This window comes from Polyodon spathula, chromosome 6, assembly GCF_017654505.1.
Source record: "Polyodon spathula isolate WHYD16114869_AA chromosome 6, ASM1765450v1, whole genome shotgun sequence".
Classification (NCBI taxonomy): domain Eukaryota; kingdom Metazoa; phylum Chordata; class Actinopteri; order Acipenseriformes; family Polyodontidae; genus Polyodon; species Polyodon spathula.
Genome location: NC_054539.1, coordinates 48,930,213 through 49,002,301, shown reverse-complemented (window position 1 = coordinate 49,002,301; position 72,089 = coordinate 48,930,213).

Sequence of the window (72,089 nt, the reverse complement as noted above, 5' to 3'; positions counted from 1 at the left end):
TGTGTAGCATCCAATAATTTCTCTGAACTGCTGTAATATCAATCGTCATAACAAGGCTACTTTTATTAAAAAAAAATAAAAAAATAAAAAAAATATTGGCCTCATTAAATATGTTACTTGCATCAGCTGTTGTAGTCAGTCAGATAATAGTAAAAATGTTATCATAGCGTATATATTTTTATGCATTATGTGGCATAAAGCTTGAAGTAGCCAGAAGGTTTATGACACTATAATTGGTAGTTAGTGTAAAATTTGTAAGACAAATAGACCATCCCCACGAATAACTCCTGTAATCCCTTCTTTTCTTTCTTTACAGCCACCAAAGGGCCTCATTAAAGCAGCAGTCAGCACCTCAGCACAGTGCTTATGGTGCCCAAATGTGACACAAAGTTTGCATTTTGTAAATCTGACACCATTGATTGATTATACAAAATGAACCCAGCTCTTAAAAGAACTGAGATCTTGAGATTCACTACACTTGCTCTGCGAATTAAGTTCTTTCAAATCATTATAATTTTACATTATAGGTTTACTGAATATTGCATAAGCCAAGCCTGATATTAAATATAATAATACCGAAATAAAGTGTGATGATTACATATAATAAACAGTGTATCATTGCCCGACCTTAGCATGTGGTGGATATTAGTTGATTTAGTGTATAAATGTTATTGATGTAATAATCATGGGACCAAAGAATGCAAAGATACAGCAATCTTTGTTCTTTATTACATAAACTCACAAAAATAACTACGTCCCATATTATTTTTATAAACTCTAAGATCCACTGCAAACTACTTTACTGTTAGGCTTCAGTAAAACACCTACCGTTCTGTAACAGCTTTTTAATTTAGATATGGTCTAAATATCTAGAAATATACCGGATGTTGAAACAGATTTGATTAATAATTAAGAGGCTGACAGGAGGACTATGCTGTACATAGTAGGCAAGGTGGAGGAAAGCTGAAACCACGTTGCCACCAATCCAGTACCAAAAATAACAATATTTTAATAAATAGTTAGAAAAAAACAATAAAAAGGCATGACCAGTATTATCTTCATGCCGGCAAAATTTTGAAACACTAAATAGCTCTGTAAAATCTGCAGGGTATAATCCTTCAGTTGATGACAGTAAAGGGGGAGGGACAGTGGGGTCAGACATGGGGGAATGACTATGTATATATGGTGGGAATGGTCATCATTAAAATTCACTTTATATAGGCTTACTATCATGTTCTTCTTTCACCATTTGGGCAACATACTATAATGCCACAGCTGACCACTGTGACCCTTAAAGCATGCAGCTAGACAGAGCTCCCCTCCACAAACAGCATCTCTACCCCTGCTGGGTAATAAACGGTTGGTGGTGTTGCCTCCTGGATAGATTTGCTATAGAGGCGTTTCAGTCATGTTAAAAAAGAAAGCAGCCTTTTTGTCACTATTTTTAATGTTTTAGTGCAGGATGCCAAAGAGTGTTAGTGTGGTGCATCACCTTGAGGGTTAGGCAATAGTACTTTAATTCCAGGGCTCCACATGGCCAGTTGTCTTGCCTTGCCTTTCTTTTAATGAAAAGAAATAATACACCTTAATGATGTAGAGCTCTGCTATAATCATTGTTCAGCTAAAATAACCCCTTACAAAGCTGCTTATGGTATTCACTATGACTTTAAAAAAGTCTTAGAAAAGTCTTCGGGGCGGGGGGAGAAAGTATTTACATTAGGTTAAGGTGAGCTCACTTGTTAAAACTGACTTCAAAGTTTCAATTATGTTACAACCTCAGATGGTACGGAACAGCTAGTATAATCCTATAATGCTCAAAGCACTTATTCCAATGAGCTGCACACACATTTTTAGTATAGTGCCTGTATTGATAAGTAAAATCTTAAATGCTCGTTCATTTTTTAATTGTTTAAAAAAAGCAAGGAAAAAAGGAAACATTTTCAGCATATGAACTGATTTATTTTCCTTAAACCTCCATTATTCTTTTTTTCCTTATATACTGTATATAAGTACATTTGAATTACAGTAAATAGTATGAAAATACACTCTGTATACAGCTTTATTTTTTCTAAAACTAGACTACTTTAAATGTTATTATATACTCCCACATATAGCGTGGTCTGTCAATACCAGTAGCCAAGGTTTCAAATTGTGATGCAATCACACTGAACTTGTTAGAAATGCGATAAAATACAAGCGAATTTACCACCTGAAAACAAACATTTGTTCAGTTCTTTGTGCAATTAGTACTAAGTAGAATTAAGGGGCAATGTTGTGAAATATTAGTGGGCCCTTTAAAAAGTATAAATAAAAGAAGGGAAATAAATAGTTGTTGTTTTGACAGTGATATTCCACCTCTGGCCCTCCATGCACAAAGAAGAAATCATTCAAATGTCTTTTCTTTCCCGACTAATACATGTGTGTGTGTGTGTATGTGTGTCTATATATATATATATATATATATATATATATATATATATATATATATATATATATATATATATATTGAAGAAGACATTTCACTGTGCTGCCTTTTAATATAGCACAAGCATTCATCCTGCACAGGAAGCTTCCTGTAACTGCACAAATACTATGTAATTATCTTGTGGCTCCATGCTGGTTTCTGCATATTCCAAGTGCAAAGAGAGAAGTGCATTTCCAGAGCCTGACTTCTGTCTTCATTGTCTCTGCTTGGAATATAAAGCTCTACTTCATTATAGAAGACCTGATCAAACTTGAAAGATTTAGCCATTATTCTTGTCTCTGTCAACTTTCTGCCATTTTTTTTTTTTTGTCTCAAGCTCTTTTGTTTAGCCACCCAGGGGATGCTTCTTATTCCAAGACTGTCACTTTTTAAACAAAACAAGCTTTCGTGAGCAAATAATGTCCAAGGCGCACCATGTGATGTAGAGGGAAAATAAGACCTGCAATTTTTCTAAATAGTCTTTCTTACACCTTACTGACCTGTTATTGATGAGGTGCTTTCAGATTTTTTTTTTTTTAATGATTAAAAAATGAATCTATAGTTTGGTTCTTCAGGGTTAAAACAAAGGACACATTTGTTTCTCTGTGTGTATATATTTTTGATGGTCTACACAATCAACCTGCAAATTAAAATGCTTTATTGTCAAACATCTGGCTGCCTTTTGAATTGCAGGAGCATCTATCCAAAGAGTTATGATTTAGATCTACATTTTTATCTGGCTTGTGTATTAATAGCTGACAAACATGATTTATATTGTTTTTTGGTTTATATGACATCAAGACAGTATACAAGAAAATGAGCTTAGGAATAAAATAAATATACACAAATTCAATAGGCAGTAAATGATATTTCTTTCAATACTGTTCTGGCATATATTGCGTATATTGTTTGTTCCTTAGTTTAAACTGGGTTTTAATCAGCCTGACTTAATGTAAAAACTGCAAACAAGTATTAGTTAATTTAATTGCTACAGAAACAGACCATTTTGAAAAGTTCCATTTCACATTGCACCAAATATGGCTCCTAATCATAAAATGTAAATCATAGAGAAGTGACACAAAGGATAAAGGAAAGATTTTTGAAGGCAACAACAGTGATCACTTAATTCAGTATGTGTATATCCACTTGGCATCGGATAATTAGGGTGCCACATTGCTGTAAAGACAGAAAGCTTAGGGTGCCACTCTGACTCACCCAGGCGATAATACATGATTAGAAGTCAGTAACAGATCACAACTGCTAAATGACCCACCAAGGTCATGATTAAGGGCAAACAGCATAATTAGTATGCACTTCACTGGCAGAGGAGTACAGTTCCATTGTTCTGGCACAATCAAATTAGCCTAGCCAATAAGAGCTGTGATCTGACCTTAGGAGAGGATATATTTCTCGTGATAGAATAACAATGACACAAAAGAATATGAATGCTGTGTGCTTAAGGGAAATAAATAATGGTTTACAATTTTGAGTGGGGGGGGGGGGGGGGGGGGGGGGGGATTTAAATATGGTCTCTTTAGTATTTTCTTAGCAGGCAAAGGAAAAAGAAAATAAAGACAAAAAGAAAACAATTAAACAATGCACAGCCCCAAAGACATGTTACGAAAATAAGATGCATGCACATTACCTGAAGTTCATCTCTTTTTTTACATGGCGTGATCCAGCCCTGCAACACAACTACTGTAGTTAAAAGTTTTTAGATGTGTTCTTGACATTATCCTAATGGAGTTTTATAATGAGTGTAATGAAACGAGGGACTTCTATTTACTTAATTACAGTACGAGCACATTTAAGGTACAGTTATACCTCTGTTCAGCAGGGATCTTGGGGTTCAGCAGCAGTGTCAGTAGTCATCTCTTCAGTGGACACCCATTATCCCCTATCAACCAGCCTCTAAGACTATAAACAAGGATAAACGATAAGCGGAACCAGTATGGTTTGCATGCACATTTGTGATGTAGTTTTTGGCATCACACACTTCTTGCATGTTGACAGAATAGGTCCCTTATGATTTATGTAGAGGTGCCTATCCTCTGTTGGTGCGCATAGCTGCACATGTGTGCAATTGATGGCTCCCAGGACACCAGGAAACCCATACCTCCCAAGAAAACCTTGGGAAATGGATGAATTCTCCTTCCTGCTTTACTAAAGCTGTAGGTACATCTCATGCTGCATATGATACAGCCAACTGACTCATGTCTGCAGTGTACTGTAAAGCCATACATATTTGTAAGCCTTTTATTATACGTTTTTTCGCATTTGAAAAATAAAAGCAAACATTCCACTAACAATACATACTTCGTATATTGCAACAGGTAGGCAACATTTCTGAATCAAAATAGGTTTTATGGGTGTGATTTGCCAAATATTTTGGTTGCAAATATTTATGCCTTTACAGTAACCCACAGTATGTTGGAACGAGCCTGTGGCATAAAATGTTAGTGCAGCGGGTACCCTTACTACTACAGGCAAACAGCGTGCTCTCCACATGTCTCCTTCCAGGTCAGCCTGAAGCAGTTGGCAGATGTCAGTGATTGTTTGTCTTTTGAGGCAAAATTGCTGCATACATTGGGTGTCAGACAGGCTCAGAAAAGATAGATGACTTCTAAATATTTTGGGACGTCTCCTCCTCCTCCTCTGTCTGGCCACGTAGAAATCGAGTGAACACTCCATGTTTCTTTTATTTCTTGTTTTCTCTCTCTCTTTTCTTTGCCTGCTTCCCTGGTAGTTTCACTGGAATTTATAGTCGACCATGTAATTTGTACACAGTTTAGGCCTGGTTTTCACATGCTAATTGAAACACAAATGCAAACACAGTTGATGGTTTGCTAAATCACTGAATTTGTATGTAAATGAGGACACTACCTTAAAGTTCAGCCCATGTTCAACGCTGACTTGCTGGGCGGGCAGTAAACACGGTTGCTAAATCACATAGGTGGGCAAAGTCTGTGCAGCTGATTTTGGTGCGCTAACTGTCCGCAAAAGAGTTTTGCGATTGCCTTAGGGCTTTGCAAACGTTGCTAAATAGGGCCCATAGTCTCAAGAGTGAAAAGATGAAGCAAGTTTTCATAAACTGTGACAATTCAAAGAAAGAACCTGTCTGGTAGCTGCAAAGAAGCACGACATACACATGGTTTTGGTCAAATATGAGCTGCTTTGAGACGTGTATTACCCAAATGAATGGTGGAATGTTTCTGCAGAGCCGACACTGCTCCAGTGTTCCAGAATGAGCTCCCCCCTCATGCCTTATTTTTGCCATTGTCAAAGCTATCACCCACTGCCTGGAACATGGATAATCTCTAACACTTTCTAGTCTTTGGAGAAAGCAACAACTGCACTTAAACACAGCCCAACATGTCAAACATTAATCAAAAACCCTCCGTGTAAGCAATCTAAATGTCATTCCTCCCTTTGACCACAACAAAATTGTCAAAGCATTATCCAGTATAACACTGACCTCCACATTAGAGCCATCTTTGTTTTACCCATGATTGTCTGTATAAGCACAGCCTAGTCTACTTGAATACTGAACTACTGAAACAGCTTGGCCCCTCCAATCAGAAAATGTGCTTAATTCCATTGAAACTAGTATGTATGAAAGGCTGACAATAACTGGTCCCTTAATGCGTATAATTATATGGCATATATATATATATATATATATATATATAGAATATAGTATATATATATATAGATATATATCTCTCATAATAAATAAACGTTGGTTTGTGTTTAGATGAATGTTTTTTTTAAAATTTTATCCCTAAGGGAGTTTGAGCATTCCTCTGGGATTATATAATTAACCTCGCAACAAGAAACAAGAAATTTTTTAAAAAACTTTGTCTATGCTGTCACAAAAATTAACACATGGTGGAGTTGTATCTGGTTTTTGACACCTACAGTATGCAGACCAAATAAATATCCCAATAAATCCCACTACATTGTCAGTAGCCAGTTTCATATGATAGATGGTTTTGGAAAAGGGAATCACATACCATTTACAATCAATGTAACATAAACAGATTATAAATACTTTTGTAATGGAATATAAATACAGAATTATAACATAAACATATCTACCTTCTAGAAAATAAAATATTTAGAACAATCAAGAGCATGCAACCATGAAGGTTTGTAAGAATAGCATTTATTTAAGATTTTCACGTCAATTTCACTCGCAGCATCTGACCTGAAATCTCTGTCAGAGTCAATTAGAAGCGCAGCTTGCAAAGAACCCTCTCTACTTCGCCACTGATGCTTCATTTTTTGTGAGGCGTTCTCTTTGCATTGCAACTCAGCATAATATAATGACAACAGTGGCTTAAATATTGTTGTTTTGACTGTTGCATAGAAGTGTAACTTACAGATGGATGTATGTATTGACAGACACCCCTACTGTAGCCTATGTCCCAGTATGATATTCCCAATAAGCTTAATATTGTTACTACCAAGTTTCATGACAATCAGTTCTCCAGATATTGTATACAGAAATGTTAGTGAGACACACAGGCGAATGGATGAATTGGCAGACAGACATCCCCCTATATCGTTGAATAACTTAAGCTAAATATTGTTACTACCATATTCCATGAGAATTGGATAACAGTTCTCCAGATATATTATATGCAAAATTGAGTGAAATGAGACATACGTCTCCACTATATCCGCTTCATAGGGGAACTCAACTGAATCGTACATATCATTTCTTGGAAAAAGTATTTGTAAAAGTTTTTTTTTTTTTTTTTTTCTAAATAAACAGTATTGTCTTGTTAATTGAATGTAATGACATGCCAGTTTCATAAACGTAAATGAATGCTATAATTTCTTATATTTTATTTTATAGTTCATTACATTGGTACAAATAATAGAGTGGTTAAAAAAAAAATCTTAAATCAGATTACAATTTTACTTTAAGATGTTGTCTTCTGATCTTTAAAAGTAGGTTACAAACTTTCCTTTTCGATTAGGCTTAATATTGATTGTACATGATAACTGTTGTGAAAGGCACTATATAAAAAACAATTGTATTGTATGTTGCATAATTATGAAATACAATTTATAAAAGCAATTAAGTGGTTTGTGTCATTTGTAGCTTACCTGGTTGAGAATCATATTTAAGTCTCAGGGTCAATGATGCCCTGCACACCTTCTAGTTGTTCTGGGGAGAAGATGTTGTCACTTTTCTTTTCCAGGCTGGTCAGTTCTACCTGTCTGGATGGTCCTACTCACATGGATATTGCCGCAGAGTGGTTCTGAGCAATCTGCTCTTTAGTTTTTCTTTTCAGCTCAGTCCATTGTTTTTAACTCTTTGGCTGTGCCCCATTGACCTTGTGTTGTATGGTTGCCCATACTGCCTGCTTTCTGAAACCAGGAGTTTTGGAACAGGCTGGACCAAAAAAGGTATAATAATTTAAAACAGCCTCCTCCACTAGAATCAGTTACTCCTCTGCATGCAGTTTTAGTTTGCGTTGCCTCTTCCTTTCCCCTGCAGTGGGCTGTGTCACTTGATCGCCCATTTTCGGTCAATGTAAGCCACCTCCACCTTTCATAATAAGCCACTGACCAAAAGATAAGCTTGGACTGCTGGGGCTTTTTATATCCCGGTGGTCACGGGTAAGTCTCGGACATTATCGTGCACATTAAATTATCTCTCACAATATATATAGTGTGCACGCTATGGTACGTAAATTAGCCAAATAGCATGCACGTAAATGAATGCGTTCTCTATTAATAAACTGGGCAGTACATTTAGATTTCTGGTGCACATTAGGCTCACTACTTAATGTGCACGTTACAGCTACATTTAGTACCCTTTCGTAAATGAGACCCTATGATTTTTTTTTGTATATAAGGTAAATCCATGAATGGTGACCACTCATTTCACCTTCTACTTAATCCTTGCTACTAAAGGAAAAAGGGATATATTCTACAAACTAGTTCCTTCATACACATGCTGTGTATATCTGACTCATTAGACTTCTTGACAAACAACATGGAGAAGCAACACAATATATAGATGTGGAATGGGGTGCAAACTCAATATCTTGCAATACATTTTCAAGTATCTTAACAACTGTATAATAGAGTTATGTTTGAGCAATAATAGAGCTGAATTACTATCTCCTTTGTTCAGCCAAGATCCATTCTTACTGACAACTTCCCCTACCCCGGACTCCTTTCATTCCTCCCCCTTTCACTTACAAGTCCATCTACAAACTTTCCACACCAGGCGATAGGATGGAGGTTAAGACTAGGCAACCTGTTGCGCAGATGTTAACAAAGACATGAACTCCAGCAAGTTACCCACTGTACAAAATATTCCAGTTGAAGCTGAAGTACTTACATGCACAATAATGCTAGCTTAACCAAGCAATCCTGTACTGATTCTCACTGTCCCTCTTTCTCTGGATCGTTCAACACACCCCACAATATTTCTATAAAAATGTAACAAAATACATTTCTTCCCAAGTATTATAAGCAGAGCCCTGTGCCACAGAATGTTTAGATTATGTTTTCTATTATAAGAAAGCTAGTATCTGTCACCGACTTGTGACCACCAACATCATTTGTGCAGATAGACATGCAGACAAACAGACATATTATTAAGCTGTTGAGAATACAAGCGCCTGATAAATTTGAATTTGTTCTGTAATTGTCTTTCACATCTGAATACAAACCCAGTCCTTACGATTCATCATATTTATTTTTTTATTTCCTCAAGCAACATTTTTTATTAGTTGTGCACTCAGTGAAGAAATTACATTTCTGCAGGAGAACAACAGCAGAGCTGATTATTATTATTGAGAATGTGATATACACCAAGTGAAATAAAATCTATAGTGCATTAAAATGACAGATTAGGAAAGAAGAGTATTCATTTACAAGTGTTAGGACATCATGATAATGCTTTGCACCATAAAATGAAAATCAACTGTTTCATGCTGCTTTTCTAATGCAAGAAAGCTCCAAGGAAATCGAGGAAACCTGCTTCCTCTGCAAATAACAGGAGGTGTGCAGACTGTGTAGCAGACATAAAATAAAAAAAGACTAATACAAATCTCAAGAGTTATTCTTTATGAAATGAATTCGAAAGTGATTTAATATATATATATATATATATATATATATATATATATGTATATATATATATATATATATATATAAAAGTCTTAGACTTTGATCATTATGAGCACCAACATTTTACTCAAAGCCTCCACTAGTGTTTTCTACTATTACAACAACCTTAACTTGCATAAAGAAGGAAAAACAATGAGTGAAATAGCTCGGTGTGGTAGCATAATCAACAAGTAGAGAGAAACATAATCTGTAATTGACAAACCCAGGACTGCAAGACTCAAAAAGCTATCTAACAAGGATGAGCAATACTTGAAGATAATATCCTTAAGGAATAGAAAGAAGACAAGAGTTGAATTGACAACAGAACTGGTAGAAGGCACAGGTGTCGTTGTAAGAAGGTCAGTCTTGAAATCAGGACTTAAAGGATGCGTTGCAGTAAGAATACCTCTGTTAAGAAAGGGGAACAAGAATAAAAGGCTAAAATATGCACAAGAACACAGAAATTTGACTATGGAACAATAGTCAAATGATGCTTTGGACTGTTGATGGATGGACAATGACCTGTGACTGATTGATCTGAAATTTTGCATATACGTCATCAGCAACCAAACCTGCTTTAAGTTTGTGAAGCAGAAGTTGCTGCGATAAGTTTTACTATCAAAATGACTGCCACCAAATTTGGCAAAATGCACAGACCTATGTATCGTTCTTAAATTTAAAACCGCTTCAGTTGAAAAACAGTTTATTTGATTAACTCCAAAGTTAACAAGCATCATCCCTGTGTCAATACAGTTGACTTTTTCAAAAATGGTGTTTGTGCATAAACCAATATGTCCGCCTCATGCATTTCTTTAAAAACCTTTTAAAATCTTCGGTCAAATGCAAAACTAGCTTATAACTCCTTACAGAGTGCAGATAGGGTAATGGTTACAATGAAACATATATAGGAACCTATATATGCTCTATTCAAAAATTGCCTTGACCATGACCTTTGACCTATCCTTAAGGTCAAATGCAAAACTAGCTTATAACTTCTTACAGAGTGCAGATAGGGTAATGGTTATTATGGAACACATATAGGATCCCATATATGCTGTGTTAAAAATAGCCTTGATCGTGACCTTTGACCTTTCCTTAAGGACAAATGTAAAACTAGCTTATAACTCCTTACAGTGCACATAAGTTTATGGTTACTTTATAACACATTTAGGAACCCATATATGCTCTATTAAAAATTACCTTGACTGTGACCTTTGACCTCTCTTTGCCTTGTGTTTTGTCTCTCCATATCAGTGAATTCACTAATTGGCTTATTTATAAGCAGGTTTTGTTATTGACCATACAGAGGCCCATTTACCTATACTCAGTTGGGTTGGATGTACAGTTATGGATACCACAAAACTAAATAATTAATTTAACTATTTATTTACAGTTTTACTGATGGTAGCATGAGTGTTTTTCACCTTTTCTCAACAGTGATAGTTTTTTTTTTTTTTTTTTTTTTTTTTTTCAGATACCCAGAGGTGAAAGTAAGCCGGTATGGCACGGTACGGAATACATTTTTTCAATTTAATTTTATAATTCAACTTATCAAAACAATTGTTTAGGCTACATAATGTTTTCTTTGTATTTAAACAAAATAACTTGCAGTACCTCAGTAACCCTCACTGTGTAGATTTAGCTATTCGGTGCAGGAAGAAAAACTAAAAAAATGCATGAAGCTCTCCTCATGATATTCCAAGTCATTCTTTTCCTACTTAGTAAGCAGACATATACATTTAAATACCCCCTCCCCTAAATGACTATGAATTGAGTAATCTGCATTGGTCGGCCAATTTCTTTTCCTAAATCAGAACTGAATAGCAAAGCATTTCTTGAAAAGTACAGCAAACAGGTCATAAGGAAAACTGTCATGACTTGTTCATGTAAATGCTGCCAGTGTTATACAATGAAAGCAGTAAACATTGGTCAAATTTATACCATAAAAATAATATCTTTTGGATGGATTTGCAATTGTTGTTACTACAGTTTTAACTTGTTCTGCAATTTCTTATTAATACATAATTTATGCAACTAAACCTAATATTTTCTGATCAACATATAAAATGCCCTACAATTGCTAGAATAAATGGTTGAATGAGTGGTTGGGTGATTTGCTTTTACTTTTTTGTCTGATTTTCTGCATTTCTGACACTGAATGTTATCAGATCTTCAACCAAAATCTAATATTTGTTGACCCTGGGTGAACAAATAACATAACATTTTGATACTTATTTCATTACTTTATTAAAGAAAGTTATACAACACCCAATGCCCCTGTGTGAAAAAGTAATCGCCCCCTTAGACTCAATAACTGGTTACGCCACCTTTAGCAGCAATAACTGCAACCAAATGCTTCGTGTAGTTATTGATCAGTCTCTCACAGCATCGTGAAGGAATTTTGGCCCACTCCTTCATGAAGAACTGCTTCAACTCAGTGGCGTTTGTGGGTTTTCAAGCATAAACTGCTAGTTTGAGGTCCTGCCACAACATCTCAATGGGGTTTATGTCTGGACTTTGACTAGGCCATTCCAAAACTTTAAATTTCTTGTTCTACAACCATTCTCACGTAGACTTGCTTGTTTGTTTTGGATCATTCTCTTGCTGCATGACCCAGCTGCGCTTCAGCTTCAGCTCATGAATGGATGGCCTGATATTCTCCTGTAGAATTCTCTGATACAGAGCAAAATTAATGGTTCCTTCAATGATGGCAAGTCGTCCAGGTCCTGATGCATCCAAGCATCCCAAAATCATGACACTACCACCACCATGCTTGACCGTTGGTATGAGGTTCTTACGGTGGAATGCAGTGTTTCGTTTTCGCCAGACATAACAAGGCCCATGTTGGAACTCTTGAGGATCATCCAGGTGCTTTTTGGTAAACTTGAGACAAGCATTCATGTTCTTCTTAGTGAGCAGTGGTTTCCGCCTTGCTACTCTGCCATGAATCTAATTTTTGCCCAGTGTCTTTCTGATGGTGGAGTCATGAACACTGACCTTAGCTGAGGTGAGAGAGGCCTGCAGATCCCTGGATGTTGTTCTAGGGTTATTTGCTGTGAGTGCCTTGCTCTTGAAGAGATTTTGGCAGGACGGACACTCCTGGGAAGATTCACTACTGTGCCAAACTTTCTCCATTTGGACAATATGGCTCTGACTGTGGTTTGGTGGAGCCCAAAAGCCTTAGAAATGGCTTTGTAACCCTTTCCAGACTGATAGGCATCAACAACTTTTTTTCCAGAGGTCTTCAGGAATTTCTTTTAATCATAGCATGATGTGTCTTTAGAACCTGTGTGCTGACAACTTCACTCTGATGGTAAGGGCCAAAGTTAGTCAGATTTATATTGGGCAGGGCTGGCCCATCAGGCTTCATTGTTAACCAAAGTATTCAAACAGCTGATCCTAATTATCCCTTTAATTGGGTTGAGTTAACTAGGGGGGCAATGTTTTTTTCATACCTGAAGATTGCATGTTTGATTACCTTGCACACCAAACAAATGAAAGAAGCACCAAACTTTGGTGTCATTTTTTCTCTCAGATTCCCGCTATATACTACTACAATCCACAAAAAGATCTGACCAAATTCAATGTGAAAAATGTGCAAAAATGTAGAAAATCAGATAGGGGGCAAATACTTTTTCATGGCACTGTATGTACTGTTTATACTCCCAAGTTAACACAACCCCACTACTAGATTACAGTTTCCTTTGGAGTTATATTTAAACGTTTCTCACTTGGGCATCAGCTATTCTCTTAACGCACTAGAGTGAGGAGATTTATTAATGGGAGTAACAAATACAATGATTTATTCATAACTTTTTTTATTGATTACCCAAAGTCGATTCTCTAAATCCCCCAAACATTAAGCCCCGATCAAACCTGAAATGTGGAAAGTCCTGGACAATTCTCTTTCTAGTATTTGCTTAAAGGCTAGGGAATAGGCAGTAATAAATGTATTTTATGGTTAGTATCATGCAATTTCTCATGTGTACTGTTTTTTACATTGTTAGCATACAAAATGGATATTGCTGCTTTAGAAAGAGTGCAAAGAAGAGCGACCACAATTATTCCTTGTTTAAAAGGCATGTGAAATGCAGACAGGCTAAAATAATTGAATTTATTCAGTCTTGAACAAAGAAGACTACACGGCGATCTGATTGAAGCATTCAAAATTCTAAAAGGTATCGAAAATGTCGACCCAGGGGACTTTTTTGACCTGAAAAAAGAAACAAGGACCAGGGTCACAAATGGAGATTGATAAAGGGGCATTCAGAATAGAAGACACTTTTTTATGCAGAGAATTGTGAGAGGCTGGAGCTAACTTTGCAGTAATGTTGTTCATGCTGACACCCTGGGATCCTTCAAGAAGCTGCTTGATGAGATTCTAGGATCAATAAGCTATTAAATGAGCAAGATGGGCCGAATGGCTTCCTCACATTTGTAACCTTTTATGTTATTATATTCTTATATATCTTTGGCATTTCATCATTCAAATTCCTGTGCAGATTATATTACATATATTGTAGACACGGCTAAATCCCACATACCTTAAAAAGTGCCACCTCGATATTCTGCTTCTGGAGGCACTTCTTCCAGGCCTACTTTAATTTGTTACTTTTTTCTTTTTTCTTATTGAAAATGTGAGTGACACTGACAATGGGTGATGGCACTAAAGCTTCCCCTCAAATTTTAAATGGTCCGAAATACCCCAGGCTTTCAATTCTGGGCCTTTCTTAAGCAAAACTATGGATGGTTCCAAGTTAAGACCACCAAACTTATTTCAGTTGTGACCCGAGTGTTTTGTCCATTTTGTCCCAGTTTCCTGCCAACCTGCCTACCTGCTCTTCTAAATCTGGTATAACACAAAATAAAACTCCCTAGCGCATGCACACTTTAGCTGTACAAGAGGTTGTTCAGGTATATTGAGCCACGTGACCGATGGACATTGTTTCTTTTATAAAACCCCCTCTGAGAAGTGTTAAACGAATCTAGAGTAATATACTGTAAAATATTTCTAATCTTTTTTTTTTTTTTTCCTGAAAATTATTCAAGTGCTTCTGCACAACATGAACTACCTGAACCAAATCAAATCCTCAGGTCAATTCCGTCTTTTGAGTGCTCCTTAGATAACAGTCTTGTTCTGCGAATCTGCTCAATATATTAAAGTTGATTCACTTGGACAGTGTGTAAGATATGATACATTAATCTCGGCTATTTCAATTTCTGAGGCTGGGACTATAAAATTTGGTGCACTGCATATCTAATTTTTTTGAATATCTGATTTATGCATCCCTCTGATGCAGTGTCGATGATATTCTGCACTGGCTGTTGCATTAGCAATGGGCTGCATCAGCACTCAAATCTTATCTTGTTAAATCAGACAAATGGCAAGGATGGCTGAAAGGAACACATTTTAATCCACTGTGTTAGGGGAGTTTCATGGCTTGGGCAATTTGACTAAGACAGGGCAGTACGGTGTCAATTTTTTTTATTATTATCATAATTTTTTTTTTAATCACAAACTATAATTTGAATGAATTGGAATAAAACATACAATTCCAGTAGGACTTCTACATTCGCAATAATACCAGTAACATTATTCTAAAATATTATCACCTGTACGTTTTACTGTGATGAACCCCAGTGCAATATTGAATTGGCTGATGCTGTCACAGGGAGCAAGTTAATGTAGTCAACAGACTTGCTCAAGAGTATTTTTTATAATTATTTTGTATTTTGGCTAGCAATAAAGTTTATTTTCTTGGGAAATGCAAGGATGAGACTGAAGCCCCTTGGCTGTCGACTAACAAATGTATTTGCTTGTCCTGCATACAGTGCATTATATTCAAGATGTATGAGAATATGTTATAGACAACACAGGCATCTTAGCCTAAACAATGGACAGCATCAGCATTTGAGTTTAAAATCCAGCTTTCCTCCATTTTCCAGGTGATCAGAAGCAGTTCTATAAATAAGATGAATTACCCTGATTCTCATAAGTATCCTTCACTGCACCCATCCTTCTAATATCTGCACTATACCATCACCTTTCTTGGACATTTTGAGAACTAAGGACATTTTGAGCCATCTGCAAGTCTACGAAGTGGATGTTTTTAGTCAGAACAGTCAAATTTGCGCCTTCTACTGAAGCAAATCTTTTCAAATGGAAAAATAGGATCTTGTTTTTTTTTTTTGTTTTTTTTTTAAAGCAAACATTTGGGAATCGGATTTCAAAATGCAATTCCGATGTTTGTATGTCTCTCTGCTCCTCGGGCAGTTCACCCAACTCCAACCTCGGAATATAGACACGATCACCGTTAGAGGTGGTCGCTTCGTTTCCTGAACCCAGTCATTCAGTAGCAAAGGCATGCCAATGCTTTGGCAGCAGCAACGCTCTGACTCCTATGGTTTACAGCAGCCCTGATTTGTATAATCTGGACCCTTTTATTCGTGGCACTCTGCTGCACCACACCCACCTGCTGATTAGGAGCTCGCAGCTGGTAAACACACACACACTGTTCATTCCTGCAACTAAACACAGCAGACAGGCTGCTACACACAGAGCATCAGGTTCCCCATTAAAACCAATCCCACCATTATTTACACAATCACAACACCCATATTTACAATAAACAATCACAGAAGCCCTCTCCTTATGTGCAGGGCTCTAGCCCTGCTATAGTCAGTCACAGTGTGGAGAATTTATGACCATTCTCCGTGATACAAGTCTCTGTGATACAAATGTCGGACCTGAGATGGTTTAGGGTCGATCAAATTAAAAGATTTGTATAATTGTTATATGTGCGCATAGCCCCTGAACTGTAGTACCTGCCCGATGATGTTATATAGAACACCCCTTGAGTGAAGACATTTCCCTTTCCCACAACACAAAGGAGTAAATATTTAAATCAACATTAAGCCTGTCATTTGTGCCACTTGTTTGTTTCTACTTCAAGGTGGTAGTTCCATGCCAATTAAGATTTAATTCTGCCATCAGAAATGGAGCCAAGCATTGAAAACTTGCATATCCATACCGTATACTCAGACTTCTCTCATATGTAAATCCAAATTCTCTTCTTGAGGGGTACGTGGACATTTAAAGAAACAAGTGTTATAACTCCTGTTTATTTTCTTATCCATGAGAAATACTTATTTTTGCTATTTAACAAAAGCAAAACTCATTTGTTTAATAGCTAAAAATAAACATCTGTGACTTTCAATTGTGTAAGTTCTCCCCCAGAACTATACTAACAATGCATCGCAGTACTATCGATGATACAATTTAAAAAATAAAGCCTTAAACCAAAAGATTTTCAAAAACCAAAAGTGCTTTTGGACAAGACGCTTGTGATTATACATATATTCACTTAAGATGATACACTTTGAGAAATATTTTGAAATCCTCTCTCTCAGCATTCTGTCAAAGATATGTGTTGGGTTCTGTTGTCCAAGTAACAATCCTAACTTCCTGTTGCTGTTGTCTGTGCCAGTTTGATGCTGACAATGAGGGTGTTGCCCACGAGTGTACGTTGCAAATGTAAGCAGTCTCAAGCAAAATTGATTAAAATTATGCTGTTGATGGTGAACAAAAAAAACATATGTTGTTACATACAGCAATAGGGCTATCAAAATACAGAACTTTCTACTCACCTACACTATTGCTCCATTGCACCGTTGTCCAGCTTCTATTTACTATCTTCCTGTTCAATAAAACCAAAAAATAAGTAAGCAGCATACAGTAGGTCTGACTGATGGAATCAGTCCTTGAATGAAGTAATCCCATCTCCCAGAAGCAGTGTGCTTTTGATAAAACAGGTAACTTTTAAAATGCAATACAGCTGTTGCAATACAAGTAAATTAATCTGTGGTTTTGTAGAGAGAAAAAAAAAACCTGCCCGTCTCACGATTATAGGAATGCATTAGTCCCAAAAACAAACTCAAAACCAAGCAGCTACCATCTAGATTGAATGAGGACCGGAATCATGTTACACAGCCTTACACAATCACTATATTTTCGTTTGTTAAATTTGAGTGGTGTCCTACAATTACCACCAATATATACAAAACACACAGGATAATATTTATGTACACTGTAGTTATTAAATTAGGTATATTTTGCCTTTTGTAATGTAATTTTTTGAGGTGATACATTTACTTGCAAGTATATATTCATGCTATCGTATTCTGTATTTAAGTAGGGCTTATATTTCTAAACTGAAAAAGTATAAATGCATTTTTCAGGATATTTCAAATCTTAGCCCCTGTCTCTGTAACTCCCCTTATTTTATTACTTCTATTTCATGAGTCAATTTCTTCTTGAATACACAACTTAATCAAGCTTGTCCTGAATTTATTTGCAGTGTATTACAAAAGGTAGAAGAAATATCAATTAACATGGCAGAGGACCCATAATTTATAATTAACAAGCAAGTGGTTTGTAATAAACAGCGGCACTGAGTGTAATAGCCAGCAGAAAAATAACTAGTGTTGATTTGTCCCTCGGCAAATTAATAGAGTGCTTATCAATGACAGGGTTATATAAAAGAGCTAAATGAATAATCATCGGTGAGTTAGTGTGAAGCAGATCTCTAACAAGCTCAATTTGAACCTTGTGACATCCATGGACTGTAAAAGATTGAGGAGTGATGAACATGGAAAAAGCCAATGAACCATTGTTAAGAACATGCTCAGTGTTTGTCTCACAGACCTGGTTTGCTGTGTTAGAAAATGAGGCATGCAGCAAAATGACTCTGTGCTTTAACATCATGCGTGTATGGAGATTTTAAAATGTTAAATCATTAATGCACATCAACCAAAATACATCTTGGAAAGGAGAATTATTTATTGAAAGGATAAAAAATGCAGTTAAAGACCCAAGCAACTAATCTTTGAATGACAATTGCATTAGTGTCATTGGGGGCATGGGATGTACATTCCTGTATAAACATGAATGCACACGTTGTTGGGAACATGTACTGTTAGTTTACTGAGTTCAATTGAATTGATCTAAATGACAGAAGATGAAAATAAGATCACTGTTTAAATGATTAAAGTAGCACGCTGCCTCCTATTTTACATACCATCATTTTCAGATATAGTCATGTATCGGTGTAAAACGCGATCCAAGGCATTCCACGCAGTTTGTGTCATTCATGTTGTAGTGAGTTTGGGTATTACATGCACATATGGATACCTTGCACTATTTTTGCCATCCCAGTATCAGTTCTTAACACTACATTCCTCTGCATATTTCACATAGCAACATGCGGTGTTCAGTTGGCTACTAACTCTGCCTCAGCTCAGGAAAAAGCAGATCAAGTTCAATTATGAAAAGCACTACGGGGCATTTACATTTTTTTTATTTTTCCAAAGGGGCGTTTCACACTGGACGCGACGCGGCAAAAGCAATTGCTTTCAATGAAGGCGGTCACGGGAAGCGGCATTCGAGAGACAGGAGATAAAATATTTTCAACTTTCGTTGTGACGTAATCTACCAAAAAAAATGCAATGGTGGGAAAGCTTGTGGTTCTGATTTTCCAGAGTTGTATAATACAACATTAAGTAGGTTTGAAATCTGCCTTCATCAAACCGGAGCTCCTGTATCAGCTTATGATATTCACCGTACCTTTTTCTTTTCTTGAAGATGTCACGGATCCACAGCGATCTTACTTTTTTTTTTCTTTTTCTCTGGTAGAGCAGGGCGATGGCAATTATCTTTTTTGTTTGCTGTTCATAGTTCCAGGTATTGTGTTGTTAGATGCACAGTACCACTGATTGTTGCCGTGTTTACAGTCTGTCCCCCGTCCCCCGTCCCCCAGTAGTTGAATTTTTTAGGTTTGTGTATAATCCTCAATAATATCAATGCGTAATGATGCCATTAACTCACACTGTCTTTGCCTATATCCAGCATACCAAAAAAAAACTCGCAAAGAAAACATCTCAATTTATAAAAGAAACATGTTTTTATTTTATTTTAAACAACACAATTGCCTGATATTGTGGGTAATTGTAGAGGGATTATGATCGTCTATGTGTGGGTGGGGTTAAAAATAGCTTTTATATATATATATATATATATATATATATATATATATATATATATATATATATATATATATATATATATATATATAACAGTTCTCCCTTCACTGGCATTTACTGTCTGTTGCTTGTACATGCAGGTGTGACGTCCACTGACTTTCCCCTGCCGCATTTGGTGTGGACAGTGGTCTGTGACGACTGCAGGGGTTCGCAGTGGGCGGCGGCTTGTGTTCCCTTTAAGATGTTTACCTACAATCCAGTATTTTCTAGACTTTTATATAATTAGGTTCTGCATTATCATATTGAAATATATATACATTTGTATTCAGGGCTATACATGTTTACATCAGTTATACTCCAAAAATGTATCAGTTATTTAAAAACATTGCAATGTAATCTTGTAAAAAATTTTTTTTATAAAATGTAAATAAAATCTATACATGCAATAAAACAAAACCTTTTAATCTTGTTTTGCCAAACAGAATCAAGTCATTTAAATTAAATAATGCATGACACAATAAAAATGTACAATATGCCATTATTTGTTTGGCTACTGAATATTGTTATTTTCAATTTGTAACTAAGCAATGCATCACAGATTGCATACCAAGCATTAAAATATTGATACAATTACACCTAAGCTACACAATTTATAATAAAAAAGAGACATGACACGGGGCAGTTGAGTGTTGTCACAAGGACAATTTGAAATCCTTGTTCCATTTTAATATTCTGATATGCAAGGTTATGCTAATTTCAGTAATGAATAATGTCTCCCCTACCCACAGTCCTATCATTTTATCTCTGTGGTACTATATGTACATGTCCAACTGTGCTCAGCATGGCTAACAAGTAGTGCTCTGAGACCCGTTACATTCTTGCCTTTTCTAATGAAACCGTGTCTGTGGTATTTTATGGAACCTTGCATTAGCAACCCAGTGTTTTATTACAAATTAAAATAAAGAAAATGATTTCACACTAAGGAGCCAATTACACAGGTTAAATTGGTTCCAAAATTAAACTATAAACTGGAAAGCTCAATTAAAAAAAAATGTACACATAAAAAAAAAATTATATTCTGTTTGAAAAACAAACCTTAGTTTATTTTGAACAAGAGTCGACAATATATACATTTTCAGTTTATTTCAAATTACCACAGCTGTTTTTGTTTGTTTTCCTTTTTTTTTTTGCTCTTTCTTACGGTCTTATTATATTAATTGTACTTAATAATTGTGTTATCTTGCAAATAATAAACACATTTAATCAAGGATGAAATTATATATTATTTAATCTTCCACCATATATCTAAGTATTTTATGAACACTTTTGTGGCCATTGTACACAAATCCTAATGTACTCACAGAACTAGCATGATAAGAAGCACAAAACAAAACATTCTATGACTGTGGGACCAACGTTTCTCAAAGTCGGCCACTAGTGGGATTTTGTGCAGCCAAAGTAGCCCTCCAGCAACTCCTCTCTTAACCTTTATCCCAATCAGTTTTCATTTAGCGCAGTTCATGTTCGCATCTTGATTTCTTATACGGCTTCTGTGTCTGTTAACTGCTATCGGCTAGCTTTGCCGTCACTACAATTGTAGAAGGGGGTCGGCGTGAGCGGAGCCTGCCCTGCTACCAAAGAAAATGCATACTATCTATTGTATTGAATTTTATTTTATCGTTACTATTGCAGTTAACGAGTTAATAATTGTAGTCATGACGACACCACTCTCTTTAGTTTTTATATAGAGTTGAAAGAGCCCCTAGAATGTTTAATTAATTACCCCAACTATAAAGGCAAACCAGAATAAAGTACTTCCATGTGCAAAGGTTATTTTATTTGGAAGAGCAGATGGACACTCCCCACACACACAGAAAAAGAGTTTACCACAGGTTTGTATAAAATGAAAGTTTATTTTTTTGTTGTTGTTGTCATAGTGCCATCATATTTAAAAAGGCTGTCAGTTCTAACAGCCAATGTTTCTCAGCAATTGTACACAAAAAGGCTGATCATGATTGACAGCACTGAATAATACTTCAGCAGGGATCAACAATTAATAGATAACATTTCAGTAGATATCAGTAATCATTAATAACACCACATAGTATTTCAAATAAGTAGCAACAATCACTAGCAATAAGTAGTCGCAGTAAACTAGTACATTTTAAAAAAGCACCAATCACTACCCACCCCAATAGTTAGGGTCCAGATACCCTGAGCGGACACACAAGCACTTATAACCAGAGTGGCCCTAGGCAGCCAAGTACAGCAACACCAGTTCCCCCTTGCCTGAATGATGCCATTTCATTGATGAAGCTTTTTGCCTACATGACCAGCCAATCAAAAAACCAAAACCAAAAAACCCAAAAAAACAGTAAAAAAAAAACAAAACCAAAACGGTGAGTTTTTATTTCTTTGTACAATGCCCCCTTTTTTAAAATTGATTTTTTATAATTGAGTTTATTAAGTTAAATCTGACAGTTTTCATCTGTAGGTAAAGCTAATAAAAAGGCATAAGCAATGCTATTACTTTATGAAAATGTCTTTTTGACACTTTTTTTTTTATTGCAAAGAAACTACAATGGCAGAGATTAAAAAAAAAAAAAAAAAACTTCTACGTTTGTACTTTTTGTGCTTGAAATACACACAGGAAAAATGTATAACTCTAATGTGTGATAGGTAAAGTAGGCCTTCACAACCTATTCTGGGATATTACAGTTTTACATATACTGTAATTGTATGATATAACAGCATTGTAAATCGTTATACTTTTGTTAGATTTAACTGGGAATTGTGCAGCATGCTATTGGAACAGAAAAGTGAAAGAAGATTATGTAATTTAATTATCTTCAATAAGTTAGTACAGTAATGTACTATAGGTTAGGTATTGTATTAATGTATATTCTTGATTAACATATTATGTATTTTTTAAATGAGAAACACTTTGGCTTTATTATAGAAATAAATGAATAAATGTAGAACTGCATATATCTATATTTTCTTTATTTTCATATGATATACTTAACGATTATATATTTAAAGTATATATATATATATATATATATATACATATATATACACATATACACACACACACACACACACACACACACACACATGGATGACTATGTTTGCATCCTGAGCCATTCGAAAAAAAAGGCATAATACTGCAGTAGTGACATTATATTTGTATAGAAGATTATACATGACCTTTAACCCATATTTGACTCATGTGCACCCCGACCACTTTCAAACAAAATGTCTCAATGTAAATCACTCGACAACACCCACAATTTGTAGTTTTTAGGCACTTTTAACAAATCTGTCTCTGTGAAGATTTACAATCATCCTCCACCAACGGCAGCACCAATCAAGTGAACTGGACAAATAACTGTAACAGCGACTAAAAAATGTAATAAAAAGCATACCCCACTGAAACACCTTTTCCTTAAAAAAATGTTATTTTTTTCTGTTCATTCACCATTCCTGAATTATCTAAAAGCAAATTATATTTAATATTCTTTAATATTAACTTCATTTACATTATTATTATTATTTATTAAATTCACTTGCAATTTGCACCTTAATACCCGTTTATTGTCTTTTTTTTAATCACAGATACGTTTATAAACTACTCGACCTAACAGTCATAAACCCTAGATGGAATAATTTTCCTGTAACTCACTGAAGCCCATCTATTTTTTTAGATTTAGATCTCTTCTCTCTCTCTCTCTCTCTCTCTCTCTCTCTCTCTCTCTCTCTCTCTCTCTCTCTCTCTCTCTCGCTCTGTATATATAAATTAGAAGTACAGCCAGTGTTGTTTGAGAACCACTGGTTTAGACCAAGTCCATGGTAGAGGTAAAGCTAATCTCACTTGTGCTTTATGTATACTTGAACTAACTGTTTTATTTTTATTTTTCGGGTTTTGACAGTCAAAAGAAAATGCCCTTCATTTTCATGTAAATAAAATCCTTTAGAATCATGCAGTCACCAATCTAATCATATTTGATGAGGATTACTTTGGCTTCTAAATCAGACAGCGAAGACATTTGCGCAGCATGCAACTAAGCTGTTTAAATTACCAAAGAAACTTAAAGTGTTCTGCATGTATTTAGTGCAGAAACAAGAACAAATAATACATTTGCTTTCTGATATGAATTAATGTATTTTTTATAGGGCATCTCCTTCAAGCCTCTAATCTTGATTGGATCACAACCCTGTAAAAGGAACAATGCTGTGTGAAAAGATGTGTTCATATTGGCATCAGAGTTAAAAAAAAAAAGAACGTATACACTAAATTTCACCTGCATGTGTACAGTCAAGTTCCAAACCATATTCCACATTTTTCAAATGTAACAATGACATGCCTCTTGTGTTGGTTCTAAGTAGCAATGATTTGAGTGCTGTTTTGGGCTAAGGCAATGCAGAATTTGGAAAAAATTGAGGATACTTATTGCCTGATGAAAATTAAATTAGCTGAACACTTAGTTATGTCCAAAGTAATGTCTCTCTTCAAATTTAAGTTTACACAGCTTAAATTTGAGTTCAAGTAGGTTCAATAAGTAACTTAACCTAGAACATTATTGGCTGATTTCATGGATCTAGATTAGGGCTAATCTTGGACTACCCGATGTTATTTTAGGTAAAGTAGTCCAAATAGTGTCGCCTATGGCAACCCAAATGATCATTTAGAGATATCTCAAATTAATTTACAGATATCTCTAAAATATTTTAAGATAGCTTTAAATATTTTCCAGACATCTCTAAATCATTTTAAGACATCTCAAAATGTTTTTGAGATATCTTTAAATACTTTTTAGATATCTCTAAATCATTTTGAGATATCTTCAAATGACTTCCTGTTCATATAGAAATATCTCTCAAATATTTTAAGATGTCTCTAAATGAACAGGAGGTTATTTAAAGATATCGCTATATGAACAGAAGTTATTTAGATATGTCTCTAAATGATTTAGAGATATCTCAAAATAAACAGCAAGTTATTTTGAGATATCTTCAAATGATTTAGAGATATCATTTGAAGATATCTTTCGGGTGAGACGTTGCTGTAAGTGCATCAGCTGTAGAGTCATAGTTCACACACCCTAGTCTCGTATGTTGTAAAGCGCTTTGTGATTGTGGTCCACTATGAAAGGCGCTATATAAAAATAAAGATTATTATTATTATTATGATATATTTAAATAATGTGGAAACCATGTGGAATCATTTGAAGATATCTCTAAATGACTTCCTATTCATTTAAAAATATTGTATGACTTCCTGTGAAAATGCTTTATGTTTTATATGGACGTACTGTCTATTTAGAGATATCTCCAAATGAACAGGAAGTTATTTCTATATATCTCTAAGTGACTTAGAAATATCTATAAATGAACAGGAAGTTATTTAGAGCTATTTTTAAAACCGTCATTTTAAGATATCTCTATTATCTCTATTAGCATACCATGCTAGCAAAATCCACGTGGTTTCCTTATTATTTAAAGATAATATATAAATTATTTGAAGATATCTCAAAATAACTTCCTGTTCATTCAGAGATATCTCCAAATGAAGTAAAAGATATCTCCAAAGGAAGTTAATTTGAGATATCTTCAAAAGATTTAGAGATGTTTTTAAATGACAGTTTGGTGTACCATGCTTTCCATTTTATTTAAAGATATCTGTAAATCAATTTGCGATATCATTATTTCACTTTTAGATATCTAAAATTGATGTACAGATATCTCTAAATGATTTACAGATATCTTAACCATTTGCGGTCCTATGTCAGACGTTACAATTTTCCCTTTCCGGTCCGATGTCAGACCCTGTCCGACATCATCAAGAAGACGTCAAGAACAGTCTCTAGTCATTTTTTTTTTTTTCCCAGAAAAAGCTGAGAAAAGCTTTCAATGGCCGAGTGAGGCCAATAGAAGCTGAAAACAAAAGGAGGTGGATCTGAACAATATGCATAGTCCCTTCACCACAGACACAACACAGACATAAACAATCAAGACAGCTGCTTCTGCTTTCAGCACCTTTTTGAGAGCTTTTATAGTAATAACATAATGACTTGGATAGCATTATTGAGGAGTTTGGTGATAAAACAAATGATCAGGAGATTTATCAATATGCACTAGTAGGAAGAGATATGTGATAAATACAGCGAACAAAGGGTGAGGCAGGGCTGCAGTACTGAGTGCCCTGTTGATATGCCTTGCCTTTTAAAAATGTTTTACTATTAATACAATTACATTTAAACAGTGTGTGTAAAATAATCAGTGCCTGTTAAAATAATTTGGACCTGACACGCTTGACAGGGCGCTGAATAAATGGACCGCAAAGGGTTAAAACTGCACAATTAAAGATAGCTGTAATTCAATTTGAGATATCTAAAAAATGTTGTACAGATATCTCTAAATATTTCACAATATCTTAAAATGCAATTTGAGATTTAAATGATAATTTGGCTTGCCATAGTCAACAGCTCAATTGTGTCTCATTGAAGATTACGACTAAAGTAACAATGTGCAACAGGTTGTATAATCATATTGATTTGATATTTTAATTATGTTGAAAGGACACTGTACTGCTAGTTAGTGTATTTAAAAAAAAGAAACCGCTGTACCAATATAATCAAAATAAAGAAGAAAAGGTAATACAAATATATATATATATATAAATATATATAATATATATATAATATATATATATATATATATATATATATTCAAATTACTCAAATGCAGGACCAATCCTAAAAACAACATTTAAAACCCCTTCCAGTGTTTGGTTGGAAGTGCCGCTCATCACCAGGGACTTCTGTAATAAGAAAAAGTTGACAAAACTTAATTCTGAAACTAATTTTAATAGATCAATTTTGATAGATCCTGATCTATCATTTGAGACTCATAATAAGAAGTTACTAAAGTATCTTTTTATCATTTGAGAAATATGGTCAAACTTAGACCAATTATTTCCTTATCCGACACTGAGAGACGGACTCAAGAACTGATTACTGTAATGCCCTCCTCTCTGCTATCCCAAAACGTGTGGTGTCCCGCCTACAGCTCGTTCAAAATACTGCCACTAGAATTCTGACTAAAACTAGGATAGATGAACATATTACCCCTGTTCTAACCCCTTAAACTGGCTCCCTGTACAACATAGAATTGACTTTACTATTTACCTATAAAGCTCTGCATGGATTAGCACCTAGCTATTTGCAGGAGATACTGACTGCGTATCTCACAGGAAGTGGGGCTGCTGGTTATTCCTATGGTCAATAAAACTAATACGGGAGGAGGGCTTTTTCTTTTAGAACTCCTGAACTATGGAATGCTCTTCCAGGTACAATATTTGTCAAGACTGAAAACATACTTTTATAAAATGGCATTTTTATCTTAGTGGGTTTTAATGTAACTTATTTGCTACTTTTGAAACTTTTTTTTTTTTTAATCTGTTACTTTAATATGTTTTTATTTGTGGCAGATAATATGTCTGGGAACTTTTATTTTAATGTATTGTGCTTTTTGTTATGTACAGTGCTGTGTAACTTCAGTGTGAAAAGCGCTATATAAATGTAATAAATAAATAAATAAAACTGGGCTGCTTTATATACAGTGACAACTCTTGCATTCAATTAGTCTATTAGCTTAATGTTCATGTTATTTAATTGATCTTAATCATAGTGCAACTTTGCAGAACTGCATTCGATGGTTTGTGTGTACCTTCCTCTTCTTAATTAAAAGTGTTTCCCAATCGACAATGTCTACTCAGTATCGCTTCTGATCAAACATTTGGTTTTTTAAACCTTGCTTGTTAGGATTGTTTTATTTTTGTATACAGAATATGACTATTCTAATAAATATTACCAGTTCTCTATTTATGAAGAATGATAAGCATAACCTTTCATTGAGGTGTCAAACTGGTAAAAGCAAAATGGCCGACTAATCTGGTGGGTAAAGAAAAACTGAAGACTAATCTGGTGAGTTCTGTACAAAGTTTTTAATACTCTACTTTGCTACCTTCCAAAGAGAACTTGTTGGCATATCTTCTTAAAGTTCTTTGTTGATTTTTGCAACAATTAGGGTATTTACCCTCAGTTAAAACATGTAAATGTTTTCTAAAACCAGTTGTTCCATTTTCATGTACTGATTCAAACTGAAAGGTGACAGTTTTTGGCAAAGATGGAAGAAAAAATATATTCTAGGCATGAGCAGATGAATTCGCATGACTGCACATATGTTCTGACTACAAATGAGACACTATTCTTCTGATGACACTATTTGGCACAAGACCGATACTGTATACATTACTAATCTTTCCTGCTTATACAAAGATGCCCAAACTTGCTTTTTGAGGTACTATGACTACTTTAAGTTTTTATTATATCTAGAATGATGGCTCAAAGTCCAGGTAACAGGGTGTTTAATTGATCGTCTTTAGTAACAAGACAGCTACAACACGAAGCACACACACTTTTTCGACAAGGAACTGTTGTTTTCAGCTTCACTCATGATTTTCCTCAGATTTCTTGCCATGTGACACCATGAGTAGGGAGTTTACATTTTGACTGACTATCCTCAAATGTCAGCTGTCAGAATATTAGGTTGCAGGTCTATAGCGTCCTTCTCAAACTAATGTTGGACCCAGAATTGTGAAGTTGTCGCATCAGAGTACACTTGATGTGGTAGATGCCTGTGATTCATTTATTAGATTTTCAGTTTACAATATGTATAAAGCACTCAAATAAACATTTCTACAGTCTGATTAAAAGATTTGACAGTGTCATAAGAGAAACCTTTGACAAGACAAGTAATAAAGCAGTCAGCAGAATAATATTCCTTGCTGAATTAGGATTGTACTAGAAAAGCTTGTTTAATTTAACAGGCAACATAAATTTCTTTGACATGGATTTTGCACAGACTCTACAGTTCTTGTGCTGTATAAACGTGACCACTCATCATCTTATCATTAAAGATTCTGAAACACTAATTGTTTTTCACCCATAGCATCTTCTTCTAAAACAGCTACATGATTGAGTTGTTTCTAAGTCTTAGAGTTTGTTATTTTGGACGATCATAAACCTTTTTTTTTTTTTTTTAAATAGGAAGGCAGACAACACATTAATAAAAAATCAAAGTGGTAAGGGAAAAAAACAAGCAATTGTATAAAAATAATACATTTATAATACACTCTTCAACATAAATGCAGCTGATTCAGTGAAATAGATGACAAAGCTCATTGCACGTATTTATTTTGCATCTTTGTAGAGTGATCTTTTTGCCTATAACATAGTGGCTGTCCATCATGGTTGTTATGTATGCAGCCTGAGTGAGCCCATAGGGGATCCTAGTTATTTACACTCTTTTTCAAGCTTCAAAGCTGTTATAATCATTTGCTGTCAACTTTGTGCTGACACCAAATTACTTTGTGTTTTTTTATGCTCAGCTTGGGTCTAAAATACTGGCATCCATACCCTGCACTGCAAGTCTGTGTGTGAACGAGTTGACCAGCAATATAACAGGTAGAGCTCAGGAAATGTGCTACATATGAAGATGTCAAGATTTGCTGACAAAGTCCCCAGGCTTTCATTTGTATCCCAGCAAGAACACTAATGAAAAAGAACATGTTTCACTGTACATATTATCCACAAACATTTGCATCAGTAAGGATGGATTGTTACCCATAGTAGAATATATAATCAACATACACTTTGATTTCTTGTTTTAAATTGTCTAAATTTGTTAAATATATATGTAAAGCCCAATACATTTTTTTTAAACTGGTGTAGACCTGGCTTCTATTTGGAGAAACGTGTTTACAGAAACATTATGCCTTAGGCCAATCAGGAGAGGTTTTTTTTGTTGTTTTTTTTTTGTGCATGTCTCACTGATAATGTGACTATGCAAGACATCATCTCTCAATGAAGATGGCATAGTTTGGATAGAGATTAAAATGCTCCATTGCATTGATATGTACATACAGATCATTTCTACTGTATATAACATGCTATCTCAGCAGCACCACTCATTGTAATTTTAAAACTTTATTCAATTTGATATGAGGAGGGATCACGTATTGTTTCAACATGTTTCTAATGATGTTTCCCCAAAATTATTTAAAAAAAAAAAAAAAAAAGATGAAAAAATAACAGCTTGATAATACCAGTTCAATAAGTTAATGAATATCAAACTATTTTATTCATGAATAAGACTTTGGATGATCCTAAAATGTCTCATCTGGTAAAGGCATGACGTTGTGTTTTGCAGGATGAATAATGCAATCAGTGAAGTGCAGGTCTGCGTCCTGGCTGTGTGGCAACATTGGCTGAGAATCCTGTTGGGCATATTGGATTGATCCTGGCACTGTTGCGGATTTGGGAGAGAAAATCATCGTCTTTCACTACAGTGGCCACTACTCACCATTAGTGAGCACCCTCAGCACTGACCTTTGTCCTCTAGTGGCCAGTAGCCCACCAATATCCACTGTCGATTTCTGGGTTTTTTATTCATAAAAAAACTGACTTTGAAAAAGCATTCTTTATTTTGCTCATTGTTAAAGCTCTGCAAATAGTCCTTTTTTTACTTTTGAGAATTGAAATACATGATGAAATGCTTCTTAGTGAACATTTACATTTTAACCTTGTAGTATATTTATAATTGCATAACTATCTTGTAATTACAAATATAATCATACAGTAATTTGTTTCTTCTGTTGAATGAACATGAATTGTTACTAAAATGGTCTACCACTGTAGTTCCTGACTGCATTTATAATGTTCAATGGTGCAGAGAAAAACAAATTAAACAAAATAAACCTTCTCCCCCTGCCTTACAACATATTGCGGAAAAGTTTCTTTGCTTTTTATTTGTTAAACACACACTGTACACTTAATGACTGTCTACCTATTTCATTATTTAGACAGAAAATGTGTGTTCTGAGGTTATGGATCCAGGGTAGTCTGTGGTTTGGGCTTAGCTATCCTTTATAAAAAGATAATGCAAACCCATCACATGATTCTAATCTGTCAAAGAAAGTCTATTAAGTTAAAACCCTCAAGCGGTCTCAGTCACAGCTCTGATACCAAGGTTGCAGCCATTTTCTGTGTTGACCATTCATTTTGATCAGATGATGGAATTGCTGTTTTGTTTTTTGTGGCTTGGGGGGGGGGGGTGAAATCCATGAATGTCAAAGATCTTTTAGCCTATATATCCTCTCAGAAATATCACAAAGAATGTCAGCCTTCATGTTGAAATATTTCTACATATGTTTGAATTGGTTCTGGCAGTCCTATATCTATGAAAGCTATAGCACACAGTGTTATATAAATCATATCTTTAATAATAATGATAGGTAACTGATACCTATTTTTTTTCTAAGGACTCTTTTAAATGGCACACTCTTCTTGAGTTGTGCATTTTAAATGATTGTAGAGCATTTATTTTTAAGACAGTCAAAACAAGCGGCATCAGACTGGCTATCCTTTGCTTTCCTTTATTGTTAACCTGTGATAGGCTGGTGCTGCCACTGCAACAAGTTTTATTACAATGAAGGGTCATGTTATCAGTCTGCAAGGTCTTACAGCTAAAAAGCTGTTTGGTGAAACAAGACTGGATTAACTATGGAAACATCTTAAGCTTTTATTATCTTCTTTACATGTCACAAAGACAGTAAACCTTTGATTCAACAACATTAAGCTTGTATTTGTAATGAATTGATAATCCTAAGCCAAAATACATATAGCAGTGTGTGCCCACAGTGCTGAGGAAAACTGTAGATGGTCAGTATTATAATGCACATATGCACATGTATGCCTGATAAACAGCATTACAGTAAAATATCACCATTTAATCAATTTAAAGGATAACAAAATGTAGCCTAAATAGGTGGATAAGTAGTACATTTGTCAAATAATTACAAAAGTGTTATTTATTTTAGTTTTCTTTTATGAAAACTGTTTTTATTTACTGGTTCATTTCCAGTACTATTTTTAATCAAAATAAAATGTGCAAGTTACATTGAAGTTATTAAGGAAAACACAATAGTTGGTCTTATTCATGTACTAGTGACTTGATGCATTTGGGACGGCTAGTGGTGGCCTTAATATTGAAAGTGACTTTATATTGTCCTCAAAAGGAGCAAATTGTGATGGTAAAAAAGCAGTCTTAATTATAAGCTGGTGTCACAAGTGACCCTCAAACCCCTTTTCTATTATATAAGGTGTTGATTCCTTTTGAATTGAAGGCCTATGCAGCAAAAGTATATGGCTCTTCATTAGAACCAACTGTATCTCTCGGGGGGTTCCCCACTGATGATGGAAATGATAATAAGGCTTGGGACCCACCCACTGATATGAAAAATAGTGAATTCTGGCCATTTGTGATGTTTTGGATGGAAGGCATACCTAAAATTTCTTGCTCACATATGTAACTGAGATGGATTTACCAGTGAGCAGGAAGATGATGGGAAATGTAGTTAAGAGAGGTCCATGCGGGTACATGTGAAGCCATCTTGAGGCAGGGAATGTAATTTAAAAGTTTAAAAAAGTGGTCAAAATGTAAAACCAACTTTTTAAGACCTCTTTATGAAGCTGACTCCTAATTATGTTTTCAGAGTCTCTACCTTTGTTCGGTTTTATATTTTAAGACATGCTTCTCTGTGGAAGGTAAGTATAATCTTGAATTTATATCTCACCTATATTGACGCATGGTGCTGTATGATATGATTATTGTTAGGTTTAGAGATAGGTTTAGAGTTATATTTTATGCATTAGTGTATATGGGTGCCTTAGATTGCCTGAGGTGTGTGTTGTAACCACATTGCTTTATACTGTTAATGTTGTTAGTTTGCAAAGACACTAGACTGTCTGGATTGCCTGGACTGGCTATGAGCTAGTAGATTTGTGATTACTTGATCCATTTAAGCATTAATAAACCTAAGGAGTAAATATATATTCTGATTCGTTAAACTTCGAATAACCAAGTCTGTGTGATTATTTTTGATTAACTGTTGTCTGGTTATGTGAGAATCTGTAAGCCAACAAGCTCTCTCTTTGAATGGGTCAGATTATCGCAAATGCAGTTGATGTATGGAGGAAAGTGAATGATTTTTTTTTTTTTGACATTTCTCTTAAATTACATAATCTTTTGCCCATTTGGAATAATTCTATTTTGCTGACGGGCTCTCAACCTTTTGCATAGCCATGGTCTACAAGAGGTGTTTATATTTTGAATAGTTTTTTTGATGGTAAAGGTATACACTCATTCCAGGATATTAAGGAAACATACTTGCTCCCTGGATTTTCTTTCTTTCTATCTCTTAGACTGTGCTCATTCCTTCACGTTTATGGTGTCCCTTGGAATGCCCCTCTGTCCACCCACCCTGTAGTTAAACTTTTTGTCTCATTGTCTGCCACACAGGGCTCAGTTTCTTCTCTTTACAATTGTTTCACTTCCCAATGACCATAATTTGGACAGATAACTTAGTAAGCTTCGTGTCACTCCCAACTGGGATATAATCTGGGATAACATCTTTACATCATCCAAGAACTTGGTATACCAATTTATTAATTTTAAATTGACACACAGATATTATGTAGCCCCCTGTCAGACATTTCAATTATTCCAGGTCCTCATGTTTTGGGAATCCCAAAAATCAAGACTTTCTGGAAATGTATGACTCCGGTCATTAATTGGAGTACAGGTGTCGCAGTGTCCTGGAGTGCTCCATCTTTTGTTATTTAGTTGATATCATATTATTGGAGAGCCACAATTAATACTTCTGTAGCAAGAACGTAAAGCACTCTGCTTTCTGAGGAGGTACCCCCATGCCATAACTTTTATTTAACTGATACTTTTGTTATCACTGTTATTATTCTCTATTGTTACGCCTATGTTTGATCTCTATTTATGCACTTATGTTAATGTTATTGTGTCATATTTATTGTATGTCTGTGGAATTTTTTTATTTTTTTTTTAATTTTATTTTATGTTTCCAAACAAATAAAAAATTGTTCACAAAAAAAGAAATGCATAAATGTGCTGCCACTCAGTAATTGGGGTGGATTTAAAGCATTCAGATTGAATCAATGATAGATACAAGTCAGAAAGAAGGGACATTGCCCAACTGCACTGTGAAAGGTAGGTGATTTATTTTTTTTAAAACAATTATTTTTATTCATTTTCTAATTTTCTCCTGGTTTTGGAATGTCCAATTATTATTCAACATGGCTCACTGCTGCAACCCCTGAACTAACCTGAGAGTGAAGAAGATGAGCACTTGTGTCTTCTGAAGCAAGCTTTTTTTCACTCTGCAAGCCTGCTGTGCAGCCATATCCAGAATTTACAGTGCTTTTGGACTACATGTTCTGAGTTGCATAGGCACCTGGCCAGCCACAGGGATTGCTGGTGTGCAGTGAGCCAAGGAATCTTCTGCCAGCCTAAGCCCTACCCTGCCTGGGCAGTGTTTGGCCAATTTTGCACTGCCCCCTGGGGACTCCTGTCCACGGTCAGCAGTGGCAAAGCTTGGATTTGAACAGGTGTTCTCCAAGATATAGGGTGCATTCTGAATGGAGTGCCTTTACTGGATGCGCCACTTGGGAGCCCCAGGTTTTTGTAAATGGGAAAGAGATAAAGTCAACATTAATTGAGTAACCATTTCTAGTGTGGTGTTTATTGGCTATATGTTGATTTAATTTTTTTTTTTTTGTATTATGGGTGTTTTATCGTTTTGTATTGGTTAAAACTGAAAATCAGAAGCATTATTCATAATATAAATTACATTTTGCATTTTCAGATAAAAAAAAAAAAAATACAGTAAAATAAGTATAAACAGCTCCCTGAACTAAGAGGTCATCTGGTCTGAGCTAGTAAGCCCCAAAATATATTTTTATTTCTAATACAAGCAAGTGGCTGAGACAGCTTGAAGAGTACGTAATTTCAAATGTCAATTTCATTTTCTTGTTTTACATTTTCCTTATTATGTGTTGTTTTTTGAAGACATTCAGAGTGATTCTAGGTTATATTCCTGAGCTTGCTTTGATGTTACTTGGATATATTGTATTATATGGGCTAGGCCTTCATTTCCATTCAAATACGTGTGACTATTCAACTCTCCCAGCCCCACCTACTCTATCTATATAGGCAGAGAGTAGGTGGATCTGGCAGAATAGAATGAAAAAGGCTGTTCATTACTGCCACTTAGGATTATCCAAACAAGTTGAAAACAATTTCATGCAAGGTAAAATTTATAATAACTTAATATTTCATCAACAGAACTCAACTACACATAATTATTTCAAACACAATAAAACAGTAAATTATATAAATAAACACTAACGATAATAAGTGTCTAGGTTTTCACTCAATTGTGATTATGGGCTACGTTCTCAAAGCTTTCTGGAAAGGTAAAAAAAAACAACTTCAGACTACTTTCACTCTCCTAATTTACGTATGTATTTTTTTTTTCTTTCCCTGAAAAAAAAAAAAGCTCATGACAATTTGAAATTAAAAGTCTTATGAATCAGGTCCCCTGTCAGTCTGCATAACATTTGTTTTTGGAATAGAAATAATATTTTACTAAGACATTAGAAGAAAATTAACACATTGGGAACACTGTATACACAAATGCAATTATTTATTTATTTATTTCATATAAATACTTGTAAACAAATAAAAAGTCCTTTAAATGAATATAAGGAAATGAACAACAAATAAACATAAACAATATGCCGTTTCCTTATTATGATTTTACATTATTACCACAGACAGTTTCCATTTCTCTGTGATGTCCCTATGAAAGCAATTTGCCCCACACACGTGCAAGGTAATGACCAGATGGTACCATCAGAAATTATATTAGGCACTCATAATATCTGCTTGATATGTACAGAATTATTACTTGTGGTACACCGAGCTACACAGAGTACAATATAGCATTTTGCTGCAACTAAATACTTGGCGCTCTTAACTTGAAGGGACCACTTCAGGTTGTTATTATTCAATTTATTAAATCCCATTCCAATTTTAAAGCTGCAGTATTCCCCCAATAATGAAAACATTTTAGCGTTTAGTGCTTCTAAGGTTTTTTTGTTTTTTTTTGCCTAGGGCTTTGTTTCCTTTTTTAACACTAGAACCATCGGATTTTCAAGAACCACCATGTAGGTCACTTTGAAACTTTGAAACACATTTTTAAACTGTTTCGTTTTGAAAATGAAAGACATACTATTGGATACACATCATATCTAGCATTTGCATCGCAGAAACACTATTTAAATGAAAAATTAAACATAAAAGGCTTTAATAAAATACACATTTCAAAAGAAATGTGTATGTACATATACCCATATACAGGTGTAAACAGGTATATGTACACCCACAACTATAAAACTGAAATCATTGTTTCTAATAGTACATAAAAAGAAAGTATAACACTACTTCTGGTATGATGGCTGCATTATACACTATGGAGAAGCGTACGCGTCTGCCAGCTGACTGTGCCTGGATCCAGGAGCTGTGTTGTAAACACAGACGCAGTTCCATTGAACATTATTGTGTAAACTGGAAGATACAAACTTGTAAAATTGAAATGTTTTTTTTTTTTTTCATATTAGGCACATAAGTTGTTATCCTACCTCTCATTTCAGTTTGCTGTATGCATCTGAGTGCAGCTTGCCGTATTCCAATCAAAATGACTACTTTCAAGGTTAAATATTTCCTTCTTAGATATTCCCAGTTGCATTTGTGAAACAAAATTAAATTGTTTTCTCCCAGAAAAATAAAGATCTAGGCTTTTATTGAGTTGGCATCTTGACAAATACATAATCATAGCAATCACTGTATCGTAGTCAGTCTACAAACAAAGAAAGGCTTGAAATAAAAATAAAAAAAACATGTGTGCTAGGAGGAGGAGACATGTCTTGTTTGCTGCATTTACAAAATAATTGAATATATTACGTTATATTAAAAAACAAGACATGAATTGTAATGAATGGGTCACACATGGCTGTTCTAGGTAGAACTGTTTATAGCTTTATCATTATTGTGATTCTGGCTATGAAACATGTCAGGATATTTAATTCATATATTTAGGAAAAGTAAAAAATGGACATAGACATACAATTTACAACGGCAGAGTAGTTAACATTTTAAATGCAAAATGGGTCAAACTGACCCGCATGGCGGTTCTAGTAAAAACCTTAGCCAAGTCAACATTTGTTCTAGATATTGCTACAGGAAATCAACGTAAAGTACTGTATACATATACATTAAACACTGTTTTAAAATGAAACTACAATGACAAAACAGACTGCATTCCTGATGCATTTTCTTTATTAAAAAGACACAAATGACCACTGTGACCACAATGTTTGTAATACTCAGACATGATTTATGCTTTTATCACACTGTATGCAATTATGCATGTTTCATATTTTCCATTTCACTCTTAAACATTTAACAATATACATTTAACTTCATGTTGTAGTCCCCTTAAAGCATACTGTTTACCTTTAAAGACATGTATTCTTTCAACATGGTTTAATAAGTGTAGAATCTAGCAAAATGTTTTGTAATGCTTTAATTCACTTTACATTCACTCTTTCTTTTCAGGTGTGAAGAAAACAGCAGCAGATACAGTTACTGTCTGCTTTGTAACCTAAATTACTGTCTCATGTGAAGACAACATTTACGTTTGAGGGACTGAGCTTTCCACTAAGGTGAGTGGTGAATGTGATTTGAGTGGAACAAATGTAGAATTTAATGAGGGCCTATGGATATTTTACATTTGATCCACATGTCATGGCATCTTATTTTTGAAAAGTATCCATGATCAAAATATTTCTTTCCATGCATCATTCTGTTTTAGGGGACCTGTGTGACAGCCATGTTCTCTCCTATACATTTTGCTGTCAGTTACTAGAGAGGAAAGGGGCAGCTAAGGGTAGCATATGCTGACTAAACATGTTCACAAGAAATGCTAGCAGAAATGTGTATTCTACGTTACTTTATATGCCATCAAGTGTACCACACCAATATATCCACATGATAGAGTTAACACAGAATTAACTATTTTCTCACTGCTTTAATTAAAGTGATGTCAATTACTGTACGTAATTCTACAGTTGATTACAATTAATAGGGTACATTTTATTTGATTTATGTTATGTACATTTTTAATCCTTTAAGGTCCATATGATTGTTGACTTTCTATTTCTTTGTTTGTTTGTTCGTTGTTTAGGAGCTTTGTTCTGTTTTTATAAACTGTTTGTCAAGCTAGATCAAACATTTTGTTTAAATATTTTCTCCCCATTGATCCTTAATTTATTAGTGTTACAGTATTTCCATTTACTACACACATGTACATCTACATGTACTAGCACACATTAGCTCACATAGCCACACACTCGTGAATACCAAAAGTTATCACCTCTCTCAGCGTAGTTTTTTATATTCAGAGAATGGATTACCTGGTTAATTATTGTTATTATTATTTTTAATTTAGTCATCACCAATTGGTTTTTACCAATTTTTTCTCCCAATTTGAAATGGCCAATTGCATTATTTTAGGTCAGCTCACCTCTACCTCCCCCACACTGACTCAGGAGCAAAGAAGGTGAACACACGCTGTCCTCCACTTTTTTTCACTCTGCAGGCCCGCCGTGCAGCTACGTCAGAACTAAAGCATCAGAGGACAACGCAGCTCTGGGCAACTTACAGGCAAGCACGCAGGTGCATGGACAGTCTACAGGGGTCGCTGGTGTGCAGTGAGCTGAGGACACCCTAGCCGACCTTAGCCCTACCCACCCGGGTGATGCTCAACCAATTGTGCACCGCCCCTTGGGAGCACTCATCCACAGTCAGCTGTGGAATAGCCTGGACTCGAACCGGTGACCTCCAGGCTATAGGGCGCATCCTGCTCTCCAAGCTTGGTTCATCTAACCTTTTATTAACAGGTAGAAGTACACCAGTATTTCAAAATGAGATACATAGCCACAGCAGTGACAATAATTAGCACATGCTAGTCATTAGCAAAGAGAGATTAGGAATGAGCTCAAATGGCAGGCTGCCACCAATGTGATGGTTATAGGGTAGTTTAATTTCTAATGAATGTGAACATTGGATCAGTAACAATATTCCATAAAATGCTGCCTGCATTCTCTTATGGCTTTCATTACCAAATTTAAAATCTGTGTAGATTTATGAAAATTACTTTTAAATACAGCCAATCTCTGTCTGCAAGGCTTGATTTGCTGTTGAAGAGGGCCTGCTGTGAGATTTTGATGAAAGATCATAGTGGCCCTCCAAGACTGTCAAAAAGCTATGGACCCTGAAAAGCCTAAAATAATCTGTTTTACTTTTAATGGCAGCCATTTTATATTCCATTAAGATCAAAATGCTGTTTTGCTGGCAAATTGCAAAGCTATTCCACTCACAGCTTGAGAACCCAGAGGCCCCATCGCTTTTTATCTTGCTCATACACAAACATGCAACTAATATCTTTACTATGCTTTGATGCTTAGGTACTTTACAGGTGCTGCAGACTGTTGGGCTGTGTGAAATTTCTGCCGTGGTTACATGTTAACCGATATACCAATATAGTGTTATTTTACAATCTAAATTACCCTCTGCAACACATATATAAAGGTACATGTATGTACCTCTATATAGTATACACCGGTAATCAGTGCAAAGGTTTAAGAAACATGTAATTAACACATATCATCAATCTGACATAACTTTGGTGACATCGGTGTTGTGTTGACATTCAAAAATCTGGTTTGTTCTTCTATTCACTGCCGGGTGTCACCACTTTTACTGGACTTAGATACAGGCATGCAGACTTGCTAGCTGGGTGTTACTCAAAGTCAACACAAACACAAATGTTTACTGCTTTTTAATAAACACTGATGCCTGCAATTGCTGTACTGTTGTTTACTTTGCGTGTCTTAAACTGACTTTAAAATCTAAACCTAGTTGTCTATTGTTTTGTTTTTTCATTCTCTATCTCTTCATTGTTAAGGTCCAACACAACCACACTCTACTCCAGTTTTAGAAAGCTGCTAATCAGCTGCATTCTGTATTAAAAAATGGGGCTTAAAGACAATATTGCCGTGGCTGGAAAAAAAAAAAAAAAAAAAACTAATGTATAATTATAAAAAGGCTGAATATCTCAGTGGCATGTAATGGCAGTGAAATTCACTTTTAAAAGCTGTTAACCCAAATGCGTTTTAACATTTATGCAGTTAACTTAAATTTTAACAATGTGATGGGTCAAAAAAAAAAATCTCTGACCCATGAATTCCCACACGAAGATGTGATCACTAACAACCAACCAGAGAGCTTAGTTTGCCCATGACATTGATATAATCAGTGCCTTGCAAAAGTATTCAGACCATCTCAGTTTTCACATTTTGTTGCTTTAAAGCTTGCAGTCATGACACTTTGAAGTAGGAATTCATATGTGCTATATACACAACCTACTCCACACATTCAAAGCAAAAACAAAAAGACAGAAGTAAATAGATAATTAATATGAAATAAAAATGGAAAAGACATGATTGCATAAGTATTCAAACCCTTTGCTATGGCAAACCTAAATTAATTCAGGTGTACAAAATGAGCTTAACGAGCCACACAATTAGTTGAACGACCTCTGTCTGTGTGCAATATTAGTGGTTCTCATGATTTCAGAAATCAAGAAATGGAAGGTGCATTGTACCACCCAGACACTGCCTAGATCAGGCCTTCCCTCCAAACTGAGCAGCCGGGCAAGGAGGAAACTGGTGAGGGATGCCACTGTGAGGCCAACGACAACTTTGAAAGAGCTACACAGTTCAACAGAGTTGATAATTAATTTTGAAATAGCTGTTTTTTTAAGCAGTATAAAGCGCTTTGGGTCATGCGCTTCTGTGGCAAGGTGGTTGATTGTGTACAGGTGCAGGAGTGATGCAGAGCGTAATTAACAGACAGAGAGTTGTAATCCATTTGGAAAGGGTGTTTAATCATAATCCTGGTCTAGTGACCAAACAATAACTCCAGCCAATACACAACAATGTGTAATGCACTGGAATAAATAAACGTGTTGCAGTCCCAAATAATAAACACATGTGTCTTTCCCACAATGTACAAACACGGTCACCGGTCCTGGATGTGTGCTGTAGTGCTCGTGGTAGGTGATACAAGTTTATGCATGTCAAAAGTGAACTGCTGTTACTCATGATACATTTTATCATTGGGTCTTATCACAGGTCCTTTCAGGTTCAATATCACAAACCAAAGTGAAGGAACAGATTGCGTCTCTCCGTCCCCTTTTATGCCGTCACATATGAACCACTGGTAAATGCGTGTAGCCACCCCTCCAATCCACAACTGCCACATCGTTTCCCTTTCAACTCAATGAGTTAATGCACCAGTGTTCAGCCCCCTTTTTAGCTGACCGACTTCCCTTGAACCCTGGGAAATAACTGTCATTCCAGCCCATCCAAGGTACTCTTTTCCTTCTGCTTAGCACCCTCACAGGTCGTGATGGAGATTTACTACCAAGAATCATTGTATTTCTGTCACAGCTTCCCATTAAATATACACATGCCTGGGTGGTTAAAGGCCCTTGGCTTCACCTCGGGTTTAATCACCACCCAGACTTGTATATTACATGGGAACCGCATGGCCTGCTGTGGTTCTTATCATACATATTACATGGATAGTAGCTATATTTTCACTGTGGCCCACACAAAACAAATGTCGTATTGCACTTTTTTGACATCAAAAAGTTAACCATGCATTATGACTTTCTCTGTCAATCAAGATTTGATCAAATAAAAATGTTTGTCACACAACCTCAGCATGTCCCATTTTCAACACTCAGTCGAGGCCAATGCTCGAAAAACTTGAATTTATTTTTAAAATAGATACACTGTAAGGAAGAATTAGGGAGAACTGACAAAGTTCACAGCTGTTGCTTCAAAGAAAATGGACATCAAAGCTTATTAAGTCTATAAAACCCAAGCATAAAATACTACTGAGCATCTAAGCAGTAATGCAAATTGAAAGATATATATATATATATATATATATATATATATATATATATATATATATAGAGAGAGAGAGAGAGAGAGAGAGAGAGAGAGAGAGAGAGAGAGAGAGAGAGAGAGAGAGAGAGAGCACATTGCAAGAAATACCAGGTACATTTCTGTATGTGTTACAGAAAACTTCAACCAGTGAATATTACACTAGATACATAGACACAATACCAGTAATCAAAACTGACAATATATCACTACAAATAGAAAGCTTATATCTCATAATTAGGTTCATTGTGAGAATACCCTATTACCTGTGACTCATGCCTAGGTATTTTATCAGTGATTGAATGGCTGGGTAATGTTGTATGCAATGCTTTTGCAGAGCATGCCATAAGTATTAGTGGGCAACAGAAAAAAGGGTATTAACTTTTATAATCCAGCCACTGTAGTGACCTGACATGTCCCTCATGTTTCTGATACTTCACCACTTGGCCTGTAGAAGGCACAATTGTTGCATACCCAAAAGCATATACCCCTACCCACTTTTGCTTTTGGGTAGTGAGCCCAACCCACAACACAAGAGAACTGTGACTTTAAGTAGTTCCACCCTCCTCTCTCTTTATGAAACTTAAAACCAACCTTGCTGTCTCAAAGAAAGCACATTAAGACTTGCTGTTTCAAGAAATGAACTAACCCCCTAGTCCAGCCTACATTTTCCTATACCCATGCCCTCCAGGTGTAATATAATATTATATGGCGTGTTTACAAGCCTTAATGTCTAACTTTGTGCTGCACCATAGCTTCCTTACAGCACTGGATAACTTTAGGCTTTGTTTGTCTGGCAAAGATGAGGGAATTTGATAACCTTCTTTCTTTGGGTCTTAGGGTGAGCTGAATATGTCTGGCCTGCCAAGACACAATTTAATAGGCTTCTGAAAACACTCAAAAGGCAGACATAAATGTGTGGATGGGCAGCCAGCCAGGTTGACCTGGGGGATGGGGCCAGTCTGATTTTAAACAGGGTAACGTTGTGAAGGAATGCTTGAGGACAAAGCTGACTGAGGGAGTGAAGAGCGGGAGAGAGAGAAAGAGAAAAAAAAAAGCTATGTGTTTGACTCTTAACAGATTTACTGGGCTTTAACCTGGTTTAATAACTTCAGAGAGCACACATTCCCACCTGTCTAAATTTAGGTGAGTAATGGAATAATGGATTTCAGATGTAATCAACTCAAATTAAAAGCCCTGCATATTTTTGATTAAAGGTGAAAAAACATCAATAGTCTAAACGGACCCTGTAATTTTATGACTGTGGCGATTTGAAAAAAAAAAAAAAATAGAAAATCAAGTAAAATTAAACGGGTGCTTCTTAACTTGTTTATTTTTGTACCATGTTAATCTACTAGGTTTATTTATCTTTCCCTAACCCATTTGATCTTAAAAATGTAGTATATAATAAGATTGCTTAAATGCATTATATAGGATAGATCAGAACAAAGTACTGAACATAAACATACATGCCAACAGTCCCTATATGGTGGGGACAGTCTTGATTTCCTAGCAAATGTCCCGTGTCCCAATGCATAGGAAGAAAGTCCTGATATTTACTGATAGAAAATAAACCATTTATTCTGCACAGTAGAGTTAGTGAAAACCACACGCTGTGCTCTTGGTGTGGCTGACACATCTACTGATCACGAACTTATACAAAGGTAAGAACGCGTCATTATGTCTATTATTAATGTCATGATGGTCGTGTGGTGTTGAGTTGGGGGGGATATGTCTATTATTATCTAATATTTTTTGTGTATGACCTCTCCCTTGTGTATGATGTGTATGACAAACCTCCCCCCTCCCCACTGAACAGTTTCAAATGTTGGCAAATATGCAGAAATAAAAATTTAACTTTAATCTTAGCACCACATGGAGACCTAACTCATTTTGTAACATTATTTATATATAACCCTGACACAAAATGTGTAAAGTATACATAGTACAAGCCAAATATAAAAATAAATAATATATGTTATACATTTCAGCCAGCAATATACTTATTACATATTTTTTCTAAGCCCTGTACCTGAAACCATTTACTGTTTTGTTTACAAGAAAACTTGATGCATTTTAAATTTTAAATCAAAAATTACACAGAAATGTTCATATATATATATATATATATATATATATATATATATATATATATATATATATATATATATATATATATATATAAATATTATATCTATAGTTTTAGAAATCAATCTAAAATCATATAGAGAGACACACGATACGTACCCTGCATGGGACATGTTGTTTTAAACATAACTAACGAAGATACCCCCCCCGTTAGTAATGTGTCCTATGAAGAAGAAATTCAAGAATAAAGCGATTATGAGTCCTTGGCTCTGGTAAAAACCCCATTTATCGAAAGAAGTCCGCTTTTTGTGTCGTCATTGTAAACCCTGACGACTTTAAAGTTATACAGTAAGTTCAACCTCCTGTTGGTATCCTGTTTCCCGAGACTTTTACCCCAGGGCAACCATACGATTGCAGACAGCTACCTGCTATTTACATACGTTTATCTGTAGACACTTGGACGTTCATCTTGCAACACAGACACGACACCTCCCGAACACAACTCTACCATATTCATCTATCTCATACTAACACTTGGAGTAGGTTGATTCCGACCACTCGAAACTATACTATCTGTCGGGCTGACTTGATCTATTTTAATTTCTCAATCGTCGAACTTTTTATTATTCATAAGCTTGTGTCATGTAATAAGCCACACCTCGAATTACTATCCATTGAAAGCACCCTTGAGTGATGAATCCTGACAGCCCAGACTGAGAATATATTATAATTAAGATCAGATGCCAGCACTGCTGGATCCTGAGCCACTGCTCATTTTCAGACATCCTCCATCAATTTAGGCTTATTTTAACACAAAACCCTTAAAACAATAAAACAACAACACCAAGCTTTATGGGTTTACAATTTTTTTTTTTTTTTTGTATTCACTGATCACATCAGAACCTTGCCAATGAAAAAGAAAAAGCTGAACAGCAGATTGCTGTTGGTACGTAACACTGTCTTGCAAACAAAACAGATTTGTTTTAGGATTGATTACTAAAAGAAGGCATAGTTTATGCAGTGACATTTTTTCTTTTTCTGTTGAGCATGGCTTTTTAAGCGAAGTGAGCATTTGTATGATGTATTTAATGTTTATTTTAATACAAAATTCCTGTGAAACAAGCAATTAATCTCACCACTAAGATAAATACAATACACATGTTGAAATATATACATGTAGTGTATTTAAAAAAGAAAAAAAGAAATACATCTCAGATATGTGTGTAGAACTCCTTAACATCCAAGGGTGATTTATTTTCTATCAGATAGCCAGAGGAAGAAAAAGACCCATTTCTGATCTAGTAGAGATATGATTACCTCTTAAAACAGTCTGTGTGCAGGTGTAGAAAATGGGACACTAGCCCTTTAATTCATCAAATGCAGAAAAACAGGCATAGCCAGTATCTACAAGCTACATTCCAAAGGGAGATGTTTTCAATTCACTCATTATAGAAAGGTCAGCCAGGTTCAAGTTCAATGCCATGGAAAAGAAGTACTCACTACAAGGAGTGCCACCCACGCACGAAAAAGTGGAGGGAGAATTAGATGAACTATGTAACCTAATTTTTTGGACAAATACAAGAAAATTAGCCCGGTGTGCTATTTACATTTAAAACCACCCATTAACAATTCAGTCTGGGAAGGTGACAGAAACCACAACAAAGTAAACATGCTCTCCAAACCGCTTGGCTATAATGATGTTATTAGTATGCATGTTGCAGAGTCCAGATGTAGCCTTTAACAGTCCGAGCCCTTCTACTGCTTTTTGTAATAATGGCTTTAGACTCTATTCAAAGCAGGACACTCAAAGACCAATGTTACCAAAGGACAGGATTGGAAGATAATTCACATCGGCAAATGGAACATGACCGCTGTGTCCATCTTCACCACATGCTATTGTCTGCAATGATAAAAGATGATATCTGCTGGAGGACAACAAAGCATTAACACAATAGACCATGCATATTAATACAACCATCACGCTACTACAGCTGGCCAGTAGAAAATGGGGTGTGCAATTGAACTCACATTACCGACCACTACATTTAAGAGTGTATGTATGATTTAAAGAATAAACAGTGGCACAGAAAGCATTTATGCATATGTCCGTCTTTGTATATAGATAATTCTATAACAAAATCAACCTTGCTTTTAATATTAGGGTTAATGTGTATGTCTTATTCATCAAAGATCAAAGCAAGCTACAATCTAAAAATACTCTTAATCCTTACATGTAGGGTTTAAAAAGGTCCCCTGGGAAAAGCCCAACATGCGATAATAATTTCTGCAATGTATTCTGTGATATTTTATGTAAACCATGTAAGGGAATTAAGAGAAATGCTCAAAAACACTATTTAAATTAAGACAATATATTTAGGTAGTATTACAATAATGTTTAGCAGCTCATTAGTTAAAAAAAAAACATTATTATTATTATTATTATTATTATTATTATTATTATTATTATTAGTAGTAGTAGTAGTAGTAGTCATAGTAGTAGTGGTATTAGTAGTCGTCGTGGTAATATTAGTTATAGTATTATGTAATTTATCTTTTTTTTTTTTTTATTCATGGTATGTCTATGCATAACCATTTTTACCTTATGTTTAAATCCAAATTTTAAACAGTGTTTTCTTTCTGTATCAATAAGAGAAACTGTTACTGACAGTGCAGTTCCAGAAGTTGGCATATATAACAAACATAGAATATACTGCAACTTTTTATTTAAATATATGTTTACCTTTTGCACGTTGACATTGTCAAAGCCTGTTCAGCAGGGTTAGGAATTGCTTCTGTTTTGTGAGCTGTACTGCATATAAAAACTCTTGTCTTGTTACAAAACCATATGTAAGCTTGAATAACCATAAAGCATATGCTCTATGATGTTTAATGACATGGAAGCTATTCAAAGAAATAATAATAATAATAATAATAATAATAATAATAATAATAATAATAATAATAATAATAATAATAATAATAATAATCTTTTATGTAGCGCCTTTCATAGCGGACCACCATATGAAACTAGGGTGTGTGAACTATGCATCAGTTGCAGAGTCACTTACAACAAAGTCTTACCAAAAAGAAGGAGACACCAAGGAGGTTCCTTATTATACCGGACCACGTTGACTTGCTCAGGGTCACACAATGAGTCAGTGGCTGATTTGGGATTTGAACCAGGGACCTCCTGGTTATAAGCCTGTTTCTTTAACCACTGGACTCCTATCATGGTTATTAAGAGTTTCTTTAACCACTGGACTCCTATCAGGGTTATTAAGAGTTGCATATTCTCTTGTTTTCAAAGGCCTGTATACAAAATGAAGCACTTATTTGATTTAAACTTCAGGCAATTTTATAACCACTTCGCCTTGTTTAGTCAGATTTTTGTATTCATAAATTTGGCATAAATGGCCCCACAGCTAGTCTGCTTTGTGCTTCTAAGGCATTACATAGATTGGATTATTTGAAACATTGACCAATAGGACACATACCATGGGTGCTTAATATGAAGACTTCCAGCCTCTGTTTTAAATAAGATCCCTGAGTGCACTTTACTTTATTATCTACTGGGTAAATAAGATCCAGTGTGCTTCTATAAGCTTTGTCAGCATTGCCTTTTCATGTCTGTATTCTCATAGTATAATAATAATAATGTGTATTGGACAATAGTCAGCGGCTCTCTTGAGAGAATTAAATCCTGCAGTCAAAGTATTATTGAATGTAGACTTGATTTTACTACTACTATTACTATATTATACTATATACTACTATATTTTATTTATTTTTTTTGGTGGTGGTGGTGGTGGTGGTGTTGGGGGTTGTATGAGTGAGAAACCCCCCAACTCTTCCTTATTTCTAGCTTTGCCATGTCTGTGTATGAGTACATACAGAGCCTATAGAAAGTCTTCACCACCTTTCAAAATTTTCACCTTTTGTTGCCTTATAGCCTGGAATTAAAATGATTAAAATATTTATTTATTTATTTATTTTTACACATCCTACCCCACAACTTCCAAGTGAAAAAAATATTCTAGAAATCTGTAGAAAATTAATTCAAAATAAAAACTGAAATAGCTTGGTTGGATAAGTGTCCACCCCCCTTGTAATAGCAATCCTAAATTAGCTCAGATGTAACCAATAGCCTTCAAAATCACACACCAAGTTAAGTGGCCTCCACCTGTGTTAAATTGTAGTGATTCACATGATTTTAGGATAAATTCAGTAGTTCCTGTAGATTAGGCCTTGAATATCCCTTGGCGCATGGTCAAGACTATTATTAAGAAGTGGAAGGTGTATGGCACCACCAAGACCCTGCCTAGATCAGACCGTCCCTGCAAACTGGATGACCGAGCAAAAAGGAGACTGGTCAGAGAGGCTACCAAGAAGCCAATGGAAACTTTGCAAGCTACAGACTTTTATGGCTAAGACTGGTCAAGCACTCCACAAATCTGGCCTGTATGGTAGGGTGGCAAGAAGAAAGCCATTACTGAAGAAAGCCCACCTTGAATCCCATTTGAAGTATGCAAAAAAACACTCAGAAAATTCTGTAGCCATGTGGCAAAATGTTTTGTGGTCTAACTAAACTAAAATTCAACTTTTTGGCCTAAATGCAAAGTGTTATATTTGGCGCAAACCCAACACAGCACATCACCCAAAGAACACCATCCCTACTGTGAAGCATAGTGGTGGCAACATCATGTCATGGGGATGTTTCTCATTGGTAGAGACTAGGGAACTTTTCAGGATAGAAGGGAAAATGAATGGAGTAAAGTACAGAAAAGTCCTTGAGGAAAACCTGCTGCCCTCTGCAAGAAAGCTGAAACCTGGACGGAAGTTCACCTTTCAGCATGACCGACCCAAAGCACACAATCAAAGCTACACTGGAGTGGCTAAGGAACAAAAAGGTAAAAGCCCTTGACTGGCCCAGTCAGGGCCCCGACCTAAATCCAATTGAAAATTTGTGATATGACTTGAAGATTGCTGTCCATCAACGCTCCCTAAGGAACTTGACAGAGCTTGAATAGTTTTGTAAAGAAGAATGTCAAATATTGCCAAATCTAGGGATGCAAAGTTGATAGAGACCTATCACAACAGACTCACTGAGTATTAACTCGGTGGGGGGGGGGCGGGTGGGGGGGGTATCCCCTTTTTTCCACTTATCCAATTATGATCTTTCAGTTTGGAGTATTTTTAATATATAATTTTTTTCTCAATAAAAAAAAAAAAAAAAAAAAAACTTTTTCCCCTTAACAGTGTGGAGTATGGTGTGTAGATAAGTGGAAAAAAATGACACAACAAAATGTGAAAAAAGTTCAATGGGGTGTAGACTTTCTATAGGCACCGTATGTGTGTGTTTTGTCTGGGTCAACCTGTGTAAATGTGGCTTTTAAATCCAACTTACTGTGGGTCACCAGTAAACTGAGTATGGAGGATTCATAAGAGTTGGCACTGGGCTTGTTTACCAAAAGTCTCAAAAACCAGGCACAAGATTGGATTGGTCAGGGTCCTAGTTACATTATGGACCTTCTCAACCCTTACATCCCTGGAAGATAGCTCGGTTTGTCAAACGCTAGACTTCTAAAGCCTTTGGTTCCAAGATGTGTTACACTTGGTGGGCATTGTTTTAGCTGTGTTGCCCCTTCTCTCTGGATCTTTGTGCCCGGCCGCTTTCAAGACTTCACATCAGTGTTGCATTTCACTGTTAAGACACATTTGTTCTTGGCAGCTTTTTCATAGTGATTCAGTGGACTTCTTCTTAAAACTTTTAATGTTTTTCTGATTATTGTTTTTATGATCTTAGGAATTGTTTTATGTTTGTATTTTACCTGTTTTAATGTATTTTTAAATTGACTATTTTTTTTTGTTTTATTATTATTGTTATTATCATGTTCCTGATTTAGTTTTTTTATGTTGTGCAGCACCTGGAGACACCTTGGTCTGAAGGATGCTATATCAAATTAAAGTTATTATTATTATTATTATTATTATTATTATTATTATTATTATTATTATTATTATATACATACATATGCAGTAATATTTTGTGTCAAAAAACGTTTTTTTTTTTTTTTTTTTAATTCACTATGAACAAGACAGTAATCAATCAAATAACAGTATACCCAAATATTTTAATAAAACATTTATGTAAACAGGTGTATCAATTTCATTAATAACTCAATTTAGTTCATATTGAAACATATATCAAATTACTCAAATATTTAAATGTTAATAGCTTCAAATTATTCACAAGAAAGTATTAATCATAGGCATCAATTACATTTTTTAATTAATGTTATCAAGTACAAAAGTTAGTGTGACAGTTCCTATAAATAAAATAATAATAATAAACATGTCTGCATCTCAAAACGTAGCCCATAGTTAAGAATACGATTTTCATGGGAGAATTGCAGAAAAAAAAACAAGAATTCATGGAAAGGTGTGACAGAGAGTGAATGAATCCTAGGCAACAATCTCCCTCCTGACCTGTGAGAGCGCTGTGTCACAGGAACAGTGTGCCCCGGACTGGATGGTTTGACAGTTCATTTCAGGGTCAGTTGGAAGTCGGCCATCCAAAAAGGGGGTGAAGCCACAATACTAGAAGTCAGCGCCTTATTGTGGTAGGCGATGTGTCAGTCATGGATTAGAGGAGACGTGATTACACTCGCTACCAAAGGGGGCGTGCCTGAAGGTATATCAGGGAATGTGGCAGAGCAATCTCTTCCTTTGTTATGGTTGTGAAAGACCTGTAAAGGATGGTAAAAGCCAAAAATAACCATGAGTTTTTGTCATGCTGTATCTGTCTGTCTATTAATTGTCACCCTTATCATTCATAGAAGACTAAATATCTGGGAGCTGTCGCTGTTCAGCCAGCATCAATCCCGGACTGCACTGCACTACTGTTTCACTGTTACTGTATAATTCACCACTTACACAAGGAGCACTCACTGTTGGGATTTGGCACTGTGTTTGTGTATAGTGTGTGTTATTATTATTTTGGGACTGAATCCTGTAGTTTTGACTGGCTTTACACATCGCTGTGTATAATCAGTTGTATTATTTAAAGCAACAAACAAAAGCTTTGTTTTCACCATTGGAACTGTTGTTGGACTGTTATTAAACACCGTATCACCTTTACACATGTGCACTACAAACTACTTTGCCACAAAAGGTCATGGAAAGGCCACCAAATAATGTAGATGAAATAAACTGTGTTACTATTTCTCTGTGTGTGTCCAGCGTAAATATACATATCTATACAAAATCAACATGTCAAATAATTGTTTTAATTACCGTGTTCAAAATTAAACTGTATATATTTTGTCTTCCATAATAAGAGCAAGACGTTTAAATGGGTTGTTTCTGAGTAGCCTACAGAGCACCGCCCCTTTAAAAATAAAAACAAACAAAAAAACAGAGGGCCTCATGCACTAAACAGCGGTAACTAGTTTACCAGGCAGTAAGCCCGTTACTGTGTGCCTTGTGCACCTGCTATATTCACTAACCAGGTGCAAATGACTTTAAAATGAATCACGTGGAAAAAGATACCGTGTGCGGGTCATTTACATACAATTAATAATGGTAATCCATGGAAATGTATTTTAATTCTCTTCTCTAATACCACAAGGGAGGGATTTGATATAAAAACCATATTTCAAATATAGGCTACATAGGATGTATTTCGTTGGTTTTGTGGACTAATGGGAATATTGTAACCTACAGTGTTGTAATACATAATGATATGATTCTGAAAATGCAACTTACCAAAAGATGACTGCACGTGAACTGTATTACATAATCATTTCCTTTATTTTGATTCCAAGCACACTGCTTTCTTAATGCAAGATGCATTGTAGGAATAGACAGTGCTGTATAAAATCCCACATTGTACGTTATGACATTGTACTGCCGAAACGGCAAAGAGACAGTTGTGCTCTTTTAACACATGAATTACACTAAATTATTTTGGCCCTAAAAACATTAGCATTTTTGTCATGGAAAAGACAACAGTGAGTAGCCTACTGCACAAATTGTGACTAGCCTGTGCAGCACGTCGAAATCGATGGGTACAGCTGGAAGGATAAAGTTTCTTAAAAGAAAAAAAAGAAATAAACCACACACTTGCAATCCCTTTAAAAGAATCACATTTTATTTAGCCAAGATTCAAGCCCACTTTTTTTTGTTTAACAAATGTGTCTTAAGAGTGGATTTAAAATTCAATACTGATGTGAACCCTAGAATGCAACTGGGCAGAGAGTTCCAGAGAAATGCTTAGTAAGAAAGTTACCTCAACGCTGCAACCCACATACTCAGGAAGAACTTAAAAACTGAAGATGCAGATGTTACCAAGTTACTAAGATGAGAGTTTAACATGACTAGTCAATTTGGCACAACAATGGTTTAAACCCCAGGCAGTACCCCAAATGCCACCAATACAATCTTGAGGAACATAACTGTTGCCATGGTCCATTATTAGCAGGAATGAGCACTGCATTGGATTCTAGTGCTAAATATCAGTCAGTGACAAAACACATAATCACGATGTCTGATGTTACATTTCCAGTGGAAAATTTAACCAGTTAATAACCATAATACCTTGACAAGTGTTACTGTGACTAGGTGTTAGCAGAAGATTAAGACTGTCCACAATATAAACCCATGGATTTGTAGCTTCAGGTTTTCTGGTTTGTATTCACCAACTTAATAATACAACTGGTTTAATAAAATAAAAATTAAAAAATGAGCAAACTGTTTCTGGAACAATTAGAGCCCTTCTTCAACAGCACTGACACAAAAGCAAACTTAATGGTGTTTCTTTTTTTTATATCGGTACTGTTGTTTAATTTTTAATCGTTAAACCTGGCATTCAAATCTGGAGCTCAAACAAGACTCCTCCAGGCTCCAAGGATGAAATTGCATCGCAAAGGAATTAAAAAAAAAGAAAAGTAACAAAGCTACTGTTGTGCTGTCTACCTACTGTAATTTGAACAGTATATCTGGAAGCAACAAAAGGACTATAAACTCAATGTTAAAAAAAAAAAAAAAAAAAAAAAAAAACTTATATTTACCAAAGCTCTAAAACCATGGTTTGAAAAGATAAAAGATACAAATATTTACATTTTAATCTATTAAATTACACCATTAAGAAGAAGCTGCTGTGTAGCCTGGCCAAACCACAATGCATGGAAGCAATAAATATACCCAGACCCATTGTATAAAGATTGCAGGGACTTCAAATAGTGCCAACAGACATTTGCCATGCTTTGACTTCACAGCAGTTCTATTTGAAAGCAATAGTTTTCAGCTATGCCTTAATGATGTGTTTTCAGTATGGTATTTATATCACAACATCCCGAAAGCACACATCCTGAAGTGCATTATCTTTTCATCAAAGCTGTTTAAATGGCCAAATAATTGGACATTTAAGAGGATTTAAAACAAACAATTTAGTTCACTGACTAGTGACCCACAGACCCATTTTTTTACAAAGACAAAATCCAAATATAGGTGTGTAAATGTGTCATTTGAACAAAAAAGGTAAGGGATCACAAAAAATAGGAAATCAATTAAGTTGTGTGTTATTGTTACATTTATTTTATGAAATGTCAGTTAAAAATGACTTAACATGGAAAGCAGTCAGTATGCAATGTAGTGGTTACCTTGGGATCTCAGATTTAGAGGATGAGTCACTCTCCACCCTCCATCCATAGTGTTGTTTGAAAGCACAGTCTGTGCATCCTGGAAAGTTGCACGTGAATGGTAATGCACAAGCAGCCAGATTTAAAATGTGTGCAGGCACATGGGACTTTTTTTGTTAAATAAAAAGATTAAAGTGTATATTCTGGCACTTGACCTCTTAAGTTATTTCACAAAACAAACAGTGTATAATGTGCCTTTTATCTTATCTCATCGGCCTCATTGTATTTGTTATGTGCTTCTCCTCTCAGATGCACCTTTGCTTTGATTTTTGGATGGTGGTTCATTTCACTGCCGTTGCAGCCACACAGATGTTAATTTAATTTAACTACCAAATAACCTAAATATGTTATACACTTTTTTGAACTTTTAATATGAAGTCCAACATCTATTAATGCTTTTTTATATTCACTTTTCTTTATTGTGAAACAACTGAAAGACATTGTAATCATTTTTATTTTTTTGTTTTTAATTAACTATGCCAATAGTTATATTTCATTTTAACAGTAAATTTACAGATTAAAACATTTATTGTTTTGTTGTTGCTATGATTTAAACATTGTGACCATGGTAATGGAGCTTTCACATGAAAAGTACATATAAACACACATTGATTATTTTGAAATATAAGATGATGAATTAAATTCTTGATAGATTTCTCAATAAATCAGGACCTTAATGTAAAAGTGGAATTAGATTTCAGTTGTTAAGAGATTCTGACATTCAGCTGAGGAATACAAAATCATGTCAACAATTGTTTGCTTTGAATAACCTCTATTTACTTGATTTACCAATGACGCAGCATGGTGCTAGAAGACTCTAATGATGAGGTATTAATGAATTGGTTGAGGGACTATGGAAGTCATGGAAAAAGGTATTGATAAGGGTATTGAAAAGTATTGATCCTTGCCGAAATTCCCCAAAATAATTTTCAAGTAAGAGTGCAGGGCATTATTGGAATTGAAACCACATGCTAATGGACTATCCTGTGAAAATCCCTTCTAACAAAGAAATGGATTAACCCTTTGTGAACAGGATGGCTGTAGTGGTGACGTCAGACCCGGAAGAATACAGACTCCAAAACAAGGACTGGCGGGTGAAAACTGAGCCGTGGCACTCAGTATATTTATTAAATGACAAAACAAACAAAAGATTTAAACAAAACACACAACACTGAAAATAAAGGGCACATTGGCCAAGCAAATGTTTCCTTAATTTTTAATCCTCTTTTACAGACTTACATCCCCCCCCCCCCCCCCCCCCCCGAGCTGCAGGCTTTTATAAAGGTGACCATCTCCCGATTAGTAACAATTAATCAATGAATTAACTCGGAAGATGGCCACCTTCTGCACAAGGTTTTTATGAATAGCGATTTTAACCCCATTCATGTGACTATAATATGAGAGTGGCTTCTCGTCGGTCTCACACAGCAGATAATAAATCAGACGGCTTTCATCAGTTTGCACAAAACACAAATGCGTACATTACAAATAATAATAATAATAATAATAATAATAATAATAATAATAATAATAATAATAATAATAATAATAATAATAATAATAATAAAATAAAACAACGTGTGATATATATATATATTATATCCGCAACATATATATATATATATATAGGGCCGGGACACTCCGCCACACCCGTCAACAGGCCTTGTTTCTGTAGTGTAACTACAGTCCTAAACTTCCAGCAGATTTTTGTTCACAAAAGCATGTTATATATATACACCTTCACATGATTCCATGCACCATTACACAATCATACAGTATTTGCCTTTATAGATACGTGCAGCCCTAACAAATCACAAAAGAACTTTTTTTTTTTTGTTACTTTTCTGAAGAATATAATTCTTCAATAACTATTGCAACAACTAAAAAAAAGCAGTTGTTTTTGAGATCGCGTGACCTGCAGACAGGAATGGACGCCTGAGTCTGCTGTTCCCTTCCACCTGGCAGTTATTTTTTCCTTTAAGCCTTATCCGGGCATTTTTCAGCCACTTAATTCAATAAAAGTTATTATAAAATATCAGAGATGGCAATGAAACGTGATAAAGACTTGAGTTCCTCACCATTAAAGAAAAAGTCAAAGGACATGAGTACCGACCTCTCTGAGTCGCAGCTGCTTACTACTGTTGCAGATTTGCTGAAACAACAGCTCGGGGATTTGCAGCCCCTAATGAGACAACTGATTCGGGAAGAACTTCACGGTTTAACGGAGAGGCTCGGATCCTTGGAAAGGGATTTGAAAACCTTTACTTCTAAGTTTGACAATATGCAGGTAACTGTTCAGGTGGTCAAACAGGAGTCAGCTGAAACCAGACTCACTGTTGATAGATTGCAGGAGAAACTGGTCCAGTACGAGGACAAACAGAGCCAGAATAATCAAAGGCTTGTTGGGTTAGACGAGGGTGAAGAGAAGGATGACCCTATCAGATTCCTCCTACGCAATCTTCCTAAATGGATTCCTGCTTTGGAGGGCAGATCTATTGAGATCGAAGGAGCCTGCCGCATCTACAGTGGAAAGGAAGGCCGTAAAAATAGGCCGCGCACCTTGATTTTCAAGCTGCTGCATTACAACTACCGCCAGGCCATTCTCGGACCAGTTCCACCCTGCAGCACAGTGGCTGTTCAATTCGCTTTTTCCCAGATTACAGCAATGTCAAAGCTCAGAAGAGACAGGACATGGTGCAAGCCAGGAAACGTCTGATTCAGAAAGGGATCAAGTCTTTCCTGATTTATCCAGCTCTGGTTAAGGTGTTTCATGGGGGGAAACACTGGCTATTTAAAACACCTATGGAAGTTGAAGATTTCACAGTCTCTTTGGGGTCTGCAGGTCTTATTTCAGCAACTGGCACAACTCAGCAAGGGATCTGAACTGTGAAGCGATGTCTGAAGTTAACCGGGACTTAAGGTTTGACAACATTATGTTTTTGGTAGATAAGAGAGTAATTTCTACCTCCCTGCTGACTGCCTTGTGTTTATTGTTATTATGTCTCAGTGTTGACTTTCTACTAATCTGTTCTTTATTGTTGTTCTATTTGCCAGTGCTTGACTACAATTATATTGTACTGTTTTGCATACCATATTTGTCCGATATCTATTTTAACTGGTAAATTATCTTTTCACACAATGTGCTCTTTGCTGCAACTAGTAGACTACACTCTATGTCTGTCTTAATGTTGTTGGTTTTCCTGAGAGAGAGGTTTTCGTTTGTTGATCCACCATGATGGCTGATATTAATATTCTATCTTGGAACGTCAGTGGCTTAAATACTCCTGTAAAACGCACAGAGTGTTTAGATTTTTTTTTTATAAAAGGATATCGATTGCATTAATACAGGAATCTCATCTTAAATCTGAGGACATTCACCTCTTTCAAAATAAATACTTTCGTGTTGCAGCATACTCTTCTGCAACTAATAAAACTAAAGGGGTTCTTATATTGGTAAATAGGAAACTAAAACTTTCTGTTGAAGGATCTGGGGGTGACGACTCTGGGCGTTCTGTTTATTTTCTAGGTTCCTTGAACAATGTTAAATTTGCTTTTGTTTCTATTTATGCCCCTAATGACTATGATATTAACTTTCTTGCTGGTATAGCAAATGCTAATCTAGATTTCTCCGACCACCAGATAATAATAGGAGGAGATTGCAATACAGTAAATAATCCGGTTTTAGATCGATCTAATCCGAATTCAGCTGATAATTGTTTGAATTCGTCAGCGGTTTTTAATAATTTTATTAGAGATACTAATTCGCAGGATATTTGGCGTTTGAAGAATGATAATGCAAGGGACTACACCTTCTTTTCTGCTCGACACAAAACCTATTCTTGGATTGACTATATTCTTACCTTATCTACACTTATTGAATATGTGACAAAAATTGACATACTGCCAATATTAATTTCAGATAATTCCCCTGTACTGTGTAATATATCACCTACAATATCCCCTCCACCTGCAAACAGATGGCGTTTTAATACTTCTCTTTTACAAAATTCAAAGTTTATTACACAACTTAATAATAAACTACAAGAATTTATTAAATTTAATCTCAGTTCTGCTAAGAATCCTGAGGTTCTTTGGGAAGTTACTAAGTGTTTTCTGAGAGGTAATTCCACTGCATTTTCTTCCCATATACAGACCTCTAGAAACAACCAAATTATTAACCTTGAAACCCAAATTCAAATTTTAGAGAAAGGACAGAAGCAGGCTTTTTCTGATGATAGAGCAAAACGATTAAATATTCTCAAAACCAAATTTAAAGCCCTGGCGTTGTCGCAAGCAGAATTCATCACACCAAGCAAAAGTATTATTACCACGTGGAAAGACCTAGTAGATTACTGACTCTGAGACTAAAGCATAATGAATGTTTGGCAGCAATTAGGCGATTAAAACTGTAAATAATGTATTGCAAAACCTAAAGAAATTAATAAAACGTTTCAAGAATACTATTCCAAATTATATACATCAGAGAACACTACAGATCATGTTGCTTGTAAACAATTTCTAAGCAAACTAAATCTACCTAAACTGGATCCTGATCAAAGTAAACTTCTTGATGCACCTATTACCTTAGAATAATTAAAACAGGGACTTAAATATATGCAAAAGCATACGTTTCCGGGCTTAGATGGCCTCCCCCTTGAGTTCTTGCTAGCAATATGGGATATAGCTGGTCCTCTTATATTGATAAGTTTATATATTAATATATAAGTTTATATAGTTTATATATTACAAACTATGCTATTGAAACAGGCTCTTTTCATAGGGACCAAAATACAGCCTTAATCTTGAAAAAATAAAGATCCAAAAGAATGTTACAGTTATCGTCCAATTTCCCTTATATGCACGGATGCAAAGTTCTATGCTAAGGTCATGGCTTCTAGATTAGAACAATATATAAGAACATAAGAAAGTTTACAAACGAGAGGAGGCCATTCGGCCCATCTTGCTCGTTCAGTTGTTAGTAGCTTATTGATCCCAAAATCTCATCAAGCAGCTTCTTGAAGGATCCCAGGGTGTCAGCTTCAACAACATTACTGGGGAGTTGATTCCAGACCTTCACAATTCTCTGTTTAAAAAAGTGTCTCCTATTTTCTGTTCTGAATGCCCCTTTTTCTAAACTCCATTTGTGACCCCTGGTCCTTGTTTCTTTTTTCAGGCTGAAAAAGTCCCTTGGGTCAACACTGTCAATACCTTTTAGAATTTTGAATGCTTGAATTAGGTCGCCACGTAGTCTTCTTTGTTCAAGACTGAACAGATTCAATTCTTTTAGCCTGTCTGCATATGACATGCCTTTTAAGCCCGGAATAATTCTGGTCGCTCTTCTTTGCACTCTTTCTAGAGCAGCAATATCTTTTTTATAGCGAGGTGACCAGAACTGAACACAATATTCAAGATGAGGTCTTACTAGTGCATTGTACAGTTTTAACATTACTTCCCTTGATTTAAATTCAACACTTTTCACAATGTATCCGAGCATCTTGTTAGCCTTTTTTATAGCTTCCCCACATTGTCTAGATGAAGACATTTCTGAGTCAACAAAAACTCCTAGGTCTTTTTCATAGATTCCTTCTCCAATTTCAATATCTCCCATATGATATTTATAATGTACATTTTTATTTCCTGCGTGCAGTACCTTACACTTTTCTCTATTAAATGTCATTTGCCATGTGTCTGCCCAGTTCTGAATCTTGTCTAGATCATTTTGAATGACCTTTGCTGCTGCAACAGTGTTTGCCACTCCTCCTACTTTTGTATCGTCTGCAAATTTAACAAGTTTGCTTACTATACCAGAATCTAAATCATTAATGTAGATTAGGAATAGCAGAGGACCTAATACTGATCCCTGTGGTACACCGCTGGTTACCACACTCCATTCTGAGGTTTTTCCTCTAATCAGTACTTTCTGTTTTCTACATGTTAACCACTCCCTAATCCATGTACATGTGTTTCCTTGAATCCCAACTGCGTTCAGTTTGAGAATTAATCTTTTGTGCGGGACTTTGTCAAAAGCTTTCTGGAAATCTAAATAAACCATGTCATATGCTTTGCAATTATCCATTATCGATGTTGCATCCTCAAAAAAATCAAGCAAGTTAGTTAGGCACGATCTCCCTTTCCTAAAACCATGTTGACTGTCTCCCAGTACCCTGTTACCATATAGGTAATTTTCCATTTTGGATCTTATTATAGTTTCCATAAGTTTGCATATAATAGAAGTCAGGCTTACTGGTCTGTAGTTACCTGGTTCAGTTTTGTTTCCCTTTTTGTGGATCGGTATTACGTTTGCAATTTTCCAGTCTGTCGGTACCACCCCTGTGTCAAGAGACTGCTGCATGATCTTGGTTAGCGGTTTGTAAATTACTTCTTTCATTTCTTTGAGTACTACTGGGAGGATCTCATCCGGCCCAGGGGATTTGTTTATTTTAAGAGCTCCTAGTCCCTTTAACACTTCTGCCTCAGTTATGCTAAAGTTATTTAAAACTGGATAGGAACTGGATGACATGTGGGGCATGTTGTCAGTATCTTCCTTTGTAAAAACTTGTGAAAAGTAATCATTTAACATATTTGCTATTTTTTTTTCTTCCTCTACGATTTTGCCATTTGTATCTCTTAAACATTTAATCTCCTCTTTGAATGTTCTCTTGCTGTTGTAATATTGGAAAAACATTTTGGAATTGGTTTTAGCTCCCTTAGCAATGTTCATTTCTATTTCTCTCTTGGCCTTTCTAACTTCCTTTTTGACTTGCGTTTGCAGTTCTGTGTACTCTTTCTGCGTACTTTCTTTTTGGTCCTTTTTTAATGCTCTGTAAAGTGCCTTTTTTCGCTGAATATTTTTTTAAATTGATCTATTAAACCATTTTGGCAATTTAGTTTTACATTTAGATTTGTCTACTTTAGGGATATAATTGTTTTGCGCCTCTAGTACTACATTTTTGAAGAACAACCATCCTTCTTCTGTGGGTGTTTTCTCTATTTTACTCCAATCTACTTCTGTTAGTCTCTGTTTCATACCTTCATAGTTTGCTTTTCTAAAATTGTAAACCTTAGCTTTAGTCATTACTTTTGGGGATTTAAAAAACACTTCAAATGAGACCATGTTGTGGTCTGAGTTTGCCAGTGGTTCTCTGACCTCTGTTTTAGTTATTCTATCTTCGTTATTTGAAAAGACTAAATCAAGGCATGCCTCCCCTCTAGTGGGTGCCTTCACAAATTGTGTTAGGAAGCAGTCATTTGTCATTTCCACCATTTCTATTTCATCCTTCGTGCTACCCACCGGGTTTTCCCATTTTATTTGGGGGAAGTTGAAATCCCCCATTAGTATGGCTTCTCCTTTGCTACACACATTTCTAATGTCATTGTATAACAGATTATTGTGCTCACCGTCTGAATCTGGCGGTCTATAGCATGCTCCTATTATTATGCCTTTTGAATTTTTGTCTGTTATTCTGACCCATATTGATTCGGTTTTATTTTCTTTGTCCAGGTTTAACACCTGGGCTTCAAGACTGTTTCTTATGTATAGCGCTACCCCTCCTCCTCTTCTGTCCTGCCTGTCTTTCCTATACAGTGTATACCCACAAATATTATATTCGTCCCCATCACTCTCAGATAACCACGTTTCTGTAACACCTATCACATCATAGTTACTTGTTAGTGCAGTAGCTTCAAGTTCTAGAATTTTGTTTCTGATACTTCTAGCATTTAGATAAATACATTTAATGGTTGTCTTACCTGAGTTGTTGTTCTTGTTTTGATGCGGTCTCCCTTCTGTTTTTTTGTTGATTTCTCCCCCCTTCCTTTCTAGTTTAAATGCTTCCGAACCTGCTCGAGGATCTTTTCTCCGAGTAGACTAGTTCCCTTGTTATTTAAATGCAGTCCATCCCGTCTATACAGATAGTCCTCGTTGTAGAAAGTGGTCCAATGATCAAGATAGGTGAAGCCTTCCCGTGTGCACCACGTCTTCAGCCATTCGTTTTGATTAATTATTTCCAGCTGTCCATATGGTCCTTTGCAAGGTGCGGGTAGTATACCAGAAAATACCACAGTTTTGGTTTTCTCTTTTAATTTCCTTCCTAGCTCTCTGAATTTGTTTTGCAGGGATTTTGGTCTGTCTCTTCCAATGTTGTTTGTACCGATGTGGACGACTACTACCGGGTCGTCTCCTGTTCGTTCTAGGAGCCTGTCCACGTTTTCAGTGATGTGCTTGACCGAGGCTCCCGGAAGGCAGCACACTGTTGTAGTAAGGGGGTCCAAACTGCGAATTGAACTTGCTGTGTTTCTCAATATGGAGTCCCCAACAATCATGACCTCCCTTCTTTTTGCTGTCTGGTCACCACTGTCAATAGGGTCCTGGATGTTGTTCCTTTCATTCTCTTGTTGTTGGTTCTGCTCATCAAAATTCTGAAGTGACTCAAATCTGTTGGTTGTTTTGATTTCTGGTGGTTGTGTTTGACGAAGTTTCTTTTTTTCCCTGCTTCTGCCTACCTGAACCCAGCTGTTCTGACCTTCTATCTCCCTGGTGGCTTTCAGTCTGTTAGGGGTGATGCAGACTTCCATGAATTGTGGGTGTGCCAGTTCCTCAAGATCCTGTTGCTGTCTCACTTCTTCCAGCTCCATTTCTAGTATACTTACTAGTTTATGCAAATCCTGGATCGCGCGGCACTTTACGCACACTTGGTTTAGCTCCGCTGGGTTTTCTCGGATTTCCCACATCAAGCAGGTGTCACAGATTACTGGCTTGAAGACCATGTTGAGGTTTTTTTTTTTGAAGTTTAGTTTCTTCTGCAGCGGTCAACCTGCTTTCAAACTGCTTCGAAACTGCTCTGTACTTTTCCACGCCTGTACTTCTCCCACTCGCTGTCGCTTCCACTCGCTGTCACTGGGAAGACTGCCTCGTTTAACTGCGTTGTTCTGCTGTGCTGTTGGCTCCTCCCCTCGCCCGTGTCTCAAAACGGCGCTGAATATATTGGTAGTTTGATCCACTTTGAAGAAACAGGCGCTGAATATATTGGTAGTTTGATCCACTTTGAAGAAACAGGCTTCATGAGAGGGCATCTAGCTTCTGACAATATTCGTAGATTACTACATGTCATTTGTGATGCTGCCTTCCACTCTGAATCTTTTGCAGTTTTTTCCCTGGATGAGGAAAAGGCATTCGATCGGATTGAGTGGCATTACCCCTGGTTGGTCTTGGAATGCTTTGGATTTGGTCCTGGTTTTATTCCTATGGTGTAAGTACTACATAACAATTCTTTGGCATCTGTGTTGACTGGTAGCTGTCAATCCTCCTCTTTTAAATTTCAACAGGGAATGCGTCAAGGATGTCCTCTCTCCCCATTGCTGTTTGCTCTATTGCTGGAACTGCTAGCTCAAGCTGCTAGACACAGTATAGATATCTCTCCAATAACAACCACAGGCTCAAAACATTACATTTCTCTTTATGCAGATGACATTCTTTTATATCTTTCAAAGATTTCAGAATCTACTCCTCGTTGTCTAGCACTATTTATTAAATTTGGCAGCATGACTGGTTATAAAATTAATTGGGCTAAATCAATTTTAATGCCTCTAAATCTAGTTGCAAAGAATGCAGTACTCCCTATTACAATCCCAACGGATAATAAATTTACATATTTGGGAAAACAGATTCACCCCTCTCTGCAACGTATAAACAAAGTTAATTACACTACTTTATTCGAAAAAATTAAAAAAAGAAATGGTCTCTCTTGCATTTATCTTTACAAGGCAGGATAGCCACGATTAAAATAAACATATTACCGAGAGTTAATTTTTTTTATTTTCTATGTTACCCATATCCCCCTATCATACTTTTTTTGAGGAAGCCAATTCTATTATATCTAAATTTATTTGGAATGAAAAACGTCCCCGCATTCGTCTAACAGTACTGCAACGTACAAAGGTCAATGGTGGATTGTCTCTTCCTGATCTTAAACAATACTATAGGGCTTTTCAAGTTAAAGCCTTAAAAACATGAACCAACATAGACTCAAAAGTCGCTAGGCGCGATTTGGAAGCAGATATAGTTCACCCACATAGACTAAAGAACTTATTATTTACTGGCATCCCCAAGAAATACTTAAATTTCAAATTTGGCCCTATTGTTGCAAATTCATTAAAAACTTGGTAAGATGTGGAAAAATTTAAGGGAGGTCCATTTAAGATTGCTCATTCATCTACTATTTGGAATAATAATCATTTATTGACAGGAGGTAAGCCTTTTATATACCCTGTCTGGTCAAATAACCGTTTGCATAGTTTGAACGTTCCAGGAACTCATGGAAGACTTCTCTCTCCCGGGTTTCTCTTATTTTCTGTGTTTAAGACTAAGGTCTGCTTTACGTGCCTATGGGGTTCCTTGGGACTCAGATGTATGACCTCATCCTTTGATAGACTGGCTGGTGACAGACAGCTATTCACGAGGGACAGTGTCAACTATCTATGGACACTTGTTAAAACAAGCATGTAATACTCTGCCAGTTACAAAAATTTGGGAGCGTCAAATGGAAAAGCTGGGCTTTTCTCCTGATTGGGGCAACGTATGGAACAATACGTTTTTATCTTACAAAAACCCAGCTCACCAATTAATACACTTTAAACTTATCCATAAAGCATATGCTACTCCATACATACATTTTAAAATGACAAGGTCCCCTAGTCCGCTCTGTGCAGTTTGTCAGACTGGTGCAGTGGGCACATACCTACACATGTTTTGGGAATGTCCGATTGTGGCTGCATTCAGGGATAGTGTAGCTCAAACTATTACTGAGCTGATAGAGGTTCATTTCTATTGAATGATGACTCCTCTCTGGGCCTTTCTCTACACCAGAGCAGGATACTTCTGGCAGGGTTAACTGCAGCCAAGAAATCCATTTTACGGCTTTGGATAGACCCTACTTCTCCTTTGATTGCTACCTGGCTCTCGGACTTTAGAATGCTCCACAGCCAGGATTAATAAGGCACGCCTGACAACTATACAGGCATGGAGTGCAACTGCTGCTAATTTGGCTACGCTGATGTTTAAATAACATGGGCTTCCTTTCCATTACCTTCATACTAGCTTCTATTTTTGGTATGTAATTTTATTTTTAGATAACAATATTGTAGTAACTTTTTCTTAGTTATTTTATTATTATTTTAATGTGCAAGCAATGGCAATGTTGTAAATAGTTTATTTTATTATTATTTTTTGTTTTAATGCTTTGTTTCTGTTATTGAAAAAAAAAATTGACAAAAAAGCAGTTGTTTTTGAAAGGCAACGATGGGTACTTCTCACATTCTTAAATCTGAAGTGTCTCTTTCCTTCTGTGAGAACTAAAAATTATTCTTACTAGCTTTATGTTTGTTGTGATGGTGGGTTTGATGATCATAGCACCATTTGGAAAATGTAAGCTCTCTGAACAGAGACAGCACACATTTCTGATAATTCTGGTGATGGGAGACAGCAGTTTTTCTTTAATAAAATATCATAAAGGTTTGTACTAAGAATGCATAATGGATGGGGCAAAAGGTTATTACAAGATCACAAAACATGCAGATACCCTGTGGTACAAAATAGCCAATCCCATATATATGATATATATATATATATATTATCTATATATATATATATATATATATCTATATTTGTGCCGCTAACACGGCTTGGAAAAATAACCCACCACTGATTGGTTTTATCTATAAAACAGTATCTATAACGTATACCATGGCTTGCCGCTTCACATTAAATAAATCACTATGCATCACAACATTGTAAATTCCATGACGAACTGCCATTTTATTTGTTAATAGTTACAAAACCACTGCCAAAAATGAGTGGCATTTAACTTATTTCCTTTAATATATTTTGGGATGATAATCCACATAACTGGTACAACACCAACTTTCTGTGTGAAGACAGCAGTCCATCTGAAAAAAATAAATAAATAAAATAAATGCACCAGCAAGAACAAACACAACAGTTGATGAGGAACTGCTAAATGAAATAGAAGTAAACAAAGATTGAACGAAACACAAGAAAATTACAGCATGGGCTGGTTAATGTACTTAAAGAAAAAAAAAATATGGACATTCATTTTATGGAAATAAATCCAAAAAAATCTCAACAACATTAGGGGATTTTATGCCAGTGCAAGAAGTTAAACTAAGGACCAGTATTCAGTCTACAATTTTATAATGCTGAGCAGGACTAAACACATATTTTAACAGTAGAAGTTTTAACTTCTCTGCTGACAGTGAGTTTAAAACCAGCAGTAATGGATTCATGTCAGTCAGGAAAACTCCTAGAAAAGCAGGTAAAGACAAGGCCAGACACGACCCCCCGAATTATCGGCCTGGATTTTAAACATCTGCGGGAAACTGGGGTACTGTCCCCTGACACCACGGTCGGATTGGTGTGTAAAGTCTGGTTCGATCGTCAACTAAATCTGGCACGACTTGGATGCAAGGGTGTCTGACAAATAACAAAAACATATTTTGAGATCCAAAAGAATGAAAACGTACTAGAATATGTGTAAACTTTATAGTAAATGCTTGCATAGAGCAAGTTAAAAAACTCGCTACAAGATCCGGCTTCAGTCTCCTTAATTCCGTAGTCTAATTTGAAACTCCACCCATCATCCAGTTTGTGCTCAATCCTCTAGTTTCTAGTGAGATGACACTTTTGATGCAGAAATTCACAGTAAACGAACATGTGCAATTTATTTTTAATAAGCGAACAATGAATTAAATTAAATACAATTTGGGACTATATGACACTGCGTATATATACACAATAAAAGTTTTTGGTTTTGTCTTAATTTAAATGTGTTTTAATTATTTGTTATTATTTTTCTTCCCACTTCTGGGGTGGTATATATCATGGGAACCGCACGCCCCGTTGTGGTTTACACCTTACATATATAATTATATATTCAGTAATTATATATAATTACTGAAAATATAAGCTTTCATCTTTGTCACATATAGTTAATTGTCTATATGTGTAACTACATTGTTCCTACCTAAACAGAAGAAAAACCTGAAGTAATCTCTTGCACTGCAAAACTGATCCACAAGTGCTAATAATTCCCTCTGTGTGGGGTGTCATTACATAAACTGCAATAAGAAGCCAGCCTGGCATGCTAGTTGCTTTGTAGGCCCCAGTTTTAATTGTGAGTTTATTATCCATGTGTAAAGCATCATATAGAGAGAGGCATACTGACTTGTCTTAATCCTTGGTGATCTGTAGACTATTAGAAATCATCACTGTAGCTTGCTTACTTGTAATGACTGTGTTGATGAAGAGTGATAAAAACACTATGGAAGCCAACCGTATCAGCACTTACTGTTGGCCAATTAGTAAGCCTCATGTTAACACCACCATAACCATGGCCTCCATGGCTCTTTACAAAAGTGAGGAGGTTCAGTTTGGTTAGTACTATAGTTGCAAAGTCCAACACACAGCTGTCATTCAGCCAAATACAGCTCAATCGCCCTGCGAGAACAGGGGAGTTTATACATAAAACAAATATCTAGCAAGTCAGTAGCAGCGTCTGAGTCTTCTTGTAAAAGTAATTCACACTTTTTCACAGCACTGCTCCTTTAATTACCACTGAAATCGGCTGCTGCTCAGGCAGGCCTGACAGGATGGAGTGAGGCCGTAATCACAACCATGGCACACAGGAAGCAAGCAGCACTTTATTTTACTTCATTGTTAACATTCCTTCATTGATTGCAGGTTACCAAAGCCTCAGAGGCCTAGTAGCTCTGCTGGGCGAGCTTGGAGCAGGTCATTATCAGAGACCAGCTCTTTCAGGAAAGCCAATGGACCTGCTGTTTTCAGATTACTTGAGATATTTAAATATAATTGAACAAAACAAATCAACAGTTTTCGATTCCCCCAGTGCAGAAAGTGACTATTAATTCATCCAACACTTACACCACATGGGGTATGCAAGTGTTTTTTTTTTTTTTTTTTTTTTGGTGGAGAAGAGGGGTTTGGTAAGTGGGGATAGAAAAGTGACACGTGTGTTTTGTATAATTTTGCAACATATATTTTATTTTCCAATGCCTTTGCATTCAGTCCTCCACTTGAAAAGAGAAGACATTTCCAAGATAGTCTTCTGCAATACACATATGGATAACTTATTATCCCTCTGGAATTAGAATTAAATAAGTTATTCAATAGGGAGACCATATAGAGGGGCTTTTCAGATTGTGTTCAAAATGAAAAGGGACTGACAGAGTGGTCTTGGAGTGAAGCTGTAGTTTACTTTGTTTCATGTTTGTTATCCTTAGGGAGGTGTTTAAAGACTAGTCTCATGGGAGGAGTAGAAGCACAAAATGGAATTATTAACGTTCCCTGAAGGTAAGTTGGTAGACACGTTTAAGCACACAAGCAACCAGCTTAACTGAAAGTACTGACAGGACATAGCTATTGGTAAAACGTGGTGTATCTTAACCAGCTTCTTCTCTCATCCTGTTTGCATAATTATAAAGTAGTCGGTTGTGTTATCTACACTTTTATGAATGTGATTTGTCTATTTATAATACCACAAGTACAACCCGCTGTGACAGGATGACCGAGGGCTGAGGCTCAGAGACAATGTAAAGTCAAAAATAAAGTTCTTTATTTAAACAAAATAATCAAATAAATAGGCACAAGGGCCAACAGAAAAGAGATTCAAACAGAAATAATAAGTAAACTTACAAAGTAAATGGTCAGGTTCCAAGCCTTTCTTAAACAAGACACTCTTTTCTTCTAAACACAAAACTCTCCAACACAAAGTAAACTCCCAAACAAAAAAAAAAAAAAAACACCACCAGCCAGGCCCGCTCCCCTGGCTTTTATCCCCTGTGGCTGGAGCCCAATTAATCAATAATCATTCAATTAGAACTCCAGCCACATTCTCACATGTTTTCCTGGCAGGGAGAAATTTAACCCCCTCCCTGCCAGTTCCAAACACATTCATATAGACGGGGCAGTTCCCCGTCACACCCGTTGAAATATTTCACATAGTAAATCATGGAATGGCAGCCTGATGGTATATATGTTTTTACACCTGGTTCCTATTTTTTCAGATACTTGTCTTTGACAGAAAGGAGTTTATAAAGGTGTAAGTGACAGATTGCAGTTCCACGTCAATGAAGTTCCCCTGGTTGAAGATCAAGCAAAAGTGTATTATATTTACACATTGAATAAATCCACTTACATTACTCAGAAGATTAAATTATTTACACATTTAGGAAAGATTCAGTCCTCAAATATTTTATCTCAACTTGGCCTTCTCATAAAATTAAAGAGTTTAACTACAGCTAAATAATGTTCTTGTTATAAAATGCAGCTATTATATGCTGTATTTCCTGAAAACTAGCCCAACTGTTCACCATTCCCTCAACTTACTTCTGCTTTGAAAGGAAGAGCAAGATATACAGTAGTCTTCATCTCAATTCAGTTCAATGATTGACTAGCTAAGGTGTTCTTTTGGCAGGCTGAATGACTTACTGTTGTCCTGTTGCAGCATAAAGAGTCATTGTCACCTTTTTTGAATGTCATTTAAGACTGGGTGTCATGTCATAGAACTCTTTGTGAATGTGGCATCTGCCTTAACACACACACAGTTACCGTATAACCTCTTGAATGATAAGCTATGCTAGGGGCCATTTTGTAGTCAACTGTCACCATGTTCAGTCCTTTTTGGTGTCAGTGCTGCCTTACAGCAAAAATAGATTGCAGGGTGGGTAGTGAGTGTTGTGGGTGTTACAAGGACATTTAAACTGATGTTTCATTGTCCCATCGATTTGCCTGCATTCGTTTTTCTTTCATTAGTTCTTGCAGTTGTTTTCTTTAAACACAACTATGGTGCAGCAGGTCAAACCATCTAGAAAGTGACAGCTTTGACCTCAGAGTGTAAAGTAAAATACTAATTATATTTAAGCTTTATAGTTTTATAAATTAAGAATGGGCCTTGGAGTCAAGGGCTGGGCATGGCTCCTCACCCATCACATCCTATTTGACCAATGTTGGGGGCGAGTAGTAAAAGTAAGAGACTGGTAAAGATGTGGTTTATTTATTTAGCTTTTTCAAAGAATAAACAGTAATAATTGAGATCTGGTGATTGTGAAGGCCATTCTAGAACTTATTTTATTGAAGAATTGCAGAATTGATTAGCCATATGTTTTGGATCCTTGTTGTCTGCCAATCAGCCTATGGGTAGATGGTATCATTGTACCTTGCAGACGCGTATCAGAACATCTATAATCACATGAATGTCTCCATTCACTGAACTGCTAAAGCACCTCAATATCATCCAGGTTTTCTTCATTGAAAGTTCCCTTTTTTCTCCAAACATGCTGTGGTCAATTTTTGGGGTAAGTTATAGTTTTGCCTCATTGGAAAAGAGAATTTTGTTGAAGAATGCTTTAGATTTCTGTTCATATTTCTTGGCAAGTTTTTTAGATGGTTTGTTCTATGAATTTTCTTTAAAAGTGGTTTGCATTGAGGTCTGCATTTATACACATTTTCTGTGTTCAGGTGCCTTTGTTTAGCTTTTGACACTATTATGCCTGATGCTGCTAAATCTTTATTTAAGTCCTTGGTAGTTAGTGTTGGATTTTTTTTAGCTGCTCGGATGATTCTCCTCCCCGCTGTACCTGTCATTTTCTTTGGATGGCCACTTGTTTTAAGTGTTTCAGTTGAATTTCTTCAGTGGTACTTCATGATTATTGCTCTGATTGTGGATTTTGGTATTCCTTATTTCTTTCATACTGTTCTGTAGCCATTTCCTTGGTTGTAGTTTGCTACAAGGGCTTTTCTTAAAATGAATCCAACCTCTTTTGTCTCCATCATCATCTGAAGATAATGACCTATTTTTCTGGGTATTGACTTTATAATGCAGTGTTATTACTGTGTAACTGTTTTTGTAATGTTTGTTGTTTTTTTTACATTTTTACAAACTTGTTATGAACAAATATGTATGCAAACTGTATGTCATGTATTATCCATTTCTCTGTATTTAAAGTATTATGGATTTTCTTGTTGTTACTGCATTTTGTAAAGTGTTTTGTGATGGCGGTCCACCATGAAAGGCGCTATATAAAATAAAGAATTGATTGATTGATTGATTTTGAACACTCTCTGTAAATTCTCTTTCACAGTTGTATGCAGGTTGAATACATTGAACTGGGCTCTTCAGCTTTTCTCTTGTCAAATTACTCAGGACACAGTCCTGCCCAATCTTTCATTATCCATTCCCTTTTCACCTCTAACAGCTCTATTTTTTTTTTTTCTCATGTTTAATTGCTCCTACCACAGACTTTGACTGGTGCAAGTGCAGGCGACAATGCAGGCGACCATCCACACCCCACCACCCCCACCCCACCACCACACCACTACACACACACACACACACACACACACACACACACACACACACACACACACACACACACAGGGTATTGAGTCAAGCAGTCAAAAATGTACAAAGTTCCTTGTAATAATCCATTTGTTTTGTTCTCTCTTAATTCCTGGCATAAGCCTGTACAATTATTCAAATCCCAGCTTTTAGTTGCAGCATACACATCGTCATGGGGCTGTGCCTCTGTAATCTTGCTTTTGGCCTTACATTTCAAATGGAATTAATTCCTATAAGGAATGCATGTGAAGAGAACCACACGTGTCTAATCCTGCTGTTTAAGTTTCTGAAACTTACACCTGTCATGTTGTCTTAAAGTAGAAGTTGTGACTGATAGCTTATTGTAAATCTGAAAACCCTTTCACATTTTCCATAAATGTTATTCTTATTCTTATTAAGCGAACCTTCCAAAGTGAGAATGACCTTGCATGTTTTTAGTCAATTTTAGAATGTACGGAATGCAGTTATTTTGCTACGAACTCATGTCACGGGTGTAAAGTAATGTGACTCAATAACAGCTGAAATTCAACATAAAACCTTAGGAATTAAAAACAGCAAAGCATGAAACATTTCATACTTTGCATTGCAGGCACAAACAATGCCATTTAAATCCCATACATTAATGTAATCCTTATCCAAAAACATTGTTTTAAAATGTATTGAATTTTTAAAACAAAAAGTAAAAAGTCACACTTTTCTTCAGATGCAGCTTTTTTTTTTTTTAATGTAAAAATGATTTATAGTTAATGCACTGTTTCTCTGAGGCTGCCCGTGGCTAAACACAGTACATGGGGAAATCACAACTGTTGCATTACCACATTACTGAATGCGTTGTATCAAAGCCAGCAGTGTTAGGCAGATGTAGGGGAGCCTAAGGATATTACAGGCAAAGTGTGAAGCTTCAAAAAAGGAATAAGGGACTATCAGAACACACTGTAATACATTTGTCTTGCCTCATGATGTTATTTGGAAGGGGGTCTGTTGAGAAGTAGTTTTATTATATTTACATTCCCTAAGACTTTGGGTCCACTTTCGCAAAGTTTTACAACATTTGTGTAAGCAAAGAGAAATAATTTTAAATGTACAATGTTTGGATCGTAGTACTGTACATCTGGAAAGTAATGCCAACTTGTTTTCTGAGAGAGGAGGCCTGTAGCTAAGAGAG